Source organism: Hakea prostrata, chromosome 2 (genome assembly GCF_041222555.1).
Source record: "Hakea prostrata isolate BN-2017 chromosome 2, UWA_Hpros_2, whole genome shotgun sequence".
Lineage (NCBI taxonomy): Eukaryota > Viridiplantae > Streptophyta > Magnoliopsida > Proteales > Proteaceae > Hakea > Hakea prostrata.
The window spans coordinates 43,702,456-43,763,403 of NC_142601.1; the positions used below are offsets into that span (position 1 = coordinate 43,702,456).

The 60,948-nt window shown below is 38.3% G+C and overlaps 4 protein-coding genes across 5 annotated transcripts; 3 read left to right on the plus strand and 1 right to left on the minus strand.

The window, feature by feature from the left end:
• Positions 1 to 3,844: 3,844 nt before the first annotated feature.
• On the plus strand, positions 3,845 to 31,245 carry TSL (Protein kinase superfamily protein). 2 transcript variants are annotated; one of them, XM_089144664.1, is made up of 16 exons: positions 3,845 to 4,611; positions 5,865 to 5,954; positions 15,295 to 15,504; positions 19,144 to 19,194; positions 19,390 to 19,497; positions 19,577 to 19,621; positions 20,191 to 20,303; positions 24,305 to 24,371; positions 25,868 to 25,934; positions 26,132 to 26,229; positions 26,373 to 26,552; positions 26,771 to 26,981; positions 27,171 to 27,435; positions 28,857 to 28,911; positions 29,475 to 29,636; positions 29,916 to 31,244. In XM_089144664.1, exons 1-16 carry the CDS (start codon positions 4,396 to 4,398, stop codon positions 30,009 to 30,011), a joined length of 2,034 nt encoding a protein of 677 aa, XP_089000790.1. In that variant the 5' UTR covers positions 3,845 to 4,395; the 3' UTR covers positions 30,012 to 31,244. The 2 variants fall into 2 exon arrangements, with proteins under 2 accessions (XP_089000790.1, XP_089000791.1); XM_089144665.1 differs by lacking the exon at positions 19,144 to 19,194 and having other exon boundaries at positions 29,916 to 31,245.
• A 294-nt stretch (positions 31,246 to 31,539) lies between these two features.
• Positions 31,540 to 32,454, plus strand: CRR42 (DUF3148 family protein). Its single transcript, XM_089142938.1, has 2 exons — positions 31,540 to 31,946; positions 32,082 to 32,454. The coding sequence occupies exons 1-2, from the start codon at positions 31,657 to 31,659 to the stop codon at positions 32,182 to 32,184; spliced, it is 393 nt and encodes a 130-aa protein (XP_088999064.1). The 5' UTR covers positions 31,540 to 31,656; the 3' UTR covers positions 32,185 to 32,454.
• Positions 32,455 to 33,795: 1,341 nt separating this feature from the next.
• Positions 33,796 to 36,144, minus strand: LOC149024415 (polyubiquitin-like). The gene is made up of 2 exons (XM_089144667.1): positions 36,065 to 36,144; positions 33,796 to 35,651 (listed from the first exon to the last, which is right to left on the minus strand). The coding sequence occupies exon 2, from the start codon at positions 35,649 to 35,651 to the stop codon at positions 34,503 to 34,505; it is 1,149 nt and encodes a 382-aa protein (XP_089000793.1). The 5' UTR covers positions 36,065 to 36,144; the 3' UTR covers positions 33,796 to 34,502.
• Positions 36,145 to 59,286: 23,142 nt separating this feature from the next.
• On the plus strand, positions 59,287 to 59,721 carry LOC149024416 (secreted RxLR effector protein 161-like). Its single transcript, XM_089143475.1, has one exon. It carries the CDS (start codon positions 59,287 to 59,289, stop codon positions 59,719 to 59,721), a length of 435 nt encoding a protein of 144 aa, XP_088999601.1.
• Positions 59,722 to 60,948: the final 1,227 nt, after the last annotated feature.

The window sequence follows — 60,948 nt, forward strand, 5'->3', positions numbered from 1 at the left end:
GTCACAATATAAAATCTTATTAATAAAAATTAAAGTTTAGAATTTTACTGTAGTGTGTATTTCGCATTTTTGTTTCCATACTTGTTTCAAGTTGTTTATTTTGTTTTTAAATGTATATATATATATATATACAAATAGCATCCCTTCTGTAATAGTACATTTAGTAAGAAATATTTATGACATCACTAAACAACTAAATTCATATAAAGCCAATTATATTAGGCCAAAACCACTCAAATCTATCAATTGATTCAACAAAAACTATTGCTCCCCCTTGTAGCCATCATTTGAGAAAACCTCAACCTCACCAAAGGCGTCAGTGGAAATTCCGGAATCGCTTTCTCCGATTGTTGGTCGGCTGGTCTATCATCCCATTGCTTGAATGTTGGATCTCTATTGTCTGGAAGCACTTTCTTACCAAAGTATTCCTACCTAGTAACTTGACCTTAATGGACTGCTTCTCTTGAGATTATTATCCAAAATTTGTTGCCAAATATCTGGTCTATTCATCTGTAGTCAGGACCCTATCCCTTCCCAAGGAATTACATCCGGCACCAGTCCCTGTCCCTGCAGAGTGACAACTTTTACGTAAGATAAAAAAAAACTCATTTCAAGATTCTCAACAAATATTGCCTTCTCAGAGTATCTTCTCACATGAAAAAGTAAAGATATGAATTTGTTTCTTGCTACTTCAAAACTATTATGTTAAATGGTTCATAAGACTGACATATTGCTTTACAGTTTATAAGATCCTAGTCAATCCTTTGTCTCATTGTAAAGAGAAAAAGAACTAAAGAAGCCATCAATGGCTTGTGAACATTAAAAGCAAGACACGACTATCTACAATAGAGACTTTCCTAACTATGTTCTCCACTTATTTGGGCTTCCCCACAATTTGTTTCTAGTTGAACAAAAATATCCTTCTCCAACCCCCCCGACCAACCCAACCCCACTATTACTGACCATACAATGACAAAACACCAATGGTCAACTCCCACCCCCCAAAAGAAAAACAAACCTATTGACTTCGAAAATCCATATAAGTCGCAAAAGCTTAAATGTTTTATAGATCAAAGCACATGTATTGGTATAGAAAGTAATCTTAGAGATAATGTGTACGCTTATATATATATATATATATATATATATAAGTTTATTCGGGTATAAAATACAATTTCTTACTCAAAATATTAGTAATATTATATGTATGTATATAATAATCTAACTTTACTTTGTCTTTACACTCTTTATTCCAAAGTATGTTGTGATATTATTACTGAAATGTAACTTATATGGCTTTGTTTCAATACAAAGTAAGTTAATCAATATGGTTCAATAAGCATTGAGCGACTGTATATAACTTATTAGAGAGTGATATGCTGTTAAATTGATAAATGTTCCAATTTTTTCATATTAAAAACATACTACATTTTCTTTGATATAGCTTGGTATAGTTTCATGCAATCAATATTTGAATTTTATTTCAGTTCCGGATTACACTCTTAGCTTGCAGCTTATAGACTCACAATTATTAGCCATGGTTAGATTTGGTGCATGATTAAACGGCATGTATGTGATTTCAGGGGTGGTCAATGGTTATATTTTTTTCTCATTGCTAATAAGTTCTACCCATGAACTTTTAATTTTTTATTAATCAGAAAATGAGAGAGAGAGATAATAATATATATAGAAGTTAGAGAGAGAGAGAGAAAGAGAGAGAGTAAAATACATAGAAGTTAACATCAAACAACTTCCAATATGAAAGGTAAACTTTGATTCTCCCCCCCCCCCCTCCCAAAAGAAAAAAAAGAAGGGAAAAGAAGACTTTGATACCACTAGTGGCGACCCAATGAAAACTAAGCAAATTAAAGAAATTTATAATCATTCAATATGAAAATGACTACAAATTGTGCAATTTTAACTCTTTTACATTGAGGACCATGCTTGTGTTGCTTTGTATTTCCTTTAATGCATATGCTCCTTTTTTCTTGAAAACCTTAATTTTGTACTTAAATTAGTATAACTTTGTGTCGAGCATGGGTAAAAACTACCGCTTTTGCAGTTGTAGAAAAATCCGTTGTTAGTTTCAAAGGTAACGATGTTGTTTTTTAAGAATGTACAAAACATGTTTACTTAATTATAAAACTTATAAAACATATTGATTCAGTCTTCCGTTTCTTTTGGAATTGAACAACATCTTCTATGATATTTCCATCTTTAAGAAATCTTTTAGTCTCAATCCAAGATCTGCCAATTGTGTGATAGATGCCTTGATCTACTTAGCTTTGTTAGATGAAATTTGAGTTTATTGTCGGATACCAACTCTTGGATTCAACAACTTTGTGAGACCGAATCCATTGCTTCATACAATTTGATTGTTCTTCAAATGTTATTTTACCAAAAAAGTATGAAGCAATTTGTATAATTTATAGCGTTTGTACACTAAGGTAGTTCGTTCAAAACATTTTCAATTCTTGTCTTTTTTCTCTTCATAAGAAAGGTATTTATTACTCAAAGAGCAAAGGGTGCTCCAAGTGAGAACAAAGTGTAGTCAACTAGGGGTGGGAGAAGGACAACTTCATTGTGCCCTTCAACAACCTACCTTCCTGAGGTAGAAAGTGAGCTACAAAGTTGATATCTCTAGAAGCATTAAAGAAGTTACAACATAAAAAACTAAAAGCTAGGTGACAAATGTCCTATATCATAGGATAGATTGTACAAAGGTATCCCCTTCACTGTCTGGATATACTTTATGCCCTCACTGCAATTGGATTTCACTCTTAAGTATTTTCACCCTTGAGAGAGGCTACTTCTAGACCTTGCTTTGATTGCTATAAGTCCACTTTTATGATCGAATGGAATCCGTAGAGCATGGATGTAGCCATATGTGGGGTGGGGTACCATCTCCTTTATGCATCACCCAACCAAAAGCTCCCTTGTGAGTGAGGGAATCCCAACCTACATTTGTGTTAAGGTTAAGAGAGCCTTCTGTAACCTAATTATCAAGCGTTGGTGTTATACATTATTTCTTACTACTTTCATCATGTTTTACGGCAACCATAGAGATGAGGTATTCCCTGTGTGCTAAACATGCTACTTTAACCCCCTCCGGCATCCACGTCCTCCCACCAAAGATCATATCATTCCTTCCATAATTGCCATGCAAAGAAGCTGTCTAAGCTAGAAAGTTCATTATGCCTCTTCCTTCGCAATTGCTTCCTAGATTTCTAGTGATCTCTCCATTTCGAGAAAACTATGATTTGGGGTAGTCTGGGTTCTATAGGATAAAAAACCTACATACCACACCACTTGTGCAAATGGACAATCAACCAGAATGTGCTCAGTAATTTCCTCCTATGCTCTGCATTGACTGGAACTCCATCTCTAGTTAGATTTCTTTTTAGGAGATTCCCACTGGATGCGATCCCTCTTGTTACAGTTTCCATAAGAAGGATTTGACTTTGGCGTTGTATGATAGTTCCAAATTGCGACTTCCAATTCTTCTATTCCACTCCATTTTAATGGTTAAAGTTATAAGAGTTCATTAAAATCCAAACTCTATTGAAACCCTAATTTATCTATTATACAAGTACAAGTACAAGTTCAACTAAAAACCTAAAACTTTTCAGTTGACAAGTCACAGAGAAAATAAATTTTAAGAAGGCAATTCTGAAATAAAATAACTTCATTGCCCTAAACAAAAATACATGAACCAATGTGCTATACCTCATTGATGTACTTATTTTTCACAAAAAGATAAAAAAAAAAAAAAAAATTGATGTACTTTGTTATTCTTCTTAGAGTTTTCTCCTCAAAGTTATTTTACTTCTTTCTTTGTCCCATCTCCAGGAAAAGCCCATCAGCAAAAACTCTTTAGAGCTTTTCTACTTCCTAAAGGACAAGAGAGAGAATGAAGAAAAGTTTGGTCTTCTTCTAATTCTCAGTTTGAGTATCAGCTTTGAAAGGTCTTTCCCTCCCATCAAGGGTTCAACCTTCCTTCCTCATATCAGAGAAGTAAACCCTTCTGTATCTGCAAACCCTAATTCTCACTTCAATTATATTCACATTGTCTCCCTGCTTTCTAGAGAGCTGGTTTTGGCAGCTTTGCACCATACCATTAGCGCCTTGTGGACAACTTGGTTGTCAATGATCACATATTCTTCCATAGATACTGTTAACCGGAGAGATTTATCTATATTCCGCTTCATCTGTTTTATTGGTTGAGGCTGGTTCACTGTCCATATTAGTTTTGATTCGTAGAACTCATGTTCGGAATGGGTCTCTCTCTGGGAGAAAAGGGGGAATTTTTGAGGATTTAATTGCGTGAGTTTGTGCAGTTTGGATTATCTGAGTTGGGGTTCCTGGAGTTCGTCGTTGAATTTGGTTGTATTCATCATGTCGGACGACATGCTTATTCATTTTTCCTCAAATTCTTCAAATCAGTCCGACCCATCTCTGCCAACAAAACTCGCGAAGCTTGAAGCTAGGATGGCAGGGAAGGCTTCCTCGACTACCCCCGCACAGGCAACCTGGCCTTCCGTTTCATCGGCAAGATTTGGAGCTGTGGAGGATATGCCTGAGCCTTCGACTTCAAGTGATTCTGACGATGATGTGAGTTTTGTCCTTCATTTCGTTTGAAAAGGTCTTTTTTTTTTTTGTTGATTAAAGGGTTAAAAGGAAGTTTGATTATTATTGTTGCTATATGTCTCCCTAATCTATATGACAGTGCAAATTTATTGTTCCTTGTGAATATTACAGTGTGAAAATAAACTTCTTGCTTCTGCTATTGTTCTGGCGATAATTTATGCATTTTACATCTTATTTTACTTTGAATTGCTACATTGCACACTTAACCGTGAAGTAAGTTCACAGATTGTTCTCATCAGCCTAAGTGCTAAGCTATGCATGTTTTTCCTAACTACTTCGCCTATGGGTGTAATATGCTTATCCCCTCCACGTTTAGGTCGTTTACTCTTGATCATATTGATCTCCCTCACCGAGCATTTCAAATGACTGTTATTTATCGGAGCTACTCCTAAATTTGTCCTGATTATTTTGTTCTTTATTTTCTTTTCTTGTTAATGACTCATCCAGATCAACATTGCCATTTCAGTTTTACTAGGTTTCTTGTCATGTTCTCTTCATTGCCCAATATTTAGCTCCTTTACTCTATCATATTGATCTCCCTTACCGAGCATTTCAAATGACATTCTCTCAAACTGTTATTTATTGGAGCTACTCCTAAATTTGTCCCGATTATTTTGTTCTTTATTTTCTTTTATTGTTTATCACTCATCCATCTCAACATTGCCATATCAGTTTTACTTGGTTTCTTGTCATGTTCTTTTCATTGCTCATTATTTAGCTACATTTGTTATTGCTGGCTGTGTAACAGTCTTATAAAATTCCTTTTAAGTTTCAAAGGAATTTGTTGACCAGACAACACTGGAGACACATCTCTCCACTTCACCCATTCCACTTAATCCTTTGTGTGGCATAATCCTCTATTTTTCCTTTATTTATTATTGAGCATAGTATCACTTTATGGTATCTCCCTATCATCAATTGGTTGATTTTTACTGACAGCATAGAAATTTGGATGATAGGCTTCATCTATGGTTGGTCATTGATTTGCTATTTATTGGAAATCTATGAATTGTTTGATTTCAACAGATCTGTGGATGTAGATCTATTAGGAGCATAAGACTTTAGAAGAGATTGTATTCTACTTTTTTACTTTTCATGAGCCTAGATCAAGGATTTTTTGGGCTTTTGTTTTGTTTTTTCATCCATTAAGCTCTATCTTTTATTACGTTCAATAAAGTCTCTCCCTCCCCATTAATGCTAGTTTGCTCCAAATGCAGAATGGTGGTGAGTTTCTTATACAACCCAACACCCAAAAGCGGCAGAAGTTGGAGGAAGATGACCTAACAACTGCTTTTCAACAGTCTGAGGTATAATTTGGTAATTTTTTGTTATTTGGAACTCTATGGGGTTGTTCTGGTCTCTTGTACATACAACAAATTGACATTTTATGAGCTCTGCAATGTTCTTATAGTTTCCGTGTTGGTTTTTTCTCCCCCATAGAACTTGCAGAAAATAGAAGAAAAGGTAATTCTGTACCATTATAAAGCTTACTTTCTCCTCATTTAAATCTCAGCAGTTTCTACCGCGGTTCTGAAAATTTTGTCATTACTTATAAACCAGTAAAGACTCATACTTCAGTGCAAATGGTGGTATAGATGTCCTGCTAAATCTGATGTTCTAGACTACGCTAAAATTGCAAAAAGCACAAGAAGTAGCTGATCAATAAGAAACCAAAATTAATTAACCAGAAACAGGTACATAAAAGAAAGCTTTTAAAGAGGGGAGAAACTTCATATTTTGTATGAACTCACTTCAGAATGGAATACTGCTGTTCCGACCTATTTTATTTCTGCCCCATTTATTAACAAAGGAATTCCTATTTATTCTTTTGGTCTTCTCAAATTTGAGGTACCTCTTTGTTTTTCTTTTTTGGTGCCAATGTGAATATAATCATTCATCCATCCTAAAAGAAAAAAATCTATTCGACATTTTCTTTTGCCATGGTCACACTCTACAACCTCTGATAGTGACACACAAGTATCATGCTTCTGGACGCTGCGGGTATTTATTCCCCTTGCAAACATGGGAAACAAAGAATGATGATATAGATAAATATTGCCTGCTGGAAAGCAATCACTGTTACATGTATAGGAAACATCATTTTTATAAACATTTATTGGGTTGTGTTATTCTAATCCACATTGAGAAATGCTTGACTTCAATGAGTTTTTGAGGTTGTGAATTGGATCTTCAGATATATGGAAGCTGTTTTGTTGAGGTAACTCGAGAAAAAAAAAATGATATTCTTCTGTGGAAGGTGTTTTCAACTGTAGCTTGTTGGTTTTTGTTATAATTGGATCCCCTAGCTTCTGAATTCACAGCAGATACTGAAAGCCAACCTGTGGTTCCCTCTCATGCAAACCCACGTCAGTGTACCCTATCTTTCTCTGATTATTCTTGTCTCAGAGAAACCCATATCCAACCTGTCATTCTTGTTCATCCAATATTTTCCCAGGAATTACTTCATTTTCTCCTTTTTGTTACCTCTCTCTCTCTTTCTGCCCTAAAGCTTCGCTTTCCCTTTCTCCCAGGATCCGTTCACCATCAAAAGTCCAACCAAAAAACAGATGAAACCAGCAGTAGTTTTTGGTGGAGATTTCCTAGTGTCTTAACTAGTACAATTTCTTTGCACTTGCCTTGCGTGGATTTAAACCCTCTTGCGATCTTTTTTTATTGTGGTTTTATCTTAACTCAGTAGACCACATTCTGTTAATTATTTTGCCATTAATTTTGGATGCTTTTATTATTGCTTTGATATTCAAAGCTACAATAATCGTAGTAGCATAAAGATGAGTCATACTTGGAGAAGGTTATTGAATCCTGTCGATACTTTGCCTAAACTGGAAATGCCTGCCAATATTACAACGTAAATATATTAAACTATATACCTCCCAAATCAAGTGTAAAAATTGTATCATCATGTGCATAGGAAGTCCAACTTTTACCATAGTAGCTCGATCCCAAACATCATCATCATCAGCAATGGCAATCCTAGTACTTGAGTCCCAACCAAATTCGGTAGTCTCCAGTAATTTCCTAAATGCTTCATATTGCTTGCCTAGTTTGTATAGCTTGTTACGGAGTTGGTCTTTTGTAAACTAATGGTTGAAAGCATCTTCCATTCCCTTTTTAATGGCACTCCAACCAGCCTTGAAAAATGTAGACTGGGTCTTTTGACCACTATGTACATTTTCAATCATATGATTAATAAACAATTCCAACTCTCGCTCATTCCAAAGAATAGGGTCAACATTGGGCCTTGAGGTCGTAGCCATTATGCAAAACCTTAGATTACACAATATGGATTATGAGCAACATAAAGCTATCTATAGATTTGACGGAAATAGATTAGTTAAGCTTGAATTTAATAAGGGGGGGGGGGGCAAAACAACTAAGAAAATTTAATTTTAGGAAACATAAGGGACAAATTACAATGAGAAGCTAAGAAGAATAAACAAGTTGTAATTCCGAGATTAGAGTTTGAATCCCCTTGGGCCAGGGGCGAAGCCCCTCCTTATATTATGTAATAGCCCCATCCTCAATATAAAAAGCGCCTATTACCACACCCCCCCCCCCCCCCAAAAAAAAAAAAAAAAAAAAAAAAGAAAAAAGAAACAAGAAAAAAAAAAAAAGAATAAAGGAAAAAGCCGTATGTCAACATGTGTATGGAGGAATAAGTTTGAAGGGGACCAAATCTGCCATAATATTTGATGAGAATTTGAGAATTTCTATTTTATTTTTCTAAGAACTGCTTAAGTAGAATCTTGAGTTGATAATTGTATCTGATGCATTGTGGTTGAAATCCAACATTGACTTGGTACAACATTTATGACCAGCAGATTCTGTTAAGAGAAACAATGATAGTATTAATAGTGCATCTTGAAAGTTTTGGTAATACTTGCATGCACAATTCAGACTCTTGGATCCTCTAATTCTGATAAGGAAATCTTTAGACAGGTACATCTAAAAAACATTATAAACAATAGAGATTAGAGACATTATCCAGCAAGGCACATGAGGAAACCTTTTTCTTTTCTCTGTTAGTCTGTTATACAACCCCCGTTTTAACTTGTAACAGTGTTTCTTTAGCCACTAAAAGGTTTTACAGCAGTTGATCCTTCATCATGTATTTTGGTGGATATGTGCTTATCACATTTATCAACTGCTATACTTTGGTTTAAGATTTCTGAAGAAATTGTGGCTTCTCTACATTGGACTTATAAAGAAAATGAAGCTTCATCCTAACAATATTTCCTGTCTGAGCATCTGAAGCATCATTCCTTGTTTGGAATTTTATTTTTAACTCATTTACTGAAGGTCCTTCCTAATCAAGTGACACCTTATCTGACATTACCTTCAATTATATAGCCAACAATTTCTCCTAAAGTTTCTTTAACATTCTATGCTTAATTGTGGCAGTGTTCTCCTGTATCACTATTCTAGGATTTTCTATTAACTCAACTATAAGTTTGCCAATTTAAGGTAATTCCTGGCCAATACAAGAATTAGCAAATCACAAAATTTATTTAACAAAGACAATTAGTAGCTAGACAGAGAGAGACCTTAGCAAGGGGGAACTTGTCGTTCAGGACAATGGTCTTGCCGGCGGTGGCAGCAGAGGAAGGGGTCTGTGTTGAATCAGTGGCTCTGATTAGAAACACAAATCTAAGCTGATGGGGTTTCTAGTTAGAAGGAAAATAATAGGTTTTGTTCGCTAAGCTTCCTGACCTCAATTGGGTAAGAGAACGAGAATTTTTTGCTGGGCAATTCAGGGAGAGTATAAATCCTCTGCTGCGGCTCTGCCATGCACTCTCTCTCTGTCTCTGTTTGGCTACCTGGTTAGTTCATTCTATCGTTTATGGAGGACAAGTGGATACCCAAACAGATGGAATGCTCTTAACCACCAGGAAAAAAAATCTCAGAGATTATGCAGGTGACCACAGATCACTGGTTTTAGCAAGTTTGTGTTGAAGAATAATTAGATTTGGCTAGTAGAAATCCAGAATTAACATTAGCAATAGAGATGACGATTGTGTACTTGTTCCTGGTGAAACGAGATCAATTCTTGAGTTGCAGATCTCTCGAGGAGTAAATGTCAAAACCCAAGTAACCCTAAAAAAAATTGCCAGCAGATGCAGTAACTGGTCCTCAAAATCAGCTAGCTAACCTAACAGCACCTGTTCCGTGAAAGTGCTAACCTAACAGCACCTGTTCCATGAAAGTATGAAGTTCAAAAGTCCAGATCTCTTATACTAGAGCGTGGAGGGATTGGTTGATGGATCTCTTGTACGACTGCAACTCTAATTGACTCCAGCTCCAACTCTCACCCTCCTTTTCCAACTCTAACTCTTGTCCTCCTCCTTGGACTCCAACTTTCATCTTCCTCCTTCAACTCCAACTCTTGTCCTCCTGCCATCGATGGAAGAGCTCTATCAGAGTGTTCAGGGGATTCTAGCAAGGATGTTATGTTTAGAGTGCCAGATTCCATGGAAACTCCTCCTAAAACTGTTTCACTTAAACCAAACCTGCGCCCAAATTTTGCTTCGAGAAATAGATGCAACAACAAATAGTTGTTGCATCGTAAGCGTTTCTCAAAGCAAAAAGTTTCATATATTTCAATTTATGTTGCAAAAATCATGCGAAACAAAACGATTTTTAGGCAATTTGTTGCTTCTCGAAGCAAGAAACACCGGAAACTGTTTTTCAGCGGGTTATCAAACGGGTCCTTAGTTTCGATGTTCGCTTCAACCAACCAGCAATCGAGATATGGCTGAGATGAATTGAAACTGTGTCAAAACCAGGGATTTTTGAGGTAAATCTCGATTATTGATGTGCTGGTCGAAATTGGTCTAAACTAGTCGAAACTTGTTTAAATCATTGAAATTGGTCGTAACTTGGAATTTTTTGGTTGAAACTACTAAGGTTTTCAAAATATTGTTGAAACTTGTCTAAACCCTGGTCTTTTAAAACTAACCACTGGCTTTGAGTTAACCACAATTTCGGCCCCATCTCGGTTGAAACTTGAACAATGGTTACACTAAGGTCAAGCCCTTAGCCTTTGCCAATTTCTGAATGAGAAATTCCACTATGACTGGGGCATGGTGGGACTGGGAGATCTCGCGAGATATCTCGCTATTTTGACATAGCGAGACGAGAGGAGAGGCGAGATCTGCGAGATGGGAGATCTCGCCACATCTCGCCATATCTCGCCGAGATCTCGCCAAGATCTTGCCATATCTCGCCGAGACCTCGCCAAGATCTCGCCATATCTCGCCGAGATCTCACCGAGATCTTGCCATATCTCGCCGAGATCTCGCCAAGATCTCACCATATCTCGTCGAGATCTCGCCATATCTCGTCGAGATCTCGCCTCTCTCTCGCTGCAACCATCAAAATTTGTCAGAAACTTGATTTTTTGTCGGAATTTGTTGGGGATTCAACTTCTAAACATCTTTAAGACATCTACAACATCAAATTATCATCATTCAAGCCTATTTCAACTAGATCTACAACTAAGGTAAGATTTTCTCCCAAATTTGAATTTTTTCAAATAGAATATTCTACAATGGGTGTGTGAGTTTAGTGTAAATATATGTTGATCCACAAGCTTTGATCTAACTTTCATGGAAACCAATTTAATGTGACATTTGAACCTATATGTGACATACTATAGTGATGAGTTGACTTGGGAGTCATATGTGGCCACCGTTCAGAATCAGTTCATGCAGAATGCTGAGTGATACTCTTGCTGTCTTGTAATCTTATTACTCACATACTCTTGTGATTGTGATTGTGAACTTATGGATTATTATTTATGACTTACTAAAAGTCTAAAACTTCTTATGGTTGTAAAATTTTGAAGCCATTTAAGTTCTTTGATAGTTTGATGTGTAATGTATTTAATACTTTATACTTGATAACGTGAATTACTTGATATCTCTACATTTCGGTTTTACACACAGGGTTGACTTAGAAGACGTAGTTAGGGTTATCTTCTCACAATTCTAAGGCCACCAATGTGTTCAAAAGGCCTTAAGTAGACTAAATATCAAATTTCAGCCCAACTGGGGCCCTAAAACCCACCGAGATGGGTCACCGAGATTACGCCAAAATTTTGGTAGATCTCGACCGAGATCTCGCCATCTCAGTCGAGATCTCTCTATTTTGGAGTGGCGAGATCTCGCCGAGAGTGAGATCTCCCACCATGGACTGGGGTGAGGCTAAGTCGGCCATATCGATGCAATGTGTGTGGGCTCTTACGCTATGCATCCTTTGGGAGATCCTATTTGCTACGGGGGGTGAATCTATTTTCTTCAATCTTTTAGCTAAAATGCAAAAAATGAACCATAACTCTAATATTGAATGACTTTGTCTTTCTAGGAGAATAAATGAACGGTGGAATTCAAAAGTTCCGGCCCGCCGTTGGCCGCATCCATCTCAAGAAAAGCCTCAATGCTATTATAAATCAAAATCTTTTTGCCTTCATTCAAAGTTTTGTCTAAAAAGACCCAAACGCGGTCGAGGGTAGCTATCCAAAAGGAAAGCGGGTAGATCGCATTTGCTTGCCTCCTTCCAGCTGATCTACGTGCCTACAGACTAGAAACTAACCGCTAGTAGCTCATCCTTCGGGTGTTGCTTCCAGTGCAGGAGGCCAAGCATTCTGCCAGATGTCTCGGCCTGAGAGCCCCGTTTCTGTTTGGACTTTATATGGATGAGTTAACCAAGAAAATCCAAGATGAGGTGCGGTGTATGTTTTTTGTTGATGATTGTTTTGTTGGATATAGCATAAGCATAAATTATCGCCTAGTTAGAAATGTGGATTCACCTTAGGAACAAGAGGCTATAAGATTAGTAGATGAAAGATGGAGTGTATGATGTGTAACTCTAGTTATACTATGTCAGATAATTATTGGGTGGAAAATGATGAGAGAGATGCCTTCAATTGACCATTTATATATTTGGGGTTTATCATAAGCAAAGAAGATGATGTATATTCTTTCACTCTGAAATAAAGTAGGATGGATGAATTCATCCCAAAAGAAAAAAGGTAGGATGGATGAAATGGAGAGGTGCAACTAGAGTACTTTGTGATTGTGACCGGCATGTTCCATTAAAGCTTTAGGAAAGTTAGATAGGGCTTTCATCTTACCAGCTGTGTTGTATGGGTATACTATTGGGGCAGCTGAGAAGAGTGTTATTGATAAACTATAATTAGTAGAGATCAAGATGCTGAGATGGATGTGTGGAAAAACTAGTAAGGATAAGTTGCCCCAATAGTTGATAGGCTCTAAGAGAATCATTTGATGTGATGTGGTCATGTTCAGTACATGCTTAGGGATGCCCCAGCAAAGAGTAGTTACATGATCCCTGATTGAAGGAGCTAGAGATCTCTACAACAACAACAAGAAGCCTTGTCCCAACTAAATGGGGTCGGCTACATGGATCCCACCTTCCAATCTACTCTATTTGAGGCCATACTAGATACAAGGCCTAAGTTGCACATATCCTTTCTCATTGCTTCTATTAGGTTTGTCTTAGGTCTAACCGTAGTTATTCTAATTCCTTCAATTTGGATTAAATCACTTCTCTATGCAGGGGCGTTTAAGGGTTCTTTGGTTGCAATGGGAAGTAAAGGGAAGAGTGAACACTTTTTAAACAAAAAAAGAAACCCCATGTGATTACATAAGCTACAAAAATTTCATACCATATTTAATAATGACATATTTTACATGTAATCATTATTTACTTGTTAAAATCAAAGGTAAATGAATAGGAAGTAAAGTGAAATTGGATGTCCAGGTATGGAATGATTTTGGAGTTAGTCATGTAATCATATAGAATAATAAATACAAATGATTACAAAAGTTTCTATTTAAGTGTCAAAATTTCCTGTCCCTTTCCATTAAATTCCCCTTGCAACCTAACAAACCATAAGGGCTTTCATTGGATGTGGCCATGCCATCTCAGTCCACTTTCTTGTAATTTATCATTTATTAGAGCTACTCCCATACCATCTAATATGATCATTTCTTGCCTGATTCTTCTTAGTTTTACCATTCTTGCATCTTAACATCCTCATTTCTGCTATTGATCTATGGCTAAGCCTAAAGTGACCAGAGCTGAGTCTTGAAGAATTACATGCATAGCTTGGGTCTTGTGCCAAGTATAACTTCAGGCAGGTCGTATTGGAGCCCAAGGATCCATGTAGTTGGCACCATGTACCTCAGCTTTTCCTGGTTTCTTGGGCCATCTTCTTCCGTTAGGTTTTCCATTTGTTTACTTTCCTTCTCATTTGGTCAATTTTATGATAGGATCCATGTAGATGTGGGATAAGTCAAGTTGTTGTTGCTGTTGGTGGTCATGCGGACAAAGGGCATGAAACAGCCACCCAGTGCACAAGGGTCCAACATTAGCGAGGTCTAGGAGGGTGAAATGCAAGTATAGGGCAATGTCCGTACTTATCTAAACTTGTAAAGTTACCTGCATTTTTTTTTTTGGTTGTTTCTTTTTTGGGGGGGGGGGAAGTTGGGCAAAGAATTGACCATTTTTGAGTCACTTTGGGGTTTTAGGAAACCCTCTTGAGTGCTATGGCCGAGATTGACTTTGCCCTAACTGATATTGATTGATTGCTTTCTGCAATATTTTCCCACACTTTACGTTGTCAATTTCAAAATAAATATTATAGAATTGATGGAAGAAAGAAAAGGCCAATGTTACCAATTGTGTTGATGATTTGAGCTTGGTGGGTACAATGATCCAAAATTAGGTTAAGTATCATGTGCTGTATGTTATTGTTTGTAAATACATGTTAGAGAAGTTTTTAGGCAGGATATATTAAAGAGGAGCTTTCTACTGGTTGGAAAAGTAAAAATCCAGTTCAATTATGAAATTAACACGTTGTATGAATATCTTTGATGTACTCTATCCTCATGGTGATGAGCAATGAGTAATCTAAGAATTTACCAAGGAATTTGATTAACACAAAAGTAGAAATATTTGAAGTGCAATACCGAGCAAAATCACCTTGGGATTTCTACCATACTCTCCTGATCATTCTGAAATTCATGAGTTACATATTTGAATTCTTTTGCTAATGGAGGCTTGAAATAGCAAGGATTTCTACTTGGTCACCTTTTGATGAAGAAAAATCTTCACATATTAGCCTCCAATCTTCCATCCTTGCACAAATAGGTAGACATTGGTGGTATCCATGCAGGAAAAATTCTTCCAAGTTGAGAACATTAGTGAGCCAAGGGAATAACTCCTGGTAAGCTGTATGGTGCAGTGTTTGCTAAAACTAACTACTGAGACTACGACTACTGCTCTTGTCAAAACTCAGTTGAAGTAGGTAATCTTACATTTCTCAATATACTATAAATAGCGACAACTGGAGCACAATAGGTAGAGAATCATATCAGGAAAAAAGAAGAAGTAAACTGATGGTTCTTATGACCTGCTTATCTAAGCTTTGAATGCATTGATGCTTGATTATAACTTCTATTTTTCAGGAGCATGCTTTGTGTTATTGGTGCCTGTGCTTGATTATACTTTCTTCTTTCAGGAGCATGCTTTGTGTTATCGGTGCTTGTGCAAGTTGTCCAGTTTTGATCTTTTAATGTGTTTATTTTGGGGTCGAAAATAAACCAGGTTGTGGCTGAAGGAAAGATAAAGACCATAGAAACCATGGAAATAAAAGCTAATCTGGATGAAGGAAGTAGGAAAAAGCAAGGTCGTGGCAGGGGACGATCTGTTTCAAGCAGGGGACGTGGTTCAAGGGCTAATGATCAAGTGCGGAAACAAGTTCCTCCTTCCATAATATCACCATCAAATGGCCAGCTTGAGAACTTATCACATAAGGTGAGCAGTTATGCATTATCCTTCTACATCATTCTGTAATGTGCCAAAAAAAGCTTTATAAATGGATGCTAGGTAGACATTGATAGCTCTATCTGTTGGGGAGGTCCGGAATTTTACAAGTGATGGTGAGATTTTATTGTAGAGTTTGGTCTAATCTATGAACCAATGAATCAATGATTGCACAAAAGTTTGGTTTGCTCAGCTTGCATGGTTCCCCTATGCTGTTTTTATCCCATGCTTGAGCTCCTGTATGTTGCACTTCAAATGCATCCCTGGATGCTGTGATAAGCCCAAAAAATGTTTAAATGATTCTATCCAGAAAATTATTTTCTGCAAGCCTGAAAGGAAAATGTGTGTCTATGGTAGAAGAAGATGAAAAGAACATGAGGAACCAATAAATTGGTTGACTAGGCAGCAAAGAACAGAAAACGGAAGCCCCAAGCATCCCGAAAATGCACAAGGATGGAAGCTTGTAAGAAGTTGGAGTGGTTGGTAGAAGAGTGCACATATGTGGACCAATGAGCTGTGCAGGCTCTTCACAAACACAAACTCAATTTGTATTTATAATCTACCTCTATCAATGGGAATTACATTATATTTAAAGAAACTGAAAGACTCCTAAAATGGTTCACTAATTCAATAAAGGAAACTAACAAAATTAGAAACCTAATATCCTGTGCAGCTGACTTCTAAAGTAAATAGAATAAACTAAACGAAGATAATATTTCCCCAAAAAACATAAGTTCCTAAATTTCTACTAGACCCATGACTCAAATTGGGTGTGGTTCGTCCATATCTTATCTGGAAACCCAATTGGGTTTAGATCTGCTAAGGTGGTGTGCCTGTATCAGTCTTCTGCTGCTTTAAAAAAAAAGAAAAAAAAAAAAAAAAAAAAAAAAAAAAAAAAGAAACTTGCTCATGAGTTTGTAGAATGAGAGTAGCAATAGGATTTCATTTGCATCCACAAATATCAATTTTGATGGGATGATGATCCAGTGTGTCTTATGGTCAACTGTCACGGTCTTCTGATGGTTGCTAGCAAAACACTGCCTGTTCACTGGGAATCTAAATGTGGGGTTCACAATCAAGACCGAACTGTCAATGGATTCTTTAGTCTCAACTTTGACCAAACCGTGTATTATACAGTTTGATCATCAATCTCATTTATCTGATCTGCCTTCAGACAATTAGATCATGCTTGGCAACTTATCATTGCAGTTGTTAATATTGGCAAGCTCCTGAAGACATGTTGCCAAATCTGAAAGTTTTCCTTAACCCCTATAGATTGCATCACTAGTTGATAGGAGTAAATTGTATAAATTAATTCCATGATCTAGTGGGTATATAATAATAATGGCAGAACTGTAAATAAAAGGAACTCTATGGAGGATGATAGAATCGTAATATTGGAATTCATCTAGAAACGGAAAAAGAGGGTGTTTAGTAGTACATTTTGGATCGGCAAACTTAGAAAAAATTGAAAGAAGCATGACAACGTGAATAATTAAGAAAGCCAGGAGCAGTTTAAGGGGTAAAAGTTTAGAAGGAGAGAGAAAGGTGGGAAGTCGTGGGAGATAGAAAACTGTCACCCACTGGAGGCTGGAGGCTACTACGGACTCCGTCTTTGGCAGGAATTTTGCCACTTTGGAGGTCGTTTCCATTGGGACAGTGGAGTTTTGTAATTGACAGACTGAACTGGCGAGGAATCCGATGGGAGAGGAACTACAGGTATAATTTGATATTTTTCATTTTGATCCTTCTCTTCTCCACCTTTTCTTCTGCCATTTTTTCTTCCCGGTTCGATGCCTTCTACACTTCCCGTCTTTCCTTTTTCATTACAATGGTAGTGGGGCTGGGAGTTGGATTTCTGTGGAAAGGATGGATCTGATGGAGTTTCTGCTGTAGTAAAATTTTTTTGGGGGTAAATTTAATGTAAATGATTTGGAAGATAAAAAATTGGAATTGAAAGGGTGGCTTGGCTGATTTTTCAGAAGGAAATGCGATGGATTTCTCTTTTCTTCTTTTCCCCCTGGTGAACTGGTTATATGACAGGGAATGAAGGGAAAAAGAGGGGGCAGTGGGTTTGGGATTTGATGAGTGAGTCAAGAGGTAGGGTCGGTAGCTAGAATCAGAAAAAAGTTTTGAATATTTTTCTTAAACTGCAAATGGTCTCAACAGTAACAAAAGGGAGGGAGAAGATTAGGGTGAGAGATTCACACCATGAGATATAGGAGCTTCAGCTTTGAAACCACTTCATGGAGGGCCTGTCAGGTGAAAGGGAAGCCTGCAAGAAATCAGATCTGCAGGGAAGGGAAGAGCGCACTACAGAAAAAGGGAGGCAGAGAAGTGCACACACATGCCCAAATCAGCCTCGTAGGTTCTTCACAACACAAACTCAATTCATATTTTTAATCTGCCTCCAACAATGGGGAATTTCGTCATATAAAGAAATAAAAAAACTCTTTAAAATAGGACTAACTTCTCTAACTAGGACACTGATTTAATTATTTAAAGGAGAAACTAACAAAATTGAAACCAAAATATTGTCCACAACTAACCTCCCAAATAAAAAAACAACTACATAACCTTATCACAACAAAATGGGTTGGTTGATGGATCTGAGGGAGGTTGGGATAGTAATAGAAATATGAAAAGCTAAGAAGAGAAGCTAACAAGGAAGGATGTAACATAAAGAGTCAAATCAATGGTCAGTTGCATCCCAGGAACATCCTCCCTCCCCAGTACAATGGGTTGCCATATGGATCCTTTTCCTCCAAAGTCCAAACAACTCTACCTGCGGTAATACTAGGATGGAGTCCTACTTCATGCATATCCTTTCTTATACCTCTAAAATAGTCATTTTAGGCCTGCCCCTACCTCTCTTAGATCTGCCCAACTGAATCTGTTCTTTCTTATCGGTGCATCCATAGGTCTTCGTTCAACATGACCATGGCACCTTAAGCAATTCTCATGGAGCTTGTCTTGTATTGGTGTGACTCTCAATTCACAAGACAGTCATTCCATATTCTAGCAGTCCTGGTCTTGCCTCACATCATCCTCAACATCTTCATCTCTGCTGTACTCATCTTATTTATGTTACTCTTCTTAACTGCCCAACACTCCACCCCATATGCCATAGTTGATCTTATTATTTCCTATAGACTTTGCCCTAAAGACAGGCATGCATTTGTCTCAAGCACTCTTGATTACTTCTCCATTTCACCATCCTAATTTAATTCGGTGGGAAACATCATCTTCTATACCCCCCCCTCTCTCTTTTTTAAGACAAGAGAAAGAGAGCCAGGGGTTTTGGGTCATTCTATGTACAAAGGGGGAAGGTATTTGTCAATTTCCCTATAAATTATTGGTTAACCTGTCAAGCTTTAGCTCAAGCCTAAGTGATGGCATATCTTTGTATATTGGTTAGTTATTTGATTCATCTTCACAATTCCTGAGTTTGCTGAAAATGTCAGAGAAGCTGATGTGAACAAACCTTGACGAAATCATGAGTATCTGATATAGTTTGATGTGAACATTAACTTGTTAAAATATTGGGCTCTAAATTGTTAAGGGTATTCTTTGCAACTTCTTGTTATTCCATACAGGCTGTAAGCCTTTTCTTATTCACTCTTATGGCAGGAGAATGGGGCCAAAGAGCAGCTGGGGAAGGATGTTGACACAAATTTGGGGGTATCATCTTTCATTTTATGCTTCTATTTCTTCCAAAATGAATTTAGTAGAGCTGATTGTTCTGTTTCTCCAATTTGTATTGATCTTTTCAGTTTTTGAAGGCAAATGTTGTCATGACCAATTGCTGAAAGGGACATCAAACTTTTGTTTGTTCTCATGATTTTTCTCCCTTTTTCTTTAATAACCTGTAATCAGGAGGAGCTCGTGTCTTTACGTGCAAGGGTTGCATCATTGGAAGAGGATCTCCAAAAATCTCTTCGGGAAACATCTGCTCATCAACAGCTTTGCCGCCAATTGGAGAAGGTATAAGTCATGTAGTGTCAGAATAATGGTTATAAATCTACTGTATAATTTCTTATTTGCATCTTTATTGTGTCTACAGGAAGTGAAGGATTATAAAGATCATGAACAACAAATGAAGCCAAAGGTGCTATTCTTTCTGTACTTAAGAGATTTCTCTTAGTGATATGCTCTTTTATAGGCTGATACTATTAGTTGATCTCAAGGGGAATTGTCCACTTTATGGTTGATCAAGATAAGCTTCTCTGGAAACCCACAAGAGTGACAATTCTGCAAATCCTGATTGGATTCCTTAGTATATTGAATGGGTGGATTGTCCAGAAGCTAAGCTCTTGAAGCTGGGGCCTCCCAAATTGGAGTGAAACATGTTACCCTTGTGCCATTTATAACGTTAGGCTAGAATTGAGAATAAGAACTCGTCCAAGCTTGTGAAACACTTGTCACCCCAGCCATCAGTGGTAACAAAGGCTTTTGCATGTTCTGGTATCATAATCAACCGATAATTGGTCTTGCTTCATTGTGCACCAATTACTCTCCTTTTCCAAGCATTATGAAATTTTTTTTTTAATAGCTATATGCCCCTTTCTTTCTAGTTTTCTTTGCATTATACTTTTGTCATCCTTAGCATGACATTCTCCGTTTCTGTGGTTAAATTATTTCTTATGGTCATTCGACTTGGTTTTGACTCTGATGCAGAGAATAAAATTAATATCTGATCTGCTGATATCTGTTTCAAAAGCTGAGAGACAAGAAGCACGATCAAAAGTACGCCAGGAATCTTTGAGGCTTGGAAATGTGGGTGTAATCAGGTATTGATTTAATTTTTGAAGAATGAGAGATGTAGAATATTTTTGTGTTTGGATTTGTTGTCGAGGACTCAAGGCAACTAACAAGGTACTGGATGGGTGGTTAGGAGACAAGGTACCCTAGACGTGCATTACATCTTTAATGTCTATCAAGGTTTAGTTATTGGATTCCATACTTATATCAGTCTTGGGCCTATTATAGATAGGCCTCATTGAACTCAAAATACCTAAACATTCAGTTTTTTGGGTTAATTCTACGGTTCCCTTTATCAATTTCACTTGCTGAAGTTGTAAACTTTTTTTTAATATTTTAATATTTTTATTTTTTATTTTATTATATATTTACCAAGGGGTTTTTTTCTGTATGTAGTGAAGATTGATTTTGATATCTTGATTAAGGGTGTAATGTAACTATGTAGATTGGAGTGTCTAGATTCACCCATGTTTAATGTGTTGTGTGGTCGAATTTTTAATGTGTTGATCTTGTGATTGTGTAATCGCTCTGTAATTGTGAAAATTGTGGCATTGCCAATCATTCTCTCTTTTCCTCTCTCTATCAACTTGGTTTTAGATCATGTTCCCTTTAGGAATTTATTTTAGGTCTCCTGTCTTTACCATTTCCACCACTCAAGTGGTCCAATTTTCCCACCTTGAGGGCATCCTTTTTGGCTGATCACTTCGGTCTTCATTTGCCACTGCCCTCTGACCACCACTTGCCATTACTGATAGTTCCTATGGCCTTTTTAATGCCTTGCATGCTTGCTGTCACATCTTCTTGGGCCTCAGCAGCCACTGACGGTGCACTCTAGCCCCACCGATGCATTTCCTGCCAATCGTGATGCATTTACTGGCTCTGTTTAGCTTTACAAGTGTTGTGATTACTGTTTGATGCTTCTTTGAGGTTTATTTTGCCCTCTTCTTGGTTCTCTTACCTATCCCTATCTTGTGGCTAGCAATTTCTTTCCGGCCTCTAGTGCATTTGGTATGGGTAGGGTAAGGTGTTTAACTATCAGAAGGATGGGATAGATTTGGATAAATTTAGGGTTTTGAGATACCCAAAATTATCTGGTAAAGGAAAAGGATCTGTAGTTGGGAAAAGAAGGGGGTGTAGAAGCTTGCTTGTCAGGTATGAGGTGGGTTCTTTGAACTTCAAGGATGTTGGTATTTCTTCCCTCTTCTTTGTTTCTTTTCGTTTCTTTCTTCTTCTTTTCTTTTCCCGTTTTTCTGTTTCTATCTTGCTGCAGGGAAGAGGGGACAGAGAAAGAGAGGCCGAGAGGGTTAGAAGGGGCGAGGAGGTGTTGTAGGGCAGGGGAGGGGTAGGGGAAGGGCTAGAGGGAGTTGTAGGGGGTTAGGGGTATTGTGGGGGCCTGCTGCTGACAACGCGCGGCAGCAAAGAAAGGGGCTGGGAATGCTTCACAGAACAGGGGAGCGGAGGGGAGGGTCTTGAGGGGTTGGGGAAGGTGGGGGAAAGGGGCTGGGGATGCTGTGTTGGGAGTGGAAAGGTAGGGGGATGACCTATGATGGAGGGGGAGAGAGAAGAAAGGGGCTGGGGTTTGTTTACTTTCTTGGAACTTGCTGGAATTTCTGGAAGAGGAGTGCTAGACAGAGTGTATCGCTGATCTATGAAGAAGAAGCTTACTTTAAATCCGCCTTGGCCCCCCCTCAAATAGGAACCACAGTCCCCAACTCAAATATTCTTGTTTGAATAATCAAACTTAAGAGCATACAAAGAAAGAGTAGGCTTATTTTTAGCCTACTAAAAGACTCCAAAGGTAAGTGGGTTTCCTTTATAGATTAGGATCTCTCACAAATAATCTCTTTTTTTTTGGTAAACCTCACAAAAAATCTCAACCGTCCAAAAAATACTTATACATCTAATGAAATCTCCTTGAAAATAGATTCCCCCTAAGACTCAAATACTAAAGGAACTCTTCTTGTAAATAAAGACTGACAAGAGTCTATCTTTAAAGAAGACTCCCAAGGACTCAGAACTTATCTTTAACTCAAACTAGAACCAACCAGGACTCTCTGAAAATTAAAACCAGAAACTAATTAGGGCTGGGATGGATCAAATTACCCCTCTTGGAGGGTTCGGCTGCCCTAGGTGCACAACTTTGGAGTGGCCTTGGGGCCCACTGCAGGGTTTCAGTCAGGGGCTGGATATTTTCATCACCGCCAGTGATGCATAGGCTGCCAGTGCTGCCTCTCCCTCATCATACGATCCATACCCATATGCAGACTGCATACTGCTGCCATCATCAGTAGAATAAGTAGATGAGCCCCCGCGCCTCACCCAAAAAAAAAAAAAAAATATCCGCCATGTGCTGATGATGCTCCCCCATATTCATATGGATCATATCCATAGCCATAACAAGCCTGATTTTCAGATTCAACACTCTCCATACCATTGTAAATATTTAATATTCAGATCCTCTAGACTCATCCAAGTTCGTGGACCCCATGGAGCTTGCCAAGTTGGCCACATCCATCTAGGAACTATCCTCAGGAAGTCCACGCCTGCAGCTACCACTGCGATGGCTATATGTACATGCTGGTGATTCCTGTGGCACAGTTTGAATCGGCTGAAGATGACTTTCCCCTGTGGGCATCGGTACCTAGCACCACAGGCACCTTCTCATGCTGCGCCTGAGAACTCGCAGTGAGATTGCTGCTGGGCCCAAATGCAGCTGGTGGGCTGTGCCTCTGTTGGAGCCTCTCCCTTCTTCTTTTCTTCTTCTCCATATTATCTTTGCTTTACTAAGTTCTATTTACTCTCAGTATTTGTTAACATGTTTAACTTTTGAATGTTTTCCTTAAAAAATGTAAACTTTTTTTTTCCAGTCTTGTATCAATACAGAGTACTGGTGATGGCAGAATAGGCATCCCTGATACTAATTCCTTCAACTATGACGACTTTATGTAATACACATTATGCAATGATAAGCTATATTAGGGAAAGGTTCGGTATGCTTGTTGTACACTGTAAGCAAGCACTCGCAGGTGACTGATTTCAAAGGATGGATGAAAGAGAGAGACGCATAGCATGATAAGCTAGTGGTATACTGTTGAACTTAGAACACCCATTCCTCTCACTTTATATATTTATGTTGTATGCAATATAGGATTTATGTCAGTTCAACATCATATAGTCATGCTAGTAATGACCTAATATGAGAAAGCCAACATACGATGAACAAAGCTCAGGATACAATGTATGCATATTAATCAAAAGACGATGTAGCAAACATAAATAAAAATGAACTCATAATTGTCAACACCGTGTGTTGTTGTGCTGACGTAAGAAAGAGCTTGGATGCCTACGTAGGGCCTAGGTGATGACCTGGCAATGATGCTAATACATTCTTCTCTGGTTTGTATCACCCCAAATGAAAAAAGAAGGTTATTATTAATGTAAGGATCGATGAAGAACACAACTCCTAGGTTATAGGTTACCTTTCAATTTATGTTTCACCCACAAAAGTTGAGTGAAATCTTGTTTCTTGTTTTTTGCCCCCTATATTTTTGTTGTGTGTCCTTCAGAGCAAGTGATTTAATATAATTATGCTTTTTGTAAGTGTTATCTTTTATTAGTTGCTTCTTTAAACTTGTTGCCACTTGTTCTTTCCAAATTGTTATGTATCATGACATTTAACAGAGAAGAATATGTAGACCAATAGCTAAAGGCGTAGGCAATGTTGGTGAATTTACTACATATATTCTGGGTTTCATTCAGTTGAGATTCTTGTAATAAAGGAAACATTGTTCAGATTGGTATGCTACAAAATATTTTAAAAGAGAGTGCACTACGTAGGAAGTCTTTTTTTCCCCACTCATTTCTAGTATGTTTCCTATGGCACTCTCCCATGTTTGCTGACATTTGTAAGTGGAGAAAACAAAGGGTCATGAAGCTAATGCTGAATGTTATTCCTTGACATTTATGTCTAGTCCTTTTAACTTCATGAGATTGTTAATTTCTGTTGGCTTGCTACTTTGTTGCTATGCAGAGCTGGAACTGTCATATCTGAGATGTGGGAGGAAGGGCAAGTGTTGAAAGATCTCAATGCACATCTTGTATGTCCTTTTTCAGTCGCTAATTCTCTGCTTTATAATGGTGAAATCTATTGTCTAAGCTTGCTGTTTATTTTATCTGTAATTTATCATTTTCTTATTGCTTCCTTCATTAATCTCAATGCTAATGGTGTGTGTTATGCCACTGCATGTACTTCAGAGATTTATACTTTTTATCTTAACCTCTGAAGTGACAATAGTATACCACAATAAGAAATCAAACTTAATGTAGAACCTGGGCAGAACCGAATCAGCTTTAATATGGCCAACTGGACCAGGTCATATCAGTTAAGCTAGTTTTCTAGGAGAAACAAAAAAATGCCAAAACACTGCTTACTTGAACAATGTCAGAGATGTTTTTTCTTTGTGTTAATAATACCAAGATCTTTTGGATCCCAAGAACGCATGTCAAGACCTTTTCAAAGGCTGAGGATATTATTTAGTTAGCTACTATTTTAGTATTCATGCATGTAGCTGAATAATAAAGCTAGTAGTTTCTGCTTCTCTTAGTTTCTAATTCCCGACAATTTTCTATTTTGTTCTTGCTGAAAATATTAGCTAAATATATCAGTAAAGTCTAGTTTCTATTTTAAGATGTAGTTTCTGTATTCACATGTAACTTGTTGATCAAGCAAGAGGGCTTTATAAATAGTTAGGCTATTTTTGGCCCCCACAGATTATATTGAATTGATGAATGAAGCTCTGTTTTTAGTGTATTCTTTTGTCTCTTGGATAAGTGTAAGAAGCGGTTGGGCCTTGCTGTGAGAGCTAAACACCTAGGATATAGGGAACCTTGTTGTCTTCCTACTGATCCTAGGGCTGAAGGAGTCTTACTGAGAAGCTAAATTCATCTGTCCTTTGTTTCTTCTCTTTATAAAAATCTCCTGTTACTGTTCCCAAGTTGCTGCTGCTGCGGAGACGGTCAAGTTGGGTTTATTCCACTCACAAGCTACTCATATAAGGTTGCTGCTCCTTTAATTGGTTGAAACATCCATCCTCCCATCCCCTCCATTTGAAACTTCTCTTTAGTCTGCAAATTCACTCATTTCTGCCCCTATTTCTAGTTCTCTGACTTAAGGGTTTAATGGGGCTAAGTCATCTTACTCTTGGGACATGATGGTAATATGACGGTCTTCAATCCAATTAGAGTTCTTAGATACCGGTTGAGGATGGACTGATGATCCATTTGGGATTTACGGAGGCTTGTTTGAGGGTAGGCCAGACTCTGATTCAAGTCTTCTAGTAACCACACGAACTCCAAGAACTGGAGCAGTCCTTACCACTTTAACTGGTGTCCTGCTTGAGATGCTTATGGCTATCTGATGAAAAGAAGGTCCGACTTCTCCTGATGGTGTTACTAGATCTTATGAATTTGTTTGCATTATATAAATTCAAGTTTATTTGGGCCAAGGCCTTCTTGTAATCTTCTTCTTCAATTTTTGTGTATTTCTTTATTTTCTTGATATTATTTTGAATGCGTATGTCATTTTATTTCTTAGAGACATTTATTGGAAACTAAGGAGGCTATTGAACGGCATCGGAAGTCATTGAAGAAACGGCAATCAGGTGAAGATCCTTTTATCCTTCAAATTCCATCAGTATTCATTCTTAATTATATTGTGGGATTACTTCTATAGTTTGAGCAGAAAAGATATGATTCTTTTTGTTACATGTTTTTCCTTTGGACAACTGTTTACTTTTCATTAGACTGGCACAGTAATGAAAGCTTTTGAATGACTTAAATATTATGTTCTGCCTTGAAGACAAGGGTGAGGGCGGTGATGCTGAAACAGGGATGTCAGAAGAAGATTATCTCGTTCAGGATGAGATTTGTAAATCCCGTCTAGCTAGCATCAAGCGTGTAAGATATACTTTGTTATATTTAATTTCCAATTTCCTTTTTCTCAGATACCCTCGAGTTTGATTTTGAAGAAAGTGGTTTGCTCAGTTTGTCATTTCTAACCATATTATGTTTGGCTATTTATATTCCATAATTCCATATAGGAGGAAGAAACTTCATTACGTGAAAGGGATCGCTATGAACTTGAGAAGGGAAGGCTTATACGTGAAATGAAGCGTATAAGAGATGAGGATGGTTCCCGTTTCAATAATTTTCAGATTCTGAATCATCGATATGCCCTCTTAAACCTTCTTGGGAAGGGAGGTTTCAGTGAGGTTTACAAGGTACTATTCTGCTTCTGCTTCGTCTCTATTTAAGGACTGTTTCATTAAGAATTTTGTTTTGCATTCTGGAAGTGGATGTATTCACCGAACAAGTGGGACAAAAATCCTTCTGTTGAGCCCTCGTCCTCCTATAAAATGGCCTATGTTTTTTTTGCCTATGTAGGCTTTTGTAAGAGTATACTCTTTTGCAGTGATTTGAAGTGTGAACTTTCAAGCAGGCATATGACTTGGTGGAGTATAGATATGTTGCATGCAAGCTGCATGGATTGAATCCACAATGGAGTGAGGAGAAGAAGCAAAGTTACATCCGACATGCAATTCGAGAATACAACATTCATAAGAGTCTGGTGCATAATCACATCGTGCGACTCTGGGATATCTTTGAGATTGATCAGAACACATTCTGCACCGTCTTGGAATATTGTAGTGGTACATCTATAAATCTACCTTTGTATGATTCGTTTCATGGTAGTTGTATTCTGTCATAGTTATGTGGTCTAAGAAAACAATTAATTAGTAAGATTCTCAGTGATACCTGAACAATCACTTCTTGAAGTGATAATGACTTCTTATAATCTGGCAGGTCTACCTAAACTATTCTCATTTATTTTTGCTCAGGTAAAGATCTTGATGCAGTTCTTAAAGCAACACCTATGTTGCCAGAGAGGGAAGCTAGGATCATTATGATTCAGATATTTCAAGGTCTTGTTTACTTAAACAAAAGGCCACAGAAGATTATCCATTATGATTTGAAGCCAGGGAATGTTCTTTTTGATGAGGTTGGAGTTGCTAAAGTAACTGATTTTGGTCTAAGCAAGATAGTGGAAGATGATGTTGGATCTCAGGGCATGGAACTTACTTCCCAGGGAGCTGGAACATATTGGTAAGTTGTGCTTCCCTTTGGTTTTTAACACATTGAAAACAATCTCATTGTCTTGGAAATATCTTGAGCATTGTTTGTTTTCTTAAATGCTGGGTTGAAATAGGTTAACATACTAGGATCACATCTATCTGATGGTCAAAATGTGACAAGATAAAGAAACCATGTGGAACAAATAGATGAGGCAGAAGGCTCCAGGCTGGGGCATGGCTATGATGGTTTTCCAGAACAAAAATAAGAATTAGAGGGAGGAAATGCCATTTTTCCACACTTATGCATGACTGGAACCAGTGTTGTGACATGACGGGCCAGCCTTATTTAATAGTGATATTTTCCAGTTTTGAGCAATTAATATGAGAATGTTTTCTAATCTCTTTCAACAATTGAAAATTCTTGTTGCTTTAATATTTGTATTAGAGAACAAGGAAGTGACTCTTGTGTTGATTGACTTGATTCATTTGGTACTGAAACCTCAGTTAAGCTAGCAAGAAATCATTGTCCCTACTCCCTAATTCGTGATTGGGGACACACCACCCTGATATGCTGTTCCACTTTCTTATCTTTATTTTAAACCTGAAGCTTTAGGGGTCAGTCAAACATATACAGGTTTATAGGGTTGAAACCATTGAAACCTGGTCAAAACCATGCATTTTTAAAAGTACATTCTTAACTCTCTCCTAGTTTCAACCGAGATTTGCTTCCATGGTCAAACATATAAAAAGTTGAAGGTCAACCACTGAACATTTGCCTTTTTTTTCTTTTTTCTTTTTGACAAACATCAAATTTTCTATACCTTCCAGGTTTCCACTTGGATGCTTTTTCTTACAAGGCAAACCATTTATGTGCTTAATAAGAATACTTAGTTCTGCATTATATCAGTATGAAATGATTTTGAATGCAAAAAGTGACCAAAATTTTGCTGAAAGCAGGGAGAAATTTTAAGCACACCATGATATTCCTCATGAGTCGTGGTGCTTCATTTAAACTGTTATCAACACCAAATTTTTTTGTGAGATTTTGGTAGTTTCAACTGAAATCTCAAACTCTGTTTCTAGCATAGGGCTAAGTTTAGTATTTGGTAGCCTTAGTGCAATGCCTTTCCTATGCTTGCATAAATCTACGGGCGCTTCTCTGGTTTCCTTGTAATCGAAAATTTAGGTTGTGTGCTTTAAGGTTGGGTGAGCTATGATTTGACTTGCATAAAGTTCAGTACAATAAACCTACCCTGTTTTCATCCTTTGGCTATCCTGGATCTTCAGTCAATTAACTATAGGAATGTATCTTTTTGTTCACTACTACATTTTAATGGTTGGTTTTGTCTAATACTTTGATATGAAGCATTTTTAATCTTTCCCTCTGACACAACACTTTTATTGTGTTTAGTCAAGGCACTACTCACAGATATGCTTTTTGTCATCTCTCAGGTACTTGCCTCCTGAGTGCTTTGAGCTCTCCAAGACACCACTAATATCATCCAAGGTATGTTGCCTCCAAACCTGCATTTGTTGCTTTCTTAGGACTTCTAGTCCTCTTGTAATGAGTGATAGTGCTGGAAGGAAATTTTAGTCATTACTGAATGGTTTTTAGTAACTGTACATATTGTTTTGGTTCCACAAAATATCGTTAGATATAGGAATTGTACGAACAAAATACGAATGATTAGAGGGTTTCATATTCAGAATTGTACCAGATGCCATTGGATATTTTGTAGCTTGGATATCTTCCTGTTACCGGAAGTTTCTGACAGGTCGGTAAATTACCCAGAGGGACGATGGTTCCTTTGGGGAAAAAGAGAGTTGAGGTTCCCTTTATACACATTGTATTCCTCTAGTTACATTCTATTGTATCCTACCAATCTTCGCACCTCATTTGGTAAATCAAGTTAATTGTGGATGGGTGAATAAAAATGTGAAAGCAAGGTGTAGCACTGAAGTTTTAATGTCCCATACATGTTACCAACTCTAGTATGCATTTTTGATGAGCTTTCCTGGTGTATGTGCTTGGAAGAGATCCTTATTAACAGCAAATGTAATGTTCAACAGGTTGATGTGTGGTCAGCTGGTGTAATGTTCTACCAAATGCTCTTTAGTAAACGCCCTTTTGGGCATGACCAGACCCAGGAGCGAATACTTCGCGAGGATACAATTATTAATGCCCGCAAAGTGGAGTTTCCAACCCGGCCTGCAGTCTCAAACGAGGCAAAAGTAAGCTCTTTTATTTTTTGTACTTACTAAATGCCCATCTTTTGTTAGCATCTTCTGGTGTTTTGGGATGCTCTAGTTTTCCGATAAAATCTAGAAATTGAGTACAAAGTGATGTTTCCATATGATTGTTACAAGCCTCTGATTCCATGATCTGCTTTTAGCCACTTTGTGATCCTTCCAAGAGGAACAATGCATTAGGTTTACCTAAAGAGGGGTTATTTCCCGGATAATCTAGCTATAAATAAAATAATGCTGTTTCATCCTTTCTGATTTTTGCAGGATTTTATACGTCGATGTTTGACGTATAACCAAGCTGAGAGGCCTGATGTTCTAACCATTGCACAAGACCCTTATCTGTCTTTTGCAAAGAAATGATGGAGAAAAATTGGAGTTAGATGATGGACCCAGTCACATAAATGACATACTTGGAACATTTTTGGGTGGAAACTGTCACATACCCAGAAAAGAAATTTTGTAAATGTTGTCCAGCTTTTGTGTTTTCTTTCTTGACTTGTACCTTCACCTCCAACATGGATTTTTTTGGGTTGGGGGTGGGGGAAGGGGGCTGTTGGTTGGGGAAGGGAGGGGTATTTATGGTTCAGCTTGAGTTCAATTGCTAAGTTGTACATTGGTTTTAGTTTTCATGCTAGTGAACTTTATGTTGTTATTTAGTTTCTAAATCTTTCAAATTCAGTATGGTCGATCCTGTTTGTGCCTTGAATTCTTGAACCCAATTCAGAGATTGACGTGCTTCAACATATTTTGGTATGTTGATGGTAGGAGAGGGGCCAAAGCTGTAGCCTGTAGCTGATCTCGTTACAATTTGGGTTGTGGGGCCAAAGCCCATTTAGTACAGTAAAGCCAACCTGACAATAGGCTGATCTCTTTACTATTGGGAGTATTATTAGTATGCTTCTTGTAAAGCATATTGATTTGGGGTTTTGACTTTGGTTAGGTGAGAGCTTACCATTTCTGGACTTTTAGAGAGATCTCCATTATAATCTTCTCTTGTTTGTAAATTCTACTTCAGCTTTGCCAGAAGATGTAACTCAATTACTTCAGCTTCGGCAGAAGATGTAGTGCATTGCATTGATATGTAAATCTTGTTAAATCTTTCCATCGTGTTTGACCTGCTTTTCATACCTTATTTCTTTGGTGCATGTCCTAATGGTTGAGTTGTTCCTTTGGTAGTGCATGATGGGATAAAGAATCGAGTGTGTTTCGATATACTTTGTGTAACCAAAACTGTATTTGGAAAAATGCTCAAAGAAAATTTGAACTGAGGTATTCAAAACAAAATTTTTGATGGCCATGTCTCTACTTTAAGAGCTCCTAAAAGAGCTTCTCCTTTGGATCAGGTTTCTTGAAGTTTTGTAGTTTGAGGTGGTGTGACATGGTAACAAGTTTTGATTAGCCTGAACATCATAGAGATAGATATTAGAGAAATTAAAAACAGAGAAAAATCGATGCCACAGTTTTGCCAACGAGAATGTAGGATCATCTGGATAACCTCTTTATGATGTTGAATATAAGTTTAAGGTTACATGGGTAAGTCCTTCCTTAATGCAGCATACTTCAACAAATCCACCTCCAGTGGTTTGGGTTGATAGATGAGAAGGCATAAAATCTTGATTTTAAGAAGATAAGTCCTCACAACTCACCTGAATGGGTTTAATTGATGAGTGAAAAGTAATATTCTTGATAATTGTTCTCTAATATAGATTCAAATGCAAATCAATATTAGGGCAGAGAGGGTTTAGCCACTTCCTTTTCTTCTAGTTTTCTTAGTGTTTGATTTTGAAAAAGAAAATACCAAAAGAAATACATGAACACCTTCAATCCGTTTTTTTTCTTCTTTTCTTGTTTTTTGTTTGGAGACACAATCAGTTCGATGGCCCACTCCAGCCCAGCTGTGATATGTGACAATTACATGAGAAACCTAACTTGTTACCACAAGACAATCAAATAGATAAGCTCAAGAGAAAACTCCACTACACTGCATCTCTTCTCTTTTCCATCCATGGCCTTGTCTTTCTCCACTGCTTTTGTCTCCTCAAAACTACATTACAACCTAAATCCACCATCAAAATACTCGAACACAAGAATTCAAAGTCCCCATGTGGGTTTTAGATGTGAATCACCAGAATCTGAATTCCCAGAGAAGCAATCAGAGCTACCAAAGAGGAATTCAAAACTTCAGGTCGGGTCTCCAGTTGTATTCATTGAAGCTCCACAGATTATAAAAACTGCAGCTTCAGTGCCATGTCTCAGGGTCAACACAGGTTTAGTGAAGGCAGGTGATGTGGGAAGGTAACCCCTTCACATCTCTCCAGCTTCAGTTGAAGTGTTTCTTTTGTACTGATGCTGTAGAAAGGCAATCCTCCATTACTTATCCATTTGTCTGGATGCTTTGATAAAAGCTAATTTCAAGTTCCAACTGTGCAGAATTGTGGCAAGGAAGCCAAAGGATGTATGGGCTGTTCGTCTTACCATTGGTACCTATCTCATAGATGGGAAACATTTCAGGCCCTTAGATATAGATGAATGATTAGTGGTTCACATTATCTAAACAGTTCTTATGAGGTTCTAAAAGACCTATTATCTTTGAATCAAGCTGTTTCTTCTGTATTCCTTTTCAACCTTTTCTTGTTTTTAGGACCTAAATGAATGAGTAGCATGAACTGAATTTTCCTCTTAACCTTCTAGCTTTTGGTGTATTAGGTGTAGATTGGTTGTTTATCGATCGCGTCGTCGTGAAATAACTTTCAAGATAAAGCAAACCTCAACAAGCTCATCCATGGCCAGTAGTATTTTCACTCACTTATGGGGGGGGGGGGGGGGGGGAGGGAAGGGGAGGGGGGGGGGGGGGGGGGGGGGGGGGGGGGGGGGGGGGGGGGGGGGGGGGGGGGGGGGGGGGGGGGAAAAAAAAAGAAAAAAAGAAAAAAGAGGGGGAAAAATATTAAACGGGGGGCCCCCCCCCCCCGGGCCCCCCGCTTGACTACTTTGCAATACATTCGGATTACATTCGACCAATTCAAACAAAAACAGAAAAAGAAAAAGGAACCACTTGAACTCACAAAGGAAGTACTTGAAATCAAGCAAACTCAATCAAAGAGCAAGGAAGAGGCATTGCCAGAATTATCCCAACATCCATCTCTGTTCAGTTGGAACCCCAAGGTATGTCTCATGGTTGGATACAATTGATACACAGGTTATATCCACTTCAGGTTTAATACACTCTTAAGGTTATTTGAGCTGAACAGAACTGCTAAACTTTCTGTAACTAATAATCTTATACCAAAAAAGGAAAAAGAAAAGAAAAGAAACTAATAGTCTTGATTCAAGGCAAAGCAGCAGTCAGATATAGTGTCAACCATAAGTCATTTGGAGCCAACAAATGGATAATTTTCTCTGTTTCCCTTCCCTGCTTTTGTGAAAGACATATAATGTCCGCAAATAATAAGTGAGGGATCTTTGGTCATTCCTAAGGTTCACAAATGTTTTCATTGTTCATCTTAGAGAAGATAAAAGGATGGAGCTTCCTAGCTTATGACAATAAGATATGGATTCAGTAGGTAACAAAACATCTCAAACATCTCATAATTAAAGGTTTTGGAGGAGATGATCTGTTTAATGTTAAAAGGTTTTGGAGGAGATGATCTGGTTAATGTTACAAAATCGAAAGCATCTGGCAAGGGCAGCAAATTTGGAGACAAAGGGAACGGAGAAAAGAGATTACCAAATTGAGGAACAGTAGCTAGCAAAACTGGCTATCTGAACCAGGCTTCTTGAAAATGAAATTGCTTTCTGATTTCTGATTTGGGTTTTGGGTTTTGGGGTTTGGTACAAAAGAACGTTAGAAAGAAAGTTCGGATGGTAGAAAAATAAGGTGTGGTTGGATCCAATAGCTAGTGCTTTTTGAAAGACTGAATTGGGAAGCAAGGAATCCAATCAGGAAAGGCAGATTCTAGCCAAACAGCCTTGCAATAGCTTAAAAGGCTCTCATTTATCAGAACAGGTGAATGCGTGGTAGCAAAACAAAAATAAAAACACCAGAATCATCATCAAAGCGAGAGAAAGGTCCTGCCGAAGATCAAACACCCACATTCCTTCTTTGAGATTTCTTTTTCCCTCTCCTGTGACAAGAAAAACCAGGGAACAAAAACCATTGCAACAGGGAAGGTTGAGGGAATGGATAAATAGGATTCTACAACATATATGCTTCAACTACAACTAGGAACCAGATCCTATAGATCAGATGGTGATTAAAAACTGTAATCCTTGGATTATGTTAACCCCTAAGAAGTCAGAACTATTTCCACTTCTAAAATCTCTTGTTGACAAGGTTTTCTAAATTCAGATGATATTCTCTTTACAAAGATTTGAAAATCAATGGAATCAAGCAACGGGAAACGCTCAGAACCTCTAGCACTCTCTTCCTACGATTGGATATACAGTCCCAATGGGGGGATTAAAAGCTGAGTGTCAATGCCTTAATGTGTTTTTTTTTAGGTACAACTCTCCTTTATGCCTTCATAGCTCTGCTTTTAAAGCTTACATTCACTTATATCCTTAGGGGAGGGGGAAATCAAATCACTGTTGAACTTGTCAGTATCTACACTCAATAGGAAAACTCTTAAGCAGAGAATAAGACACAGCCAAAAGAAAAGCAAACTCACCAAGCAGAAACGTAAAGAAAAACCACACATGAGTCCAAATTATACGACAATGTCCTTAATTTGAGGGCATATTGATCCACACTCTGTAAACAGAACGGAAACGCCTTTACACAAAATAGTTGCCTGAAAAGAAAACTACTAATCCTAATACTACATTGGGAGACTGAAGGGAGCACTTGCAAGAAATTCACAGACCACCACCACGAAGACGAAGGACAAGGTGAAGGGTAGATTCCTTCTGAATGTTATAGTCTGCGAGGGTTCGTCCATCCTCAAGCTGTTTCCCAGCAAAGATGAGACGCTGCTGGTCTGGAGGGATACCCTCCTTGTCCTGAATCTTCGTCTTCACGTTGTCGATCGTATCAGAGCTTTCTACCTCCAGAGTAATGGTCTTCCCAGTCAGGGTCTTCACGAATATCTGCATTCCACCACGCAGACGCAGCACCAAGTGCAATGTGGACTCCTTTTGGATGTTATAATCTGCAAGAGTCCTTCCATCTTCAAGCTGCTTCCCGGCGAAGATCAACCTCTGCTGATCCGGTGGGATCCCCTCCTTGTCCTGGATCTTGGTTTTCACATTGTCTATGGTGTCCGAGCTTTCAACTTCCAGGGTTATGGTCTTGCCGGTAAGAGTCTTCACGAAGATTTGCATGCCACCTCTCAAACGAAGCACCAAATGGAGGGTAGATTCCTTCTGGATGTTGTAGTCCGCGAGGGTACGCCCATCCTCGAGCTGCTTGCCGGCGAAGATCAGACGCTGCTGATCTGGTGGGATGCCTTCCTTGTCCTGAATTTTGGTCTTGACATTATCGATGGTGTCAGAGCTTTCAACTTCCAGGGTAATAGTCTTGCCAGTTAGGGTCTTCACAAAGATCTGCATTCCACCCCTAAGCCTCAGAACAAGGTGGAGAGTCGACTCCTTCTGGATGTTGTAATCTGCAAGTGTTCGGCCATCCTCAAGCTGCTTTCCAGCAAAGATCAGACGCTGCTGGTCTGGGGGAATCCCCTCCTTGTCCTGGATCTTAGCCTTGACGTTATCGATCGTGTCAGAGCTCTCGACCTCAAGGGTGATGGTCTTTCCGGTGAGGGTTTTAACGAAGATCTGCATCCCTCCCCTGAGCCTGAGGACAAGGTGGAGAGTGGACTCCTTCTGGATATTGTAGTCTGCGAGGGTACGGCCGTCCTCAAGCTGCTTTCCGGCAAAGATCAAACGCTGCTGGTCTGGGGGAATTCCCTCCTTGTCCTGGATCTTAGTCTTCACGTTATCGATGGTATCAGAGCTTTCGACCTCCAAGGTTATTGTCTTTCCTGTGAGAGTCTTAACGAAAATCTGCATCTGTAATGAGAAACCAAGAACTCGATTAAGATCTTAAAAACATGGTTAACAACCCTAACCGTATGACACACCAAAGAACACAAACGAAACAACGATAATCTTGATCGATCGAACGAACCAACGATAATCTTGATCGATCGTACGAACTTCTTGAGCAAGGAACCCAAAAATATGCCACGAAATCAATACCACAAACAGGAACGGATTTAAACTACAGAATTTAATGAAAAAACATAGAAAACATTCAACGATGCCCTAAAACCAGATGCCTCTAAAGATCTATCAACAGCTTCCAATAAATTTTAATCAGAAACGAAGACGGAACGACAGAGACAAAGAAAATCAATGCAACCCCATATGAATCTCAATCTAGGACGAAACCATACAAACAAAGAGGAAGGTTTCTTCCATACCTTGAACGACGGAAGAACGAGACTTCGAAGGTTTAACAAGCAAGATCGAGATAATTCTGCCAATTTGAAACTGAATGAAAAACTGAAGACGAATGGGGCTATATATATAGCTGGACGTGAGGCACCAATTTGCAGACGACACGGCAAGGTATGAGATTGCACACGCTAACCTACACGCTCGAAAAATATGGCGTCTACTACTTTCCCGAAGGTTACCAAAACAGCCACTATTTTCCAGAAGTTACCAAAACCGTATCCACGTGTAAGTCTATTGTTTGGCCAAAAGGAACTAGGGCTGCATATGGCCCAACTGGCCGGGCTTTTGCAATCCCAAGTCCAGTCCTATAAGTTCTACTCTGAGCCCATTCTCGCCTTGACCCTAGTTCAGGCCAATGATTATTGTCCCTAGCTCATAAGCCCTACAGGGCCAAGCCAAGCCCATTATCGCCCTAATTGGCCTTAATTGGGCCGGGTCGAGATGGGTTGGTCATGATTGGCCCTAATTGGCCTTGACCCTGGCATTGACCCTGATTGGCTCTAATTGGCTCTAGCCCTGGCCCTGGTCCTGGTCTTGACCCTGATTGGCCCTAATTAACCTTGATTGACCCCGTCTCTGGCCCTAATTGGCCATGACCCTAATTAGCCTTGTCCCTGCCTCTAATTGATCCTATCTTGGCCCTAACCTTAATTGGTCATATTATTGGACCTAAAATAACAAATGTAAATTCATAAAAAAATAAAAATATCATAAAAACTAAAAATAAAATTCATAAAAATGTAAGATGATTCAAGCTCATACAAAATGATAAAATAGTAAATAAGTTGAGAGTGTTGCTATAAACATAAATAAATTCGTACTCCATAATTCTATATTGATCTCTAAAAGTCTCTCATTGCTTTGATGATGGAAATTTAAAACCTCTCTCATTACTTTGGTGATGGAAATTGAAAACCCATCCCATTGATATCCTTATTCAACAAAAAAGAAAAATCATATTCAAAACTTTGTTAACAATTAAATCAACGATAATTTAGTATTGATATTTTTTTCATAGTTAAAGAAAATTATATTTTAGTTACAAACATATTTATCTGTCCTTAATAAGTTTCTTTCCCCTATGAAATATCACATTGGAGGCAAAAGAAAGATGTCAATATTCATGATGAGAAGTTGGGGTGTAGATTTGTTAGATATTAATTCTCTATATACTAGTTTTATTATTTATAATATATTATCTCGCTTTAGTCCAAAAAAAAAAAATCAATGATTTTTTGGAATTAAAAATGACTTGATTCGAAAAATAAAAATTATCTTAAAAATAATATAAAAAGTGAACTCATAATCTAATATTATCAAAATGACTAAAGGTCAAAGTCGAGACTTATAGTTATATCAATATTAATGTGAAGATTATGGTAAAAATCTAATACATGATCATTGTCAAATTAACATTAAGATTAGAGCCAAAATTAGGGTCAAGATCAGGAGAAAATCAGGTGGATGCTTATTACATTGGTAATGAAGATATAATTTATTTTTATTAATTTTTTTACAAAACATTATCATGTTTTTAAAATTTGATAAGTGTCAAATATTCACCAATGTGGATTATAATTAATTCCTCTCCATATGGGTGGAGGGTCTAGACTCAAATCAAGGCCAAAATCATGGTCCTAGATCAAGGCCAAGATTATGGCCAATATCAAGGCCAAGATTAGGGCTAGGATCAGGGTCAAAATTAGGGCCAAAATCAGGGCCAGAATCAAGGTCAGAATCAAAGCCAAAATCAAGGCCAAAATCAGGGTAAAAATTAGGGCCAAAATCAGGGACGAGTTAGGATGGGGTGGGCGGGCCAGAGAGTAATCCTAGGCCCGCCCTTGGCCCTAGTTAAGGGCCAGAATATTTTGGCCCTAACCCGCCCTTAGGGCCAAAATATTTAGCCCCCTATTCGGGCTCAGGGCGGGCTTAGGGCGGGTCAGGGCCGCCAGACCATACTTGCACTCCTAAAAGGAACATCAAGGATCCAAGGGTTTAGAAATCGAAGATCTTTCATTGGATTACATATCCATGTAGGGATGCCATTCTCTGGTGTGGCATGTGATAAGGGTGTATGTAGATAATTAAAATTTACTTTTGAATTTACATCTGAATTCATTTAGGGGTATTCGAATCCGTTCGATTACTAATAGGATGCGAATATGATATTGCCTCTTTCTTACCAATTATTATCCATCTGATAAAATTATCCGATTAAGTTACTTATTTGAATTTGTTTTCTTATTTTTATAAACCTTTTACTTGAGATATGATACTATTTTTCTAGGTTCTCTACTAAAATAAATACCAAAGTTACTAAATTCTTAAATTTCAAACCTAACTTTCACAAATAAGATGATAAAGATGTCAACAGAGTAGTCAAAAACTTGTATTCAATTTGTATTCATATCCATTTAGAAAATTTTATTTAAGAAAATTATCCGATTATCATCCGAATCCGACTGAATCTGTCCGAAAACTGATGAGATATTATCTAAATCTGTCCGAATATAATAGGATGCGGATATGGTATTACCACTATCTGATCCAAATTCGATCTGTTTACACCCCTAGCTTGGGAAACCGATCTGAAGTTATTCCATAAAAATCGGAACGAGTCAACCAAGAAATCAGACCGATTACAGATGGATCAATCTCAAGTCTCAATTTCTCTATTTAGCATGACTGGCTAGCCCAATTAAAAACTCATTATTAACAAGAGATGCGAAGGCAAAGCGAGAGGGAGTCCCTTCAGGGGCTCTAGGGTTTTTAGGGTTATTTTCTCTTGGGTTTCTTTGTGATCCTGAGATTATCCTCCTTCATCATTCAAGAAATCTGATTATTTCGATCTCTCAATTGACTGATTGGTGGAATGTGGTATTGGTTATACTTCTTCCCTTTCTTTCTGAGTTGGTCATATCATGCTCATCTCATTCGGTTGAGGCTGGTTTCAATTGTGATGGATTTCTTGATGGCCTAGCATCTCTTTCGGCTTTTTCCCTTATTATTCGCTTGCAGAGTGCATTGCATGTGGGAGGACCTTACCGATGGCAGCAGATTTTGCTCCTAGTTATTATTGTCCGCTAGAATGGGCGAATGCATGTGATGCTTTTGAATGGTGTTGATCTTCATTTTCCATTGACTGTATTTTCTTTAGTTTTCAAAATCCAGAATGCTGAATATAGTGGTTGTGTTGGACAGCTGAAAGGACAGGAGTATAGATCGTGTCTTCTTACCCTTTTAGTGCTACAACAATGTTACTTATTTTCTTCTTTTGAAGTGACTATATGGTTAGTTGTGCTATTGCATGCTGGTTTTCACATCTTTTAGGTCTGCAGATCTAATCGATTCAGTGCAGGTGGAGTGTGTCAAGTGCCAGATGGGTTATGCTGCTGGCTTAGCATGGATGATTTCTTCCTCTTCAATCTTATTTATCTTCTTACATGCTGGTTTAAGAGTCACTACATAAAGCGGTTTGTAAGAGTGTGGGTTTTGATAGCTCTGTACCCTTGGATCTTGTTGAAAACATGGACTAGGTTTCCTAATTAGAATAGGATTATGTTTCCTAATAAGTCTAGAGTTTTATTTTTATTTGTTTTATATTTCCTTTTCTTACTTAGTATAGGGCTTAACTAGGTTGTAACTATAAATACCCAATACCCTATTGGGATCTTATGAATAATATACTTTTAGAGGAGCAATTCCTCACATTACAACATGGTATTAGAACAATGTTTTGTTTTCATCCTACAGAGGTGCTATAGAATTTTTTTTTGAAGTCGCTATTCATGTGTTTGTTTTCTTTTCGGGTACTTGGAAATGTATATTGGGTGATTAAGTGCATGTCTAGGAAAATTTTGTCTAAGGAGTCTGGTATTTAAGTGGACCGGTTGTGTCCCTCCAGTCTTTCCTGGAAACTTTCCTGGTGTACTTTGATTCAACAATATACTAAATGGAAGCAACATGAGGAGATACTTTTCACGTGAATTAGTTGGAGTAATTTTGAAAATATTTCAGGGACTTCTTCGTAATTTTGAAAAAGTTTAGGGTTTTCTTTTTTTGCAATTTGCAACAATTACATGAATTTTTTTTTTGTAAATTTTGAAAAAGTTCAGGGACTTTTTGAATAATTTCTCTTTGCAATGATGGCTGATCCCATATCTCCTTTATCTGGTACATCTGAAGAGTCTCCCATGTCTTCCATTCATAAGGATCGTGAGTTTTCTCCGCTTTAGATAACCACTGTGAAACTTAATGAGACAAATTATCTTAGATGGTCTCGTTTAGTTTTCCTTGTTGTTGGTGATCGTGGTCTTACTAGCCATCTTGATGGGACTTCTACAAAACCTTCCACACCTGGTCTGCAACTTTCCAATTGGTATACAGATGAATGCTTGGTCATGGGTTTTCTCATCAACTCCATTGAATCTAGCATAGTAGAGAGTTATCTCCTCCTTCCTGATGCGACAACTATTTGGAAAGTTACTAAAGGTACATAATCCAGAGTTGGTAATGATGCACAATGCTTTGAAATTAGATGGAAAATCAATCAGTTACAGCAGAAGGACCTTCCTCTTTCTCAGTACTATAACACTCTTCGGGGATATTACCAGACTTTAGATTTCTATGGGAAGTTTACACCAAAGAATGCTGAAGATGCTATTGCCTATCAACAATGGGAAGATAAACAGAGAGTTTATAATTTTTTGGCAGGATTGAATATAGAATTTGATTAAATTTGCACAAAGATCCTTTCTAAAGAGCCTTTCCCTTCTTTGGCTCAAGCCTATGCCATGGTAGATACCGAGGACAGTTGAAGGACAACTATGGTACACACTCAAACATCTGATAGATCTGCGTTGGTGGCTTGTTATGGCAATAATAAATCTAGTTCTGGTAATTTCCGCCCTTTAGTAAAGTGCGAGTATTGTGGAAAAAAGCATCATACAAAGGACAAGTGTTGGAAGTTGCATGGACGTCCAATAAATTCTCGTGGAGGAGGTAGAAATGGAATCAAGGGCAGCAATCAAACATGTGCAAATCAAGCCAGTTCTGATACCTTGAGTACTCCAACACTTCTTTCCTTAGATGAGCTCCAGCACCTTCGCCAATTGATGTCCAGACTTGACTCATCTTCTCCAGTATCGACTTCCAGTACGAGTATAGCCTCTGTCATTGATCCCTCTATTGATCCACAAATCCCCACAGGTATTTTGGTTGTCACAATGTCAATTTGACTTATCCGTCCTAGGTAATCGACTCTGGGGCAACCGACCATATGACAGGCTCATCTATTTTGTTTCATACTTATTCATCTATCTCTATTGCTCAGGATGTTCGAACGGCTGATGGGTCCCTCTCCCCTATCTTTGGGAAATGATCTATTATCTATTTGCCTTCTCTTACCTTATCTAATGTCATGCATGTTCATAAATTTTCGGCTAATATTTTATCTATTAGTAGCCTTACTTGTGATATGAACTGCAAAATAACTTTCTTTCCTTCTCATTGTGTGTTTCAGGACCTGGAAACAGGGCTTACGACTGGAAGTGGTAGACAAAAAGGGGGGCTCTACTTAATGGATGGGTCCCCATCAGCTCTTTCTACGGTCTTTAGTTTCACCTCCCTTGCTCTTTTTACCTTATTACAATGGCATAGTCGTCTTGGCCATGTTCTTTTACCTATTTTGTCCAAATTATTTCCTGATCTGATTAAAAGGTGTAATTTGAATGATTTTGAGAGGCATGTATTTTAGCCAAACAGACAAGGCATGTTTACCCTATTTCAGATAATCGTAGTAAAATTCCTTTTTCAATCATTCACTCTGATGTGTGGGGTCCTTCTTAGACCGTGTCTGTATCTGGTCATAGATGGTTTGTTATCTTTATTGACTGTTGTACTAGGACCATATGGGTTTACTTCACCAAAAAAGTGACATTTTCTCGTGCTTTCAAAATTTTCATAATATGATTAGGACTCAGTTTGGGGCGACAGTCAAAATCCTTCATACGGATAACGAAACTGAGTACTTGGGTGGCGCATTCCCTTCCTACTTAGCAAACTGCGTCAACACTCCACCTCAAAATGGGGTTGCCGAACGCAAAAATAGACATCTACTTGAGGTAGTACGTTCCCTCATGTTTTCTTTGCATGTGCCTCTTCGGTTTTTGGGTGAAGCCGTTCTTACTGCGGCATATCTAATTAACCGAATGCCTTCCCAAGTCTTAGACCAACACTGTCCCCTTGAGGTTCTTTTAGGTACAATAGCTTTTACAGTCTCACCTAAGGTTTTTGGATGTGTTGCCTTTGTCTGGAACCACCATGTTCATGGAAAGTTAGATCCTTGTGGGTTAAAGTGCATTTTCTTGGGTTATCCTCCTACACAGAAGGGGTATAAGTGTTATCATCCTAGTTCTCGTCGTTTTTTTGTCTCTATGGATGTTGTGTTCCAGGAACAAATTCCTTTTTTCCCCCCTACACCTCTTCAGGGGGAGAGTTTTAGTGAAGAGGTTCCAGTGTTGATTCCTCCTTTAGATATTTCTCCTGAGATTCCTGCAGATGATCCTCATTTGGAAGATGGAATGACCGGACAGGAACAATTGGTGGATGATATACAAGGGGAAACTAGACCTCTGAAGACCTATCAAAAAAAGCAACAAGTGACCCCTTTTGAACCAAGCCAGTCAAAAGCTTTGATTCCTGGCACTGAACAATCCGTTCCTCTTGGTGAGTCTGTCTTAGACCCTTCTTCTAATCTTACTTTAGACTTACCAATTGCATTAAGAAAGCAGCCTCGAACTTGCACCAAACATCCTATTTCCAATTATGTTTCATATCAGTCTCTATCTCCAGAATTTCAAAGTTTTATTTCCTCTTTGTCCTCTACTTCTATTCCTAACACTTGGCAGGAGGCATTATCTCACTCAAACTGGAAAGAAGTTATGGATAACGAAATGCAAGCTTTGGAAAAAAACAAAACGTGGGACTTGGTCACTTTGCCCATAGGAAAGCAAATTGTTGGGTGCAAATGGGTGTTTGTGATCAAGTATAAGGTAGATGGGACTGTTGAAAGGTACAAGGCAAGATTGGTGGCCAAAGGTTTCACTCAGACTTATGGCGTTGACTACCAGGAGACATTTACCCCTGTTGCCAAGATGAACACAGTTCGTACTATTATTTCATGTGCAATTAATAAAGGGTGGAGTTTACAACAATTAGATGTGAAGAATGCCTTTTTGCATGGAGAACTCCAAGAAGAGGTATATATGGATATACCACCAGGGTATTCTACTATAGAGACTTATAGGAAAGTGTGCAAGTTAAAGAGGGCTTTATATGGGTTGAAGCAATCTCCAAGAGCATGGTTTGGAAGGTTCCGTAAGGCAATGATATCTAATGGCTATAAACAGAGCAATGCAAACCACACTTTGTTTATTAAAAGAGATGGTTGCTGCACTACTATACTTTTAGTATATGTGGATGATATTGTGATCATAGGCAGTAGTGAGGATGAGATTTCAGCATTAAAGACTTTTTTGGGAACTAAATTTGAGATCAAAGATATGGGAAAACTAAGATATTTCCTAGGTTTAGAGTTGGCATATTCTACTAGCGGTGTATCTCTGTCCCAGAGGAAGTATACATTGGATCTTCTTGAGGAAACTAGAATGCTAGGATGTAAGCCTACTGAGACTAGCCTAACCTACACTTGAAGGCAAAGGAATGAGAACCAGTTGACAAGATAAGGTATACAAAATTAGTGGGAAAGTTGATCTATCTATCTCATACTAGACTTGACATCACATTTGTAGTTAGTCTTGTTAGCCAATATATGTATGATCCCTATTCCTCACATTTGGATGTAGTATATCGGATCTTGAGATACTTGAAGACTACTCCAGGAAAAGGAATTTTAATTTCAGCTGATGGACATTTGAAAATTGAGGCATATACAGATGCATATTGGGCAGGTTGTGCAGATGATAGGAGGTCTACCTCTGGGTATTGTGTATTTGTGGGAGGTAACCTTGTGACTTGGAGAAGCAAGAAACAGGCTGTAGTTGCTCGGTCCAGTGCCGAGGCCGAGTTTAGGGCGATTGCTCAAGGCATTTGTGAGGTACTATGGCTTAAAGGGCTGCTTCAAGAGGTTGGGACAGATTTGGAGGTTCCTATACAGTTATACTCAGATAGTCAGTCAACAATCAGCATAGCTCATAATCCAGTATAGCATGATAAGACTAAGCATGTGGAGATTGACATACATTTCATCAAAGAGAAGCTTGAGGCTGGGCTGATGTGCTCACAAAGAGCTTGAGTACGAAGATATTCAATTACATTATGAGCAAGTTAGGCATGATAAATATCTATGCTCAAACTTGAGGGGGAGTGTTGAAAACATGGACTGAGGTTTCCTAATTAGAATATGATTATGTTTCCTAATAAGTATGGAGTTTTATTTCTATTTGTTTATATATCCTTTTCCTACTTAGTATAGGGCTTAACTAGGTTGTAACTATAAATACCCTATTGGGGTCTTGTGAATAATATACTTTTAGAGGAGCAATTCCTCACATTACAACAGATCTCTTTCATTTCTTCTTCAGTTTTCGTGTCTGAGTTATGGCCATGCAATCTACTTCTTGCTCTTCTTCCTTTCCCTATGCTAGTTCATCTGATTGCTTAGCCACTGAATTTGGACTTGCAGGAACATTTCAAATATACTGTGGTAGGGTGGGTCATTGATAGAATCATTATTACTGCTTATGACCTTATTGCCTTTGTAACGTGAGCTCTGAAGGAAGCAAACTTTGCCATCGATGGTTATCATCAGGTTGAAGGTGCCCATGATCGTTTTACAATCACCTTTGGAAACGAAAAATCCATGCATCTTCTTCTTTGTTCTCACCCATGGAATTATAAAGGCCATTTAGTAGCTTTTCAACAATGGGACTTCTCAATGTCAGGAGTTGTGGTTCCTTTCAACTATGTTGTGATGTGGGTGCATATTCTTAAGCTACACTAGTGTTTCTTTGATCAGGACATTCTAGCTCAGTTGTTCAGTAAGGTGGATTATGTACTGGAGCTGGAGATACCTAAAGGGGATGGTGCTCCTCCATTTACTCCTGCGACAAGGATTATTATTCCTTTTAATCAAGATCCAGTATCCTTTGTCATGTTTCAAGTTTCTCGCAATGAATTCATGGAGATTCATTTTGCTTATGAGCTTCGACCGTCGGTTATATGTTCTTATTGTATTCGGTTGGGCCACACCAGTAAGCTGTGCTTTTATAAACGAGCTACTTCTAGCTTTAGTTCCTCTGCTACTAATTTTTTAAAGTATAACATTTCCTCTTGTGGCTATACCTGAAAAGCGTCAAAGTACAATCAAAAAAGGTGAAGGATGTATATGACCAGACTTTAGCTAGCTTGGGTTTTGTGGACTTCTCTTTGCTTAATGGCTCTCTGCCTCTTGATGGAGATACTCTGATGAAATGAAGCATCCTCAAGCTGGCACTTCTTTTTCAGATCATCCCTCACAAGAGCTTCCAAGTGAATATTTTTTCAGTTGCAACTACTAGAAGACCTCGTCGTTCTCATGCTGCTGTGAGGTCACCGGGTGTGATTGCTGAATCATCGATTAATATTCACCATATAAATCCGCCACATACTCTTATTGAATACTCTCAACCTAATTCTCCAATTTCCCCATTGGAGCAACTGTTGCCTTATTCCCCTACAAAGGCTCTGCCTCCTTCACCAGTTGACAACATGGATCTTTCAAAGCCAGTGGTTTTAGCGGATGAACTCCAGTCAATTATCTTCGCCCACTTTCCATCTATTCAAGTCCCAAAATACAAGAACAAAGGTAAATCCATTGTCCCATCTTTAGAATTGCCTTGCAAACGAAGACTGGAGTTTCATGAGATGCAGATCCAGCACTTACAGTGTTATGAGGAAAAAGATGGGAAGAAGCTCAAATTGGATGATCCGAATTCTTTGAAGTGTACTGAGGAGATGATGACCAGCCGGGAAGGGTCATTAGAGGGTAGGGGAAATGAATTGGTTGATGCTTAATTGTCGGGGACTTGGCCGATCCTCGATTTAGAATGAAATTCTTGCTGTAGTTAAGAAGAAAAGGCCTTCTTTTGTGTTTTTATTTGAATTTAAATCTGTAAGTGTTGATTTTAGTAGGTTTTGTTCTCGGTTAGGGTTTCCAAACTGTGTTTCTGTGCCTCCTGAAGGGCGTGTTGGAGGCATTGTGTTTTGTTGGTGTGATAATGTCAAAGTGGATGTTGTCACACCCCACCTGCCGGTCTCGGTTACCCGCCCGACAACTCGTGGGAGTGAACCATCACAGGGTCCACGGTCTTACAATCAATAATAATAAATGCAAGTAATAGATAATCATGAGCAAGAATAAGTGCAATAATTAATAAAAAGATTACAGGAGTCCAAATACTCCAATAAATTAACAAAAGAACGAATTAATGATCAGAAAGAATAATGAGTTTAGCGGAAGCAAATCAAAATAAATCAAATAATCTTCTTTCCAATTTCTTTCTCTAAAGCTAAGAACTGAGACTCAAGTTTATCAAGGTGAGGGGTTCACCAATTCTTCTCCATACGATCAACAAAATATCTGGCAACCCACCTCCTCGGTCCATCAATGGGTGCTATAAGCGCACTCCATGCACTCACAAGAGCTCCCACCAGCACAAGCCGTTCTTCCATTTTCCCACATTCACACAGGGTATGCCCTTGATCAACAGGTATTATCAGATAAGCATGAATGCAGATGTGCATAAAACCATTTTTTTCTTAATATACCATACGCAATATGAGTGGTTAGTCATGCCTTTAGGGTTAACTAAGGCACCTGCTACATTTTAGTGTTTCATGAACATCATTTTCAAGGATTATCTTTACAAGTTCATCTTACCTTTATTTGATGACGTACTGATTTATAATAAGTTAAAAGAGGATCACAAAATGCATGTGCGAGTGACATTCGGTATCCTCCAACAACATGGTTTGGTTTTGAAGTCGTTGAAGTGTTTCCTTAGGAAGTTTGAAGTCAATTATTTGGGGCATGTCATCAGCATGGGGAGTAAAAGTAGATCTAAAGCAAATTAGAGCCATGAGTGAGTGGCTTGTGCTCAGAACAATTAAAGAATTGTGAGGGTTCTTGAGCCTTACTGGTTACCAGAGGAGATTTGTATAGCATTATGAGAGTATCACTTGCCCTTTTGACATAGTTACTCCAAAAGAACTATTTTCCCATAGGAGATGAAACATAACCTGGGCTTCTATAACGTCAAAGCTGGTCAATTTCGACTGAAGAAAATAACAAAACTTGGGGATTCTTCAAGTAGGAAACAAAAAATCGAAGTACATAGCGACGTGTAAATAGAACATATAGATTAAATTCATGGAAAGAGCAGTTTAATTGTACATACATTAGCAAAAGCAGCATCCGAGTAGGCAACACTAATCTCAACAGAAACACCGTTTGTTGGAGCTCCAACGGAATAAATTGTCGTTCATCCAACTATATCTACTAGAGATGTTGTAGCCCCACCGTGAAGAAAATTACAATAATTCTGAATCCAGTAAGAAAAAAAAAAACTCAACTCAAAATCCATAAAGAACAATTTCTTGTTTTCCTTCTTTTGGGCAAAAAGTGAACTTACCTGAAGATAAAGAGGAACTTTCACAGAGAACGATTCTTCTGTCAAAGAGGAACTTTCATAGAGAACGGTTCTTATATGTGTGATTTGTAAAGTCGGAAGAAGCAATACTTTCTCAGAGATTTGTGAAGTCGAGAAGAAACCTGAATCTGAATTCGTGATCTGCCACAAACCCCCAAAAAAAAAAAAAAAAAAAAATAAAAAAAAATAGCACACCTGTTGGTGTAAGAAATGTAATCTTGGCTCCTTGGTTCGCTCCAGATTCAGCCTTAGCTCCTGAGACCAAAGCAAGGTGAAAGTGGGCCTCCTCTGAGGACGGGAAGCCACCTCCGACGATTTAGTTAGCTCAGGCCAGCAAATGATAAACTCCATTGAGGAGAAAAGACCCCAAGAGATGATGAAGATCATCCTCTTGAAGGGTAGAAAGCTGAATAATGTAGTAGCTGGAGTGTGTGTAGAGCTTACCCCGTTTAGGCATGATGAGGGTTTATATAACTGAACCATACCTCAAAAGATTGTATGCTTCATAGCCCTTGGATGTTGATTTATGAGATGGAGGGTGGAGATGGCTTCTAGAGTGGCTTGCTTGACAAACTGACTTGCTTGTGTGATCTTTACATCAACTAGATATTTGTGGGTGGATTGATAAGTCAACATCACCTTTAGCCTTGATGTGACACATGCCCATGGTTGAGGGGACAAGAAGGTGGATGCAATCTCCAAGACAAGCTTGGGCCACGTGATGGACTCTTTTGTCAACAAGGGCATTTAATGCCTTTTGAGGACCTTTAATGCTTCAGCTGAGAGCCTTGTCAGGGCCATTTAATGCTGAGAGGATAGCTGGGGACAAAGATATGTTGTGCATCACTTTGTCCTATTCTCTGCTGAGAAGTCCCAAGAAGTTGGCAGGAAGGCAAGTCCGAGAAGTGCCAAATCCGAGAAGTGCCAGATGATTCTCTTTGGCCCAGATTTCAGCCCTTGGACCTAGCCTAATAATCTGAGCTAGTTCCTTGACTTGAACCTTAATTTCTGACCATAAAAACACAAAAAAAATCAGGGTTCTAGGATAGAGGTTAAGAGAGATCGAGAGAATTGATTCCATCTCTGCAAAGAAATCCTTGATTTCGTTTCTCCTTTGTTTACATGTTAACTTGATGGTTGCGGATGTGAAGCTGAATACAACCTCTTTTTTAGTGAATCTGCATGTCTTCAACCTTCCGATCTCTCTTCGAAATGCAAAGGATAGCTCCTCACAACAAATAACAACAAAGAAGAGAACTTGTTTCTAAAGGGAACCGTGAATATGAACGGATAGCCGAAATCGGGGGATCAATCCCTAAAGAGAATATTGAGGAGGCATAATCATGGGAAGAAGAGTGCATTAGGAGTGAGTAAATTAAGTTTGACACTTTTGCCCTGAAGGAAAAATAAATTGCTTATTTTCTAATTGTTATGTAAGAAGATATTATAAAGAATAATTAGGACAATATAGACTGATGATAAATTTGTAAAAAATAGTAAATTAATAGCTTTACCCTACAAAACAATTAGAAAAAATAGTTCCCAATAGCTTTGTTAAAAGTCTTTTTGCTTAAAAAAGACACAATTGTGTCCAATAAAAGATTTTTTGTTTTCGAAAGTACTTAATTTTAGATAATAGTGCGCCTGACATGATATGGTATAGGAGAGGATGAATGAAATCACGTAGAAGTGAGAACACATCCACATGGCCCGTTTTTAGCGCGACTTGTGGCATGCTTGAATTTTTACAAGAAGAAGTAAGAATTTACAAATGTTTTCTATAACTCTACTAATGCATGCAATGTAAAAAGTTATAGAGGGGCCTAGGAGATGGTAAAGACACGATTATAGGCATGCCATCTCAAATCCTTCCTTTATGAAATTAAGAAAATAAAAGACAAAACAGGTCATACATCTACATTCTTACCTTACTTGGGTACCCTTTCAGGTTCTCAAAAAGAAATTTAAAGAGTTAGAAAAGGAGTTATATATATATATATATATATATATATATATATATATATATTGGTGGGGTGTAATAGAGTAGATTAGAAAACACTTGTAATCTATACTCTATTCATTCATGAAAAGGTTCGGTAGCATTAATGTTAAAGTCTGGCATCCACTAATGAAACTGTTGGGTTGTGGGCTTAGCTAACACTGGTCCTTTATCTATGTCTATATTCATTCAGGCTATTTAGTTAGGGGTATTACTGACCTTTACCATTGTGGGAGTGATTAAAAATTAGGTTTTACATTATAAATAGCTTATTGGGTCCAAGTAGCCATCACACGCAATATTCAGGTTTGAGGTTGTTTTCACACACTCTCAAGTGAAAGATTTCAAAGAGTGAAAGGCTTCAAAAGATTCAAGGAAAGTAAAGAAGGCGAATCTACAACAAGAACATACTACAGGTATTTACTCATCTATGCTTCCGTTGATTGTATTCATAACACATGCTTAAATTATTATGAAAATAATATAGATCATTATGGATCCAACAATTGGTGACCAAATGGACATCCATTTGTTAATTCCCACCATGTTGAAACATAAACTTATATGTGCATAATTGCTTTGTCATTTAAAAGAATTACACTATAAATAATCGCAAATAGGATTACATAATGCTATGATAGAATTATATAGAACCCACCAAAGTGGTAAAATCTAATTTTTATCATGATATTTTGTGATCCAAGGTATATATAATTACTGCAGAAGATTGATGGTGTTCACCCAAAGGTGTTATCATCAAAGTATGATAATGCACATGTTTTAAGGGAATATAATGACTTAGAAGTACCATTAACTCAAAGGTGATGGCACCTTTGATGTCAAATATCCTGTGGCAATTGCAAATTGTAAGGGGACTAGTGCATTTTCAAATCAAAGGTCGAAATGTAGTAACAGTCGGCAATTTTTACTAGTATGATGGCAATTTTCCTTCTTTGGCAGTGTATATTTTTGTCATTATTATTAAATGCATGTCTAAGATTGATGTTTTGATAATTTATATATGTCATTTATAGTACCATCAAGATGTCTTCCGTTTTCTCTGCTATCCCAAAACTCACGAGAGATAATTTCAAAATGTGGGAAGAGGATTTGGATGTCTACTTGTATTTAAGAGAATGAGATATATGCCTCACAGACCCTAAGCCTGATGAAACTGAAAATCCCACTCCAACACTAAAAAATGAACTGAACATTTGGAATAAGGCTAACAAAAAGGCACTAGCAATAATGAAGTCAGCTATCCCAGAAAGCACTAGGAACAGTGTAGGGCAAAAGGAAACTGCCAAAGAATATTTAGAGGCCATCAGGGCCAAATTTGACTCTTCCAAGAAAGCTCAGTCGGGAGATTTGATTTCTACTCTCACCACTACCAAGTTCACTGGGGAAGGTAATGTTAGAGATCATATTCTAGGTTTGATATCTTTGGGCAATCAGATGAAGGGCCTAGGACTAAATTTCGATAATAAATTTCTGGTGAACATCATCTTGGATTTTCTCCCTCAACCTTATAGTCATCTAAAGTCAACCTATAATGTCTTGTCTGATCACAAATGGAGCTTGGATCAAGTGGTTACTATAGTAACTCAAGAGCAGAATAACCTTAATAGGAACAAGGTAGAGATTGCCAATCTTGTCTACAAGAAGGATTTTTCCACTAAAACCAACAAGAAGTTCTTTAACCCAAAGGCAAAGGATTTTAAGAAAAGAAAGGATTTCAAGAAAGTGAAAGATTTAAAGGGAGCAAACTTACAAAAAAAGGAAATGAGTTCACCTATCACTGGTGCAAGAAACCGGGTCATTTCAAGAAGGATTGTTTCAAGAGGAAAGCTTATCTTAAGAACGGAAAATCTGGTTGAATTTTTCATTAGCTTGTTTTGAATCTTGCTTAATAGATGTTCCCATAAACTCATGGTGGTTGGATTCTGGTTGTTCAATTCACGTCACTTATTCCTTGCAGGGGTTGCAAAGAAGACAGAGACCCAACAAGGATGAAGTGAATCTGTTTGTGGGAAATGGAGAGTGAGTAGCAGTAGAAGGCATTGTAAGTATTAGGATAGTTTTATATTCTAAAAAATTTATCATACTGAAAAATGTAGTTTGCATTCCCACCATGAGAAGGAATCTTATTTCTATAGCAAAATTGGTCCAAGACGGTTTTTCTATCAATTTTAATGGCAGTGGATTTTCTATTTTCAAAGATTCAATAGTTTATGGTTCTGGCTGTATAATTGATAATATGTATAGACTTGATTACAAAGAGCCTTGTTTGATGAATGTTGGGAATAAGAGAGTGCTGAATTCAACAACTCTTTGGCATAGAAGGTTATGCCACATTGCAAAGAAGAGGATTGACAGACTAGTGAAACAAGAGATACTAGACATTCCTAATACAAATGAATTGGGGAGCTTACATTGATTGCACCAAGGGCAAGATGATCATTAGTAGAAAGAAAGAAGCCACTGGTAGCACATCTGTGTTGGATCTTATTGATGTTGATATTTGTGGTCCTTTTCCTGTACCCACTCTAAGTGGCAAGCGGTATTTCCAAACTTTTATAGATGATTGATCGAGTTATGGGTATATCTACATTCTTTTAGAAAAGTTTAGTGCATTGGGCTCCTTTAAAATTTTCAAGGCAGAAGTAAAACTTTTCCACTCAAATAAAATTGAAGCTGTCAAATCTTATAGGGGTGGATAATATTATGGAAGGAGTGGAGACATTGAACAACAACTAGGACCCTTTGCCCTTTTTCTTCAAGAACATGGAATAATTCATCAGTATTTTATGCTAGGTTTTCCTCAACAAAATGGTGTTGCAGAAAGGAGAAATAGAATTCTGAAGGACATGGTCAAATCCATGATGAGCAACTCTGCTTTACCAGAGTCATTATGGGATGAAGCACTCAAGACTGCTGCTTATGTTTTGAATAGGTTACCAAGTAAAGTAATATGCAAGACTCGTACGGAACTTTGGACTGGAAGAAAGCCAAGCCTTTGACACTTGCGAATTTGGGGCTGTCAAGCCGAAGCCAAAATCTTTAATCCTCATTAGAAGGTTTGGGATCCAAGGACAGTGAGCTTCCATTTTGTAGGGTACTCAGAAAGATCGAAAATTTACAGATTCTACTGACCTAGTTTTGGAAGGAATATTATTGAAACCATCCATGCTGAATTTTTTGAGTCTTGTGGAGATTCTTTTAATCCACAAAATCTTGTTTTTGATGAGCAAAACATCGCCCCTAATTCAACCCCAATTGCATCTCTATCACCACCTCTTGAAGACATATCACCACCTCTTAGAGACATGACTGGGGAATCCCCTCCAACTATAGAAGAGAATCCTCTTGAGGCCGAGATAACTTGAAGAAATGGAGGCGAATGTAGAAGTTCCTGCAGCTCAACCACTTAGAAGGTCCACCAAGGCCCGCAAAACTCCATTAAGTTCAAATTATCTGGTCTACCTGAATGAATATGAGTATGATCTAGGATTAGAAGAAGACTCACTATATTATCAATAGGCAATGAATCACTATAAAGTATACAAATGGATGGAAGCAATGAAATGTCGGGTTATGAAGAACCCACCGAATAGAACAATCAGCAAATAAGAAAAAAGAAGAACACAATAATAACAACTAAGAGAAAAGAAAGACACAATAATATATGGGCAAGAGAGAAAACTCCACTATAAATAAAGAAATATCCAAGAGAGAAGATATTTGGGATGATTAAAGAAGAAGGAAGAGGCATTCTTTTATAGCCTCTTCCTCTCCACATATTCCCACATCAGTCGATGTGGGACTAATATTACAACAATCTCCCACTTGGAGATTAGATTGATAACCAATCAATCTCCACACTAGTCTCTATCTTGCCACCACCATGCTGTCTATGTCTCTATCAAGCCATACAAGGATCTGCACCAAATGAACTTGTCAGTATTGATTGCTTTTGTCAATGCATCTGCTAGGTTCTCTTTCGTGTGGATTTTCTGCATATCCACCCTTCCGTCTTCCACCACTTCCCGAACAAAATGATATTGTACTTCTATGTGTTTTGTCCTGGAATGAAAAGCTGGATTCCTTGCAATGTGCAAGGCACTCGACCGTCACAATACAAGAGAATCTTCTCGTGTTTGTGCCCAAGTTCTTCCATGAACCTTCTTATCCGTTGCTTCTTTACAAGCTTGTGTAGCTGCCATATACTCGCTTCTGTTGTGGCGTGTACAATTGTCGTAGTTTAGATACCCAGCACGGCTCCTTCGCAATTGTAAACACATAGCCGTAGTGGATTTCCTTTTATCAAGATCCCCGCAAAATCGGAATCAACATATCCTCCGACAGTAAATTCAGATCCTCCATAACATAGAGCAGCATCCAAGGTTCCTTTAATGTATCTTAGGATCCTCTTCACTATAATCCAATGCTCTTGTCCTGGATTCGCCATATGCCGACTAATCACTCCCACTGCATGTGCAATGTCCGGTCTTGTACATATCATAGCGAACATCAGACTTCCCACTGCTGATGCATACGGTACTCGAGACATCTCCATCCTCTCTGCTTCATTGCTAGGACACATACTTGAGGATAACTTGAAATTAACGGGAGAGGAGTAGAAATTGGCTTGCGGTCTTGCATATTGAAGCGGCGCAAGACTTTCCTTAAGTAACTCTTTCCGAGATAGCCAAATCTTCCCGTTATTTCTGTCTCGGTGAACTTGCATCCCTAGAATCTTGTTTGCGGGTCCCAGATCCTTCATTTCAAATTCCCTAGCCAACTGAGCCTTTAATTCTACGATCCGATCTTTGTTGGGGCCTGACACCAACATATCATCGACATACAACAGTAAAATGATGAAATCATCATCACCAAACCTCTTGTAATACGCACAAGGGTCTGAAGCAAGTCTGTTGTATCCAAGGCTCAATATGAAGGAATCAAATCTCTTATACCAACATCTTGGCGCCTGTTTTAAGCCGTATAGAGATTTGTTCAACCTGCAAACCAAGTTCCCCTTTTCTGGTTCTTCAAAACCTTCTAGTTGGAGCATATAGATTTCTTCTTCAAGATCTCCATGAAGAAATGCAGTTTTTACATCTAACTGCTCAAGATGTAGATCAAACGTAGCACAAAGTGCCGAACTATCCGGACAGTAGTAAGTCGAACCACTGAGAAAAGATTTCGTGAAATCGACACCTTCTTTCGAGCATATCCTTTGATCACCATTCTTGCACGATACCGCTCTACTTGATCATCACTGTTCGTTTGATCTTGTAAACCCATTTGTTACCAATGGGCTTCCTTCCGTGCGGTAAAGGTACAAGCTCCCACGTCTTATTCTTATGAAGAGCTTCTAGTTCTTCCTGCATAGCTGCCATCCAAAGTGACGCTTCTGAGCTATCAATCGCTTCTCTGAATGTTGATGGCTCACCATCTTCTGTTAGAAGACAGTATGCAATGTTGCTCTCCATAATATAATCAGACTGCCAGGTTGGTGTATGTCTTTCACGAGGTGACCGTCGAACTTCTACAGTTGTAGACTCAACTGGTACTTGTTCCTCATTTTCTGATTCTGCTCCAGAAGAATTTTCTGCTCCGGAAGAATTTTCTGATTGGACTTCTCTTCCTCCCGAACTATTGTACTCTCCGAATTTCTATTGAAATGCTACTCACATCTTCCTTTTGCGGCTTATCTTCGCAAAAATGACATCTCTCGCTGATGACGACCTTGTGGGCGTGGGATCCCACGGCAATACCCCTTGACTCCATCAGCATTTCCCAAGAATCTGCATTTTCTGGATTTTGGATCCAACTTCGAAATTTCTTGGGGATGATACATCACGTACACAGGACTCCCAAATGTGTGCGGCGTGAATAATCAACTCGGCTTGCCAGCCACATCTCCATCGGTGTCTTCAAATCAATCGATCTTGTTGGTGATCGATTAATCACATAGCAGGCAGTGTTTACGGCTTCTGCCCAAAAGGACTTAGCCATACTTGCAGTTCTCAACATGGCTCTCGTTCTTTCGAGTAGAGTTCTATTCAACCGCTCTGCTACTCCATTCTGTTGAGGAGTGTAAGCCACCGTGAGTTGTCTCTTGATGCCTTCTTGATTACAAAACTCAAAGAAGTCATCCCCTGTATATTCACCGCCATTGTCTGTCCTGAGGCACTTGATTTTCTTCTCAGTTTCTCGTTCAACTTGCGCTTTGAATGTTTTGAAAACTGAAACACATCTCGACTTCTTCTTGATAGGAAACACCCAACATCTTCTGGAATAATCATCAATGAAAGATACATAGTACCTTGCTCCTCCCAGAGATGTAACCGGTGCTTGCCATACATCAGAGTGAACTAATTCTAGAGCACTTTTACTCCTGGAATCAGATGCATTGAACTTCAATCTATGCTGCTTGCTTGTAACACAGTGCTCACAAAAGGGTAATGAAACCTTTGTGAGACTCGGGAATAATTTCTGTTCTGCGAGAACCTTCAACCCTTGCTTTGACATGTGGGCCAATTTTCGATGCCACACTTTTGTCATCTCTTCTGCAGTACCGGTTGATGCAACTGATGCTTCTGCCTCCAGACATGTTTCTCCCATTACTTCGTACAAATTTGCAGCGCCCCTTTCAGCTTTCATTACAACTAGCGCTCCTTTGACGATCCTCATCATTCCATTTTGGATGCGTGTCTTGCACCCAATTTCATCTAATTGTCCCAAAGACAATAGATTCTTCTTTAAGCCCTTCACATGCCGCACATTTTGAATAGTGCGTCCCATACCATCGTACATCTTCAACTTGATGGTGCCAACTCCAACAATCTCCAAGGCATGATCATTTCCCATGTACACAGACCCCGTAGAGATAGGTTCATAAGTTTGAAACCAATCTCTGCGAGAGGTCATGTGCCATGTTGCTCCCGAATCCAAGATCCAAGCATCACTATGTTTCAATCTATCCTTGGCTGCCATTGCTGATTCTCTGTAAAGAATATCTCCTTCAGCAATGCACCCTTGAGATGTCTCTCGCCTTATCTACACCCTTTTTGAATCGACACTCATTTTTGAAGTGTCCCCTTTTGCCACAATTGTAGCACTTGAAATTCTTCTTACCTCTGGATTTTGACCTCCCTTGATTGTGACTCTCACTAGAATCACGTTCCGTTGACCTTCCTCGAGTCATAGACAAAGCTTCTGCTTGTTGTGAGCTTGCCTGTCTATCTTCTCTGCCTTTTCGTCTACTTTCTTCTTCAAGAATTGTAGCAGCGACTTCATCAAATACCAAATAATCGGAGAGGATATTACCGGTTAAATTGATAATGATTGGGTCATATGAATCGAAGACTTTGGAGTAGAATTTCAGCACGTTCCCGTGGTGAAACATTATGTCCCAACGTTGAAAGTTGAGAACATAACGAAATCGAGTATGTAAGTGCTCGTAATTGATGTAGATTCGACATCCGTAAGGTATACAACTTTCTCTTCAAAAGATTTTGTTGTGAAGTGATTTGGCTTCATACAATTTGATGAGATGATCCCAAACCTCCTTAGCGCTTTTCTCTCTTCTACGCCCGCTAAAATATCATCCGATAATGCTAGATGCAAATCGAAAGAGCGATCGCATCTATTCTCGTTCCACTTTTCGTTGTCCGTGAACTCCGCCGGCCGAACACCGTGGCTTCCGGCGTTATCTTTTATCAATAATGCCTTCATCTTCAATTTCCATAATGAGAATTTCGTGCCGTCAAACTTGCCGATGTCAATTTTTGCTGCCATTGTTTCTATCACGGTCGTTGTTGGCTGCGATAACTTCCACTATTTCACGTGAAACTTGTCTTCTCGGTTATCTCCCCCCGGTATATGGTTGAACCAAAATGCACCAGGAAAATTTCCAGGAAAGACTGAGGGACACAGCGGTTCCGCTTAAAACCAGACTCCTAGACAAAATTTTCCTAGACATGCACTTAATCACCCAATACACCTTTCTAGGATACCCGAAAATAAACCACGTGAAATTGCGACTTCGACCTCCGTAGGATGAAAACAACATCTTACTTATTTTTCGATGTGAAGGATCCACCTAAGTGGCAATCACGAGCATACTATAAGTAGATACTCACACCCTAAACCAAACAAACAAACCCCCCAAGGAATTTTCCTTTTCTGATGTGGAAGCTCAGACTATGCTGCAACCACAGAGCATACTCAAGAAAAACCTCGCTCTGATACCACTGTCGGGTTATGAAGAACCCACCGAATAGAACAATCAGCAAATAAGAAAAAAGAAGAACACAATAATAACAACTAAGAGAAAAGAAAGACACAATAATATATGGGCAAGAGAGAAAACTCCACTATAAATAAAGAAATATCCAAGAGAGAAGATATTTGGGATGATTAAAGAAGAAGGAAGAGGCATTCTTTTATAGCCTCTTCCTCTCCACATATTCCCACATCAGTTGATGTGGGACTAATATTACAACATGAAAGAGGAACATAAGTCCATTAGTCATAATGGTGTGTGTGATCTTGTAGAACTACCACAACATTGTAAACCTATTGCTTGCAAATGGGTGTTTAAGACCAAGACAAACTCACAAGGTAGGGTGGAATGATACAAGGCAAGGTTAGTTGCTAAAGGATTTACACAAGCGAGGAGTGACTACAATGAAACTTTCTCACTAGTCTCTTCAAAAGATTCCTTTAGAGTCATCATGTTCATTATCACCCTTTACAATTTGGAGTTGCACTAAATGAATGTGAAAACAACTTTTTTGAATGGAGACCTTACGAAACAAGTTTTTATGAAGCAACCAGTAGGTTTTGAGGAGAAGGGCAAAGAACATCTAGTCTGCAATTTGAGGAAGTCTCTTTATGGCTTAAAACAAGCTTCTAAACAGTGGTATCTGAAGTTTGATAAAGTAATTACATCTTTTGGTTTCATAGAGAACCCCATTGATCAATGTATCTCTCTAAAAATCAATAGGGGCAATTTCATTATTTTGGTGCTATATGTGGATGATATCCTTCTGGCAAGTAGTAGCACAAACTTATTTTATGAAACCAAGAAATTCTTGTCAAAGAATTTTGAAATTTAAGATGTGGGTGAAGCAAAATATGTTCTTAGTATTGATCAGTCGAGACAGGGGTCGACAACTTCTTGGACTGTCTTAACGGGCTTATATTGATAGGGCTATTAAAAGATTTAGTATGTCGAAGTGCTCAGGAGGTGATGCACCCATTAGCAAAGGAGACAAACTAAATAAGGGTCAATGTCCAAAGAATGACTTGGAAAGGACACAGATGAATGACAAACCATATGCTTTTGCAGTTGGGAGCTTGATGTATGCATAGGTTTGTACTCATCTAGATATTGCTTTTGCAATCATCGTACTTGAAGGTTTCAGTCTAATGCTGGTGTGGCTCACTGGACTGCAACAAAAATGTCATGCGAAATTTGCAGAGAACAAAAGACTTCAAGCTTATTTATAGTGCTAGTGAGAGGCTAGAGGTGATTGGATATTTTGACTCAGATTTTGGTGGTTGCACTGATGATCTAAAATCCACTTCAGGATATATATTTTTGATGGGAGGTGGAGCTGTTTCATGGAAGATTGCAAAACAAACTATACTAGCATTTTCCACCATGCAAGCAGAGTTTGTGGCACTTTATGAGGCAACAAAGCAAGCTGTGTGGCTCAAAAATTTGATTAGTAAGCTTAAGGTAGTTGATTCGATTTCAAGGCCTTTAAAAATGTGGTGTGACAACAATTATGTTGTGTTCTTTTCAAAGAACAATAAGATATCTGGGAACTCCAAGCACATTGACATCAAATATCTACTTATAAGGGAAAATGTCATTGCCGAGGAAATTGATATTTAACATCTCACTACTGATAAGATGTTGGTAGATCTACTTACAAAGGCACTTTCAGTGGGAGTTTTTAAGAATCATGTTTCCAATATGGGTGTCTTAGAATCCTTTGATGCTTTCATTTAGTGGGAGTTATTGTTCATTTTTATTCAACATTCTTTGACTTTATTATGAAATTTATTCATTAATAAGAGAGTTCTTTTGTTTTCATCTTCGTTAATGGTTAAGGTAAATGATGTAGATTTATATTTGCTACATTTGTTGTTTGATGATAATGGCAGTATTTAGCCAAGGTTCTGATTTATATGGCGGTATTTAGCCTAAATCCTGGTTAGCAATTTTGCCACAAGTAGTTTTACCAATAGGTGGTTTTGTCAAGGTAAGATATTAATGTTAAATTGATCATAGCAGTTTGCCAAATTATAATTAATATCTAAGTATTCTACCTGTAAGGTAATTCGAGGTAGACTAATCATTGATCAGGAAAAGGACCCACAAGAGGGAATGTTTTTGTGATCACATAAGGTTTTGCATTTTTTGCCTCTTGTAGCACCCCAAGGATTCATATCAACAAGTTGTTAATGATTGTAATGGCAAATAGTTGTGTTCCGTATATTGAGGAGCATCTCCTGCTATCATTCACATTAATTGTTTGTTGGTTGAATCAAGTTTTCTGAGTGATGAAGGGTTATGGGATTATGGCCAAATACCTACGTATAGGTACCCGTGTTAGTGTAGCCCAAGTGGGAGATTGTTGGGTTGTGGGCTTAACTAACAATGATCCTTTATCTGGGCCCATATTCATTTAGGTTATTTAGTCAAGGGTATTATTGATCTTTACCATTGTGGGAGTGGTTAAAGGTTAGGGTTTTACATTATAAATAGCTCATTGGGTCTCGATAACCATCACACGTAATATTTGGGTTTGAGGTTGTTTCCACACATTCTCAAGCGAAGGATTCCAAAGAGTGAAAGACTTCGAAAGATTCAAGGAAAGTAAAGAAGGTGAATCTACAACAAGAATACACTATAGGTATTTATTCATCTACACTTCCGTTGATTATATTCATAACACATGCTTTACTTTTTATAGGAATAATATAGATCATCATGGATCCCACAGAAACCACACCTATTGTGAACCAATCCTACATTGACCATGTCTCTAAATGCAGCAATATCGCTCTCAAAATTGTTGAAAAATAACAAACCCCTTCCCTATGGAACATAGGCTTA

What these genes read in the sequence shown, in the direction of transcription:
- TSL (XM_089144664.1), top strand. Translation starts at nt 4,396, where the DNA reads ATGTCGGACGACATGCTTATTCATTTTTCCTCAAATTCTTCAAATCAG. An exon ending in TTTGCCGCCAATTGGAGAAG is followed by an intron (nt 19,498 to 19,576) that starts GTATAAGTCATG and finishes TTGTGTCTACAG; the next exon opens with GAAGTGAAGGATTATAAAGA. An exon ending in GTTTCAGTGAGGTTTACAAG is followed by an intron (nt 26,553 to 26,770) that starts GTACTATTCTGC and finishes ACTTTCAAGCAG; the next exon opens with GCATATGACTTGGTGGAGTA.
- LOC149024415 (XM_089144667.1), bottom strand. Translation starts at nt 35,651, where the DNA reads ATGCAGATTTTCGTTAAGACTCTCACAGGAAAGACAATAACCTTGGAG.
- CRR42 (XM_089142938.1), top strand. Translation starts at nt 31,657, where the DNA reads ATGGCCTTGTCTTTCTCCACTGCTTTTGTCTCCTCAAAACTACATTAC. An exon ending in AAGGCAGGTGATGTGGGAAG is followed by an intron (nt 31,947 to 32,081) that starts GTAACCCCTTCA and finishes CCAACTGTGCAG; the next exon opens with AATTGTGGCAAGGAAGCCAA.
- LOC149024416 (XM_089143475.1), top strand. Translation starts at nt 59,287, where the DNA reads ATGCGAAATTTGCAGAGAACAAAAGACTTCAAGCTTATTTATAGTGCT.